The 72,089-nt window shown below is 40.3% G+C and overlaps 1 protein-coding gene and 1 long non-coding RNA gene across 3 annotated transcripts; one reads left to right on the top strand and one right to left on the bottom strand.

Moving 5' to 3' along the window:
- The first annotated feature begins 9,168 nt into the window (after window positions 1–9,168).
- Window positions 9,169–59,815, top strand: RALB (RAS like proto-oncogene B). Of its 2 annotated transcripts, XM_027636542.1 has the most exons (6): window positions 9,169–9,297; window positions 31,281–31,379; window positions 48,706–48,862; window positions 50,015–50,223; window positions 53,013–53,190; window positions 55,339–59,815. In XM_027636542.1, exons 3-6 carry the CDS (start codon window positions 48,749–48,751, stop codon window positions 55,456–55,458), a joined length of 621 nt encoding a protein of 206 aa, XP_027492343.1. In that variant the 5' UTR covers window positions 9,169–9,297; window positions 31,281–31,379; window positions 48,706–48,748; the 3' UTR covers window positions 55,459–59,815. The 2 variants fall into 2 exon arrangements, with proteins under 2 accessions (XP_027492343.1, XP_027492342.1); XM_027636541.1 differs by lacking the exons at window positions 9,169–9,297; window positions 31,281–31,379 and adding an exon at window positions 32,745–32,861.
- LOC113944010 lies at window positions 28,173–31,180 on the bottom strand. The gene is made up of 3 exons (XR_003526551.1): window positions 30,883–31,180; window positions 29,313–29,442; window positions 28,173–28,206 (listed from the first exon to the last, which is right to left on the bottom strand). It is a non-coding gene; the product is annotated as an uncharacterized LOC113944010 (long non-coding RNA).
- Window positions 59,816–72,089: the final 12,274 nt, after the last annotated feature.

Genomic DNA, 72,089 nt, shown 5'->3' on the forward strand with positions numbered 1-72,089 from the left:
TACCGGGAAATTTCTGCAACTGCATTTGAACATCAGGGAAATATCTTCATTAAATCTGTGCTTCTATTCCTTTTCTGTTGGCATAGATGGTGACACCTGTCTACCATAAAGATCTTCAGTTCTTCCAACCCCAAAACTGTACAGTACTCTAACTGTTAGGAATATCTGACATGTTCAAGAACTCCTCCAGCAAAGTTGTCTTGTCCACCTTCACTTTCACCAAAACTATCAAGGGAACTAGTAGTCAATTTAAGCTGAGGCATTTTCTATTTTGGGGCTGGTAACATATCTCTGGTTTCAGCCAGGGAAGGAAGTGCTCAGAACGTTTTATCACAGCCAGCTCTTGTGATTTACTTGGCATATATGGAAGAAGGAAATTGTGTAAATATGGGCTAAAGCTTATTCTTGGGAAATTCACAGTTCCATGGACTTGGGATCTTTAATGTATATTTGTGGTTATCACTTGTATACTGTCACCTCAGTTCTCTTTTTGTATATGAGAATAATATCCCACTAATTCTGTGATGCTTGACAGAAGAGTTTCTGTACTTGTGCTAAATGCACTCAGAGGCAGACCTGGCAGGCTCAGGGTGAGAATGTTTCAGCCCACTTTTCCTTCCCTCCCTGGTTTTGGCTTATTCTTAGGGTCATCATGGCTCTACCATAACTTGGTCACCCAGGGAAGATGCTCTAAATTAAGCATTGACTGTAATGGCTGAATAACACAGTAACTTGAATCTATTCAGAGAATAGGATGGAAATTATTGTCTTCCCACATTTCTGCCCTTCCATCTTTATTCTGGGACTTACAGGATTCACAGACAGGATGGTCTGCAATTACCCTGTAAAGAACCTGAGTCTCCGCCACATTTTATGTACTGTTGCCATTCACTGAATAGGTGGTAATTAACTTAATTTTTAAAATCTGTTTTATGGCAACATCCCAGGGCTATGTTCTTATTTGTGGTTTCTACGTACCAGCTATTGCAGATATTGGTAGTTGAGAGAGATGCTATTGAGGAGAGCATACAAGCTCTAGGTAGCATAAGTGGAGAAGTGGGATCCAGGGAAATTGAGGGATTTGCTCAAGGAAACACTCCAAGTTTGTGGCAGTGTTAATATACCTGATCTGATTATCTAAGTCACGTAGGCACAAATGCATGTTCTGGTACGTGTATCAGCCACAGAAATACTAAACTGGAGAAGTTAATTTGGAAAAATGAAAGGAGGTGGGGGGGGAAAGAAAATAAAAATCATGCTTGGCACTACTTGAAGACTTGCAAGAAATTTCCATTTTCCCATTCTTAGAATACTTTGGAAATACATAAGGTCTTGGGATCTGTATTTTAAAATGTTGCTTCAAACTGGAATAGTATCTGTTAAATGTAGCCAAGAAACATCTGTTTTTCCGTTCCTGGAACCCGGAGCTGAGGCAGCCGTTTTCCTGTCAGCTCTGCTGTGGAGCGAAATTGGTTCAATAGGTCATTCTGTTCTCTCCATTTCATAGTTCTCAGTTTCCTGTTAAAAAGATGGCAAACAACACAAGTAAGCAGGAAGGGAAAGGAGATTCTGTGTAATGTGTGTATTAGCCTGTGAAAAAAAAAATCCATTTAGCTTCAGAGTGAGGTAACTGGTGAGAGCAGAGCTATTAAGCATTAGAAAGAACACCAGGGACTGTATGGAACTGCAAGATTTATTAGCCCTCAAATGCCCCCAAGATTTTTTAGCCCCAAAATGGTTTATCTTTCATCAGTGGAAATAATAATCTGATACAAATCCCACTGAAGACAATGGGAATGTCACATTGATGGCCACCGGGCTCTGGATTTGACCCTCTGTGGTAGATGGCCTGGTAGAAACTGGTCACCAGTACACAATATATTAATTGCAAGACTTGTAAATTATGACCTGAGCAGCTCCAGATTGGATTCAGTAACTGAGGGCCAGCAGTGGTTGTATATATTGTCTTTTCAACCACCTCTCACTCTGGTGGAGTCAATCTGAGGACAGCTAGGAGGGAGAACCAGAGGAAGAATTCAAAGGTCTCATGTAGAGAAGACCATAAGCATATTGTGTAGGTTTCAGTTTTTGCATTCCCAGCCCTCCAAGCTTTGACAAAGCTTTGGACAAACAAATACATTCTTGAGAACTTTCATCTTATAAGAACAGGATGAAGATTCATAAAGGCATTTAGCTGCTTATGCTCCCCCTGAAATCATCAGGCATTAAAAGCATAAATAACATTGAGAGCATGCCCCATGATCTGATATTTAATAAGCAATGAAAATCTGTATTATTCAGTCAGTGGCATTAAAAATAGGAAAGCAGTACACTGAGGTGGCAGAACCCTTGTCATGTTTCCTTACTGAAGAATGGCAGCACCCCTGTTTCAAAAACTACTGGAAAAAGACATGCTGTGACCTTCTGTCATGAACAATTTGATGACATAAAAAAAACCCAATGGGCGTTTGAGTCCTATTTCTTATGCAGATATAATTTGTCATCAGTCACATGACTTAAAAAGCAAAACTAATCTGGAGGAAGGATTTCTTCATTTTTTTTCCTTTGATGTGACCTTTCCACTCCATGAATTTAAAACAGCAAGGAAGTGAGTCCTAATCTGAGAAAGAGTTTCCAAAAGAGAATTGGAGATGCAGCACTTTCTGTGGCAGGGTCTTGCAAAGTGCTGATGGTATAAATTAACTAATGGGGATCAGGAAATTTGCAAAAGGCAGATAGGATGCAGGAAGGGAAGAGGGAGTTGTGCAGTTCACAGACAGTTGCAAGCAGTTTCCTGATACTATTTACTTGGTAAAACATTTTGTTTCCTCCAGAAAAGTGTTTGACTTTGCTTTCATCATCACCTGTGTAAGTCAAATGTCATTATTCATGTAATCTCTGGTTTATACTGCTCAACATTCCCAGTCTGATACTGAACTGACCATTCCCTGGCTAGTCTGTAATTATCCAAATCCATGTGGTGATAAGGTCCATCCATGCCCCAAATATACTACAGTCAAATCCATGCTTTTATAAAGTAAGATCTACTCTGACTGCCAAGAGAGACTGTGCCATTTTACTTCATGAATGGCAGAAAAAGTCAGCAATCACATTTGTATATGGAAAATGCAGTTGTCAATGGATAGCTGGAAAAGGAATGATGCAGTTTACTCTCTGATCCCTGGATTTGTAGCCTATTTTCCTCAGTGCCATCTTCATCTGCTTTCTTCAGTCTCATCTGATTTTTGTATTTGCCATATATGCACTTGTTGTGCCAGAGGAGGTTCAGGTTGAATATTTTAAAAAATGTCTTCCCTGAAAGAGTGGTTGTGTTGGAACGGGCTGCCCAGGAAAGTGTTGGAGTCACTATCCCTGGAAGTGTTCAAAAAACAAGTAGACATAGCAGTAAACAATACAGTTCAGTGGGCACGGTGGTTCTGGTTTGAAGGATATACTTGATGATCTTGGAGGTCTTTTCTAACCTTGATGACTGTGATTTGTCTAAACACAGTTACATTTGTTATGGGTTTGGCACACCAGTATTTGGAATTGCCTTGATTTACAAGATTACACTCAAAGGACCAGCACCTATTACAGAAAACCCCTGCATGCTGTGAACACAAACGTGCTTCTGCACTGCTTAAATTGCACCTTAATCCTGCTGTTTCCTCCTAGATTGTCTACTACCTGGAGCTTTACATAGGAACGAGGGACATCTAGTGGCTTAATAGAACATAGCTAAGGAAAATGTTCTGCTCGAGGTCCGTTGTTGTCCAGAGTTCAGTGAAGATTAAACTAAATTAAAGACTTTCTCAGTGGTTGAAATGTAATTTAAATATACGTAATTGCTTTAGATAAGAGTCAAATAATCTGCAATGAATTCTACTTTTGTATTTCTGTCTTCTTGTGAAAAGGTGAGCTGACTTTGAAACTTGCAAAAGTTAATAAGTATTTGGTACCTAATTTCAGCGGGACAGAACATCCTCTTTCATTAGGAGAAGCTGGAGTACAGGACAGGTGGATAAAAACCAGAAGCAAATCACACCACAGATCCCTATACATTTTTCTCCCCCAAATGAACACATTTATTTTATGCATGGCAATTCAGGATATGATTAATTAGACTAGATGATACCTGGTAGATTACAATGAGAAGGAATAACTGTGAAGAGCAGTTAAATGGAGCCTTTTCTTTCTCTGCAATGTGTTTCCTATTTTAATACTTAAATAATGAGTTTCTTTAACAAGTAACCCACTCTGAGTCATGTTTTCCTCTCTCCCCTTTGTTCTTATCCTAACCAATAACTGCTTGTCATCGTAATAGCTTTTATTACAAAAGATGAGACGCACATAAGAGAAACAAAAATATCTGCACTGAATTATATGCTGGCTTTGTGTTGTGAGCCCATGTTTATATCAGGTTTGCCATTCTGTCTTTTTCTGGTACGTACTGAAAGTCTGGATGGACTAAGTCTGTTATGCTGCTCAGACCAGGGACAATGCTTGGCCTCTCAACATGCAATAACTTAAGTTGAGAGACCAACATCAGGCAATCAAGAGTTGTTATCTCTGAATGTCTCTCATTCCTGTCCTAACTCCACAAAACAACAAATTCAAGAGCTGGAGTATTTTGGCTGGAGCATATGACTAAAGAAGGCAGCTTACATATAAAGAGGGAGGCTTCTCTGCAAATGAGAGAAAACCATTGCCAAATATTAAGACAGATAATCTGGAGAGAGCAACAGGAGCCATTCTGTCTCACCTGAGATGCTGATAAAACCTGGAAGCCACAGGAGTGAGATTAGACTGAGAAAAGACGATTCACTTGTTATTTTTCAAAGATGTGTATCTTGGGAGGGTTTTTTAAGAATAAGAAGTGGTGATAAAGAAAATGTTTGTCTATCTGAGTGGATTTTGTCTTGCCTTTCCTTTCTGAACAGGCTAAACTAGAAGCTTGTAGGCCTTGCTGAAGCTGAGGAAATGGTGAATAAGCCAGCACAGGCCTCTCCCAGTCTGACAACCCACTTCAAGCTCCATATGGAGACCCTCTGAAGCCCCTATGCCAGGGTTCAGAAAGGGATTCTTGGCCTGTGTGTGTGCCATTAAAATGAGATAAGAAGAGTTATTTAAACACCACTCAGGTTGCATTAGGAGCTTGGAACACAGAGCTTTATTAATGTCCTATGATTAATGAGTAGTGAACACAGCGAGTGGATCATTAAGATTAATTAAAATACTTCTTTATAGAGAAGTATTAGCGGCCTTTATTTATGTGATAGAGTTTAAAGGTTTTAAACTCCTGAAGTTTTAGGTGTACTAGCAGGCACAAAGTTATGTTGTTGTGATCCTGTTTAGATTGTTCATTGTAGAGAGCAGTTGCCACAATGAGAGCTTCCAAAGGATGTTTCTGTTCGGACCTTTTCTGAAGGCTACATTTAGGATGTGAATATAGCTATACCAAAAGGCTGTTGCTGGTAACATTCAAATTGGATTTGCCAGTATGAGGAAAAAATGAGCTGAAGTTGGTTTAGCTGGCAAATAATCAAGTCTCTCTATTTCAGAAACTTCTGGGAAGGAATGGCAAAGCCAAAGTACAGCTGGCCATATGAACTACCCTGATGCAAGTGTGGTCAATGACGAGAATGAAGAAAAAGAGGCAGACTGGCTTTTTAACAAATATTTACTAAATATAGAAGGTAATGACTTCTTGCTTCTCTACTTACCTTTGCCACTGTGAGGTTCTGGTTACCACATTACCACTTTACTGATTAATAGGGCAGTACAAAATGAACCTGAAGTTACATGAGGTTTAGACTGAATAATTTCTCTTGTGAAAAGATCTACGAAAAATTAACAATCCTGTTACACTCAAGATTAAGCGACAAGAGTGTGTTGGGGAAAGGTTGGAATATGCCTTGCTCAGACTGTGAGCAGAAAGGGTAAATGGGAGAGCTGAGACTGAGCACCTGACATCCTTCAAGTGTAAGATCTGTTACAATGCTGGAAATCAGCCTAGGACTCCTCTGCTCTTACTTCTGTTGATGCTGGAGTGCCAACAGCAGAAAAGCTGTGACTACTCAACTCAGGCTTCCACTCCTGCTGCCCTGGTGCTTTTCCCCTGGCCCTAAGCAGGGATGGGTACATATTTACTAGCGAAATTTCCATTGACTAATCTTCCTCTGGCAGGGTGAGTCATCATAGAGAAAAGGTTGTTTCTGCTTGTTCTTTGTTCAGATTATAATCTAGTCAGAGCTCCAAAAAAGGGCAGGCCAGTGGTTTCAACACCTATGACCATCTCTGCTCTCCCATAATGATGGAGGGAAAGTTGGAGAGATTTCTGTAGATTCAAGCTTTCTGAAGGGAAAGATCTTCCTTGGAAATTACTTTGAAAGAAGCTGGCGAAGTTCCTGGTAAGAACTCAGCCTTTTCTGTCCGTGTTTCTCCATCTGTCAAAACAAGGCATAATCTTTCCCTGCTTCACAACGGTATTGTGAGGAATCATCAGTTAACATGTTTACATCCCTAAAAATGATTTCCTATTCTAAATCACCTAGACTTCAGTCTTTAGGGACACAAACTGATGTCACCCTTCTTACAGATCTTTTCCCTCTTTTCACACATCTATATTCCTCTTTGCATTCTGCTACTGCAAAACACAATTGCTGCCAGCATTGCTCCTGTACACCTGACAGCAGTTTTAACAATCACACTGTATTTTCCTGAGCAATTAAATAATCAGCAAAGGAAAATAATTCTTCAGTTTCTGTTCTTCCTTTTTATCAGTGTTGGAAAATGTTTTCTACCTCATATTGCTCACTACTAAAATTTCTCATCACTGCACCAACTCCATGGTATTGTCATGAAGAACAATTTTTGCATATATTTATAAAGCATATTTTAGTCCAATGATCTTTAAGAGAACTAATTGTGATCGAAACTGGACTTATCTATGAACAAACCCCTGTATAAATGTTATGTGTTGCCTATGTTTGCATGCTGCAGGGCATGTAGCTCTTTCTACCAAAAGGCAACTTTCTCTAGAACAGAACAACAGCAGACCAAAATATCAGCACTGTCTTAAATGTGAAATGTACTATCCAACTGAAATTCCACAGGGAGCCTAAGAGAGCAAAATGATCTGGAAGCTCCTGTAATTGACTGCAAGCCAGAACTGGCAAGATATTTTTAACTATGACACAGTCTTGAAGATTCATTTAGGGTTGTAAGAGGTACTCAAATCTGGAGGTACTTATGGTCCTGCTGCCTTATCATCATCAAAGTTATCCTCCCACACACAACCTTGCCTGACCTGCCATGATCCCTTTTACTCCTGCTCACCACTGTCTCTCCTACTATAAAACTAGAATCTTGGCTTTACTTCACTTCCCCATATTATAAATCCCTTCCACCTCTCCCCCAAGCTCCAAACTACTTCCCTATCCAGGTTACCAGATGCTGAGAAACAGAAACATAAATGTAAACTGTGTCTTGGTTTTTGAGAAGGACTTCCCAAATTCTACAAAAGTGAAGGTATTAGTGATCTTAAGTCACATTCCTCAACCTTACAAAGAATTTCCGTTTGCCCAATTTGAGATGTCACTGCCCCTCACTGCACAGAAAAACTCAAGATCCTTGATCCTGAAGCGCAAGTAGGTAAAAATCCCTAGAATCTTTATGAAGAAAATGCTTTTGCACTCCAGTTTATTTTACTACTACAGCTGGTTTTCTTGGGAGATGCATCACCACCAGATAAACAAGCATTGATAATATCAGCATCTGTTTAATAAATATTATATTATAAAGTATTGTTTGTCCACTATCTTATTAAATAGAAGAAGTTCCTGAAATTGAAAGTCCACTAACAAAGGGCACAAACAGAACAAGGAATCTGGCAGCAGAATATTTCTTTTTAAACAATAGAGTTGTAAGAGCAACACCCTGTTATGCAGCTCAGTAGAGGGATACTGGCAAATACTGAATCATAAAATGCTCAGTTACTAAACTGATATAATATGATAAAGTTCCCCCAAATCTAAGCCATTAAACTAAAAGCCAATACAGGAGCTTGAAAATGATGATAAACAATATCACTCATGGGTGGCCTTAATGCTAAATCTGGGATAAATTACATGAAAAATAATCCCAGGAAATTTTTAACACAAAAAAAGAAATCTGAAAGGCAAGCACAATGACTGCTGTAACAGAGAATGTAGCAATTCCTAACACAACATAAAAATGTAGCATGCTTGAAGGCTGGGCTAAATTTTCCTCTGAGTGTGTTTTATGAGATTATAACAGAAACAAAATTATCCTGACAACTTGGAAGAAAAAAATGAGTGGCTTATTAGACCAATTGATAAAGCTGGAAAGAACAGACAAGCTTCCAGGCATGCAGGTGCTTCTTCGAATCTGAAATAAAAACAGTAAACTTCAAAGCTAAATCCAGGTTAAGAACAATTGTGCTGAGTTAGGACATCTGCTTTGCTTCAAATGTTTATTAATTTCTTTTTTAAAGGCTGTAAACAATGTCTTGCGAAATAAATTTATAATAATATAGCCCTGTAAATGAATTATATTTCTAAAGCAGGCTTGCAACTAGAAAAGGATCTAAGGAGTAAACCTTACCCCCACAAATCTGCACAAAATCACATGGAGTTTCCATGAGATTTAAAAACCTGTTTGTTTACATTGCTTTAGAAAATTTCACAGAAAAAGGCAATAAACAAGTCAGGATACTGACAAGGAGTGGATACATGGGGGTCCCTGCTGCTTACACAAACCCAGCTGTGCTGGGGACAGGCACATTTGCCTGAACAGACCTCGTAACAAGCTCAGAGCTTGAGATCTGACACAAGCACAGACAACGCCAGGCAACACTAAGCAACACTCTGAGGTGACTCAGCTATAATAGGTATCTTAGGCTAGTCCTAGTAATCATGTAAATATAGTTTTCTAAGTTTGTAATTTGTATTTATTGAAACTTTTCGCTGGAATGGGGAGGGAAGATGAATCAGAAAAGTAATTTTCTGTTATTGGCCATTCAGCAATTTTTAAGCTGTTACTTTTCCAGTCATCTACAACAGTTTCCTTGTTTTTAGAATGAGTGCATGATATCATATCCTGAGCCCTTCCCTTTTCTTATAGCTTTCTGAGGCACTAGGAGGAGTCCAGCTACAGTCATCATGTGAATTGGTCTGTAATACTGTAGTGGAGCTACCTCTGCCACTGTCTGCCTGCCTGCCTAATTCATACTCCTTAAGGAATTGCTGCTGTAGGACGAAAGGCCCTTTAAGCACAGTGAGTATCAGCTGAGAGAGCAAACAATTTTTTTGGCTTGTAAAGTTGTATCAGAGAACGATCACTTCTCTATGTATTGGCATGTATGTGCAGTTTGGGGCACAAATAAAAGTGAAAGGAGAACTCACTGTCATTATTAATCACTGAAGTGAGAAGGGAGTTTCCTGGCCCAGTTGGGGTGAGAAAAGGAACAGCAGCAACATGGGAGGCTCTCGGGGTGCAGAGATTGGATTAAAGGTGTGGGTTTGGTGTAGAAATGGGCCAAAGTACATGTGCTGTGCCAGGCGACATAGCCATTTGTTGTGGACAGGCAGATAGGAAAAAAACAGCTGCTAAAAAGTAGATATAAACAGCTGTGAGTGACCACATGGCATTGTATTAATGCTGGATGACAGGTTTATTCTTTATCTGGTTTGATTTAAGGAATGCAGTAGTACGAGCTAGTAATAAGCAAAATAAAAGGAGAATAAAAGAGGTAGTTTTCTTCACTAATCTCCACTCATCCCTAAAGCATAGAGGCTAAGTAAACATTGACAGTGAGTCATTGACTCTTTTTAGTATAACTACATAACCTGTGGTGGCGGTGGTGTTATTTCTGCACTTTTCCATCTTGTTCTTTAGCTCTGAAATGCAGAGCTAAAGGCTCTGCCATTCTTGGTGGAGGTCCTAAGGTTTTGTCTAGATGTCACTGAAATGCTAGTCTAGTAGTAACTTGTTAACTATATCAGTAATACAGTTATATTTATAAAGTTGTATGATCCAGAATTCGCAGCATAACAAATGTTAAAATGAAAGTAAATAAATGACTTGCATTTATATCCATTTATTGATATTGCAGAAGTTATATATAGAACACCTGAATTTTATTGTGCATATTGTCCTGGCAGAATACCAAACACCAACTTCATTCCAAAGTTGTAAAATCTTATGACCATGCTTTACATAAAGGCCTCAAACTAGTTTGAATGGAACCAACAGAAAGCAGCAGTGATATTTTTATGAATATCTAAGATAAAAATAACTCGCTTCAAAAAAGTGCAAATAAATTTTGTCCTTGCTCCCCAAAAAAGTCTTTGCTGAGGAGAGCAACTGTACAGGAAATACATAACCTTTGGTTATCTCATTGATCACACGACTTTATCTATTTTTATTTTGTTCACTATGGTTTTGCTCAGCTCCTTCATAGGGTCATAGCACAGTGTTAGTAGAACACATTGCTTTTTGTCGTCTGCTAAACTTCATTGTGAGGTAAAAACTCTTCAGTTAAAAGTTGCTGGACCCTCTTCTGTTGCTGATGTAGTTAATTTTATGACAACAAACCTGACGTTTTCTGCAACACAGTTATGATAAGAGCAGAAGTATGCTCAAGACATGCTGTTTGGCCTGGCCTCAGTAGCATCAGGATTGCTGTACTAGAGGTGATCATTTGTTCACCTCCTCTGGGGTTCTGCCTCCACCAGTGACCTGTACCAGGTACTTCTGATACAGCTGCAAGTAAGTCCAGAGACACCAGCTGTCAAATAGGCTTCACGGGAGATGTTTTTACATGCCTATCAGTTAGTAGTAGGCTTTTACTGTACAACACAAGGGATTTGTAACTCTTTTCACTTAACAGAATATCACAGTGGATATTCACATTTCCATGGAAATGTTTGTTTCTTGAATTAGTTTAAATCTTGATTCCAACAGTGTTGTGTGGCCATGAGTAAAAACTATGGGATTAAAAAAAAATAAATTCCATTTCCCTTTCTCTATGTTTAAATTGTTTCTTTTCACTTCCATTAGATGTAAATTTGCTTATACATCATAGAAAAAACCTCAACTTAGTTTTTCAATTGTGTGCTCTACTGAAGAGTGATGATGTATTTTTATTCTTACTTATAGTTTGGTCTGTCTAGTTTGTAGCTATGGGTTTTTTCAATCTATAAACTCATTTCCAGGGCTTCACTCACAGTTTTAGAATCCTAGAATATGTGACGTAGTCAGGTCACTGGGTTGCTGAGGCAGGACTTGCCCTTTGTGAAGCCATGCTAAATGTTCCAAATCACCTCCCTGTCCTCCATGTGCCTTAGGATGGCTTCTAGGAGTATATGTTCCATGATTTTCCCAAGCACTGACAGGTCACTAGTTCCCAGGGTCCTTCTTTCTACCCTTCTTAGAAATGGGTGCATTGTTTCCCTTTTTCCAGTCACCAGGGACTTCACCTGACTGCTGTGACTTTTCAAATATCACAGAGAGTGACTTGACAACTTCTCATCAGGTCTCATAGTCCCTTAAATGTTCAGGTTTCTCAGAAGTTCACAAACCTGGACTTCTTCTCCAGTCTCCATCCTGCTGGCCATCTACTCAAGAGGTGTGGGAGGAGAGTTTGCCAGTGAAGACCGAGGAATAAAATTTCTTGAGTACCTCAGTCTTCTCCTCGTTTGTTGTTACCAGTTTTTCAGTCTTGATCACCAGGGGAATATGATTTCTTTGACCTTACTTTTCTGGCTGACATACCCGTAGAAGCCTTTCTTATTATTCTTTGAATCCATTGCCAAGTTCAGCTCCAGCTGTGCCATGACCTTCCTGACCCCATCCCTACACAACTGGGCAGAGTGCCTATACTCTTCCCAGGATACCTGTCCTTCCTTCCACTGCCTGTACATTTCCCTCTTGCCCTTTAGTTTGACCAGCAGGTCTCAACTCTGCCATGCTGGTCTCTTTCCTTCCTTTTCCTGATTTCTTACACCTGGGTATTAAGAGCTCTTGCTCTCTATGGAAAGCATCCAGATCTGCCAGCTCTGTTCTCCTCCCTTGTCACCAACAGCAGCTTCCCAGGGGACAAGAGTTTCCTACTGCTAACTCCTTGAAGAGCTGGAAGTTTGCTTTCCATAAATTCAGAGTCCTGACTTTGCTCTTAAACTAACACATATCCCTGAGGACTTCGAACTCTAACAGTGCATGATCACTGCAGCCCAGGCTGCCTCCAATATTGTTGTCACCAATTAGCTCACTTGGGTTGGTGACCAACTGGTCCTGTAGTTAATTATTTCGTTGTCATGCTTAAAAGATCCAAAGATGAAAGAGATGTGAGTTTCCTTTATAGAAGCCACCTAACTCTGCTCTTCTATCCTGTTTATATATATCTTAAAAAATAAATTTTCCAGCACCTTATATCCAAGAAATGTTAGGTGCACAGCAGATGTTTAATTAATTAATCCCACCAAGAGCTTGTGAGGTAGGCTCCCTCATTTTACAGGTGAGACAGAGAGTGAGACAGTTAAATTAAGCGACTTGCTTAATATCACACAGTGAGTCAGTGCTAATGCTGAAAATAGACTTTATGTCTTCTGGTTCCTTGCCCTGTATTTTAATCATCAAACTAGACTTAACTCTAAAGTTGAATGAACTCCTTAAACTATTACAGTAATTGTTCTCAATTTCATGTTGGAGTATTATATTTTAATCACCTAAGCAGCTGAAATACTTGCAAAAGTTTTCCTTACTCAGGACCTGTTTTGTCTTTCTTGTTCAGACATTTCTTCAGGTATCAGCTGAATATATTTTGTTTACAGTGATCCTGAACTTCAAAAATCCACTCTAGCAGATCTCCACGAAAAAAAAGAACACATTAAAACTCACAGCAATCTCTTTGCTGTCAATATAGCAATGCTTCTTTTCATACTCTCAGCAGCCATTCCACTTAATAATACTCATAGCTTTAATTAATGGAGCACGGTAAAGTTTTTGCCCCACAGAAAGCTGGTTACACTGTCATGGCTAAATGAAAATGTATCCTAAAGCACAAAAAAGCAACAGCGTCTTAAGAAATATCTGCTTAGAGTGCAGTCCTGAATTGCATGCTGTGTCCTCTCTGAATAAACTGGTACAGAAAGAGATGTGATCCTGGCAAACCTGTTTAAATGAATAGTGCCCACGTTCAGGCTAATTATATGCTCCAGCAACTTTAGAGCTTTCCTGAGTATAGTCCATGTATTTGTTTATGCTGATAGGACATATATAAATTTTTCCAATCCTTGCTGTCTTACTTGTTTGACAGTGTTCTTCAGTATAGGATAGAATAAATGGTCCACAAAATATGTACATAGGTGCAAGACTGAAGAGGCCCAGGAGAGGGAATGAAGAAATAATATTACCATGGCTTGCTCCCTGTTCAACCTGGGTATCGACACAGCTGTCTGTTACACAGTCTTATACAATACTTTGTATCATACAGTACTTTTAGTGTGGGTGAGATAAGCAGCAGAAGGCTGTGGTCAGCTCCAAAATTTTTATAAAGAGTTTTGCCACGTGTAATGAATAGGACGTTGCTGTGCAAGCAGCCTTCCAACTTAATTACAATTTAATAACAAAATTCCTTCAAAATTCATCTGCTTCATTGCCAATAAAGCTCCTAGGTGGCAAAATCAGACAGTAAGCACTGGCATGCTGTATTAATGGAAACAACTCTAAAGTAATTCAACAGGTTGTACTTGTAAAAAAGGGAGTCACATCTTGCCTACCAATTGCAGGCTAGTCAGAATGTTTCAGGTAGGATGCCAAGGGGGAATGTTCCAAGGAGGCCATTCTTTTTCCTCTTTGGGGTCAGTACTTCTAGCTTACCATCTTGTTTTTCTTTTGGGTTTATCTTCTCCTTAAAATGTTAATTACAAGCATATTTTACACTTTGCCACTAGAGCTCTGTCGTCAGTGATCAACTGTCCAATACTGAAATACTGGTCAGAGTACCACTCCAACTTTGCTTTCAGTTTCTGCTAGAGAATAAGGTGTTTCTCTCACAGACTTCAGAAAACGGCTCAATGCCAAGTGATGAGCAGTTTGCAAGACAGCACTGTGTCTGTGCCCATCTATCAGGGACAGAAACGCTGTCTTTCAAAGGGGTTTTTGAAAACCAAGGAGGAGTAGTCCAGTACAAACTGGACAAAGAAGACACTTCTGAGTCTTTCATACACTTTGAAACCGAACCCAAGAAAGCAATGCAAAGAATTGAAATTCTTTCAACACTCTTCACTCATGTCTCCTTTTATCCATAGTTCCTACTATCAACCTATCAGATGTAACGGTAGTTACGTTAGATAGTATTTGTGAAAAACAGGGTTTAAAATGGTAATATGCCTAGGTGTTCTCTTCCATATTGGGAATAGGAAGAAGACTTTGTGGTCTTTGTGTCTGATCAAAAATAGCCAAACCGGTAGAAACGAAACACATGAACATTTTCAGCAACAATTCAGCTAATAGGTGTGAAGAATGAGTCAACTTGAGAAAAGCAGAAATTGCTTGTGGATAATCTGAATGAGAATGGAGGATGCATAATAGAATATTGCATTTGAGAAGAGCTCTGACAAAATAGGGGCCTTGAATTTTGAATGCAGGGGGTTATACTTGCTTCGTCTATTGCTGAAGAGAATCAAAAACAATCCGCCTCTGTGATTAAGTACATATTGTGCTCTTTTACATAGTTAACATTATTTAAGATCCTACTTTCACCAAAGACCTCAATGTGTCCTGCCTACCTTAGTGATCACATTTCTGGTCACCGCTCTAACAGGTCTATCACAGCCTTGTTCCGTTGATTCAGCACAGAAATAAAGCATTTTAGGAATGCCAGTTCTTCAAGCAGTGGGGATTATAGGCATGGTAACAGTACATGTTTGTGAAAGGTATATGCTTGTCTGACTTCATTCTCAGTGACCTTAAGACGGAAACTGAGGTACAGCCACAGTGCTACTCTGAAGAGTTCATGTAATTAGTAGATTCTGTAGTTCTGCAGATTTGATTCACAGAACTGAGAAACCATTTGTGGTAGGTAACACATTAGAGCCAGATAATGAAAGGGAAAAGAAAGTGAAAAGAAATACATAATGAGAGAGTTGGCCAGTTTATTTCCATTGTACAAGCACAGTGAAAGGGACAAAGCTAAGCAATACTGCAAGTGGAAAAAAAATCCAATAGGAGTTAACTTAAACTATATTAGTTATAAAATGTGGAGTTAGCAATGCAGGTAAGGTACTTTTTTCCAGCATTCCTTATTATGTGTAACTCATGGCACTGTAATGATCCAAGAACCTTGGATCACACAACTTGCAAAATACCACCAGAGTGTTTCTCACTGGAACTAAGTACGAGACAAGTAGAAGCTGAAACTGTAAATATGGGGAAGGACTTCTCTGTTCAATAAAACAAGTGGTTTCTACTGAAACTAGTTTTGCTTGAGGACTAATTTGTAGTTCCAAGTGTCTTTCAGTGCTGACAGCTGAAGAAGGTAGCTTGGGGCCAGATTGTAATGTTCACTCCTTGCTCTAATGGGCGGATGTGTTTAATTAACCTTTGTTTCTGCAGAAGCAGACATTCTGGCAAGCTGTAGGAATGCTAAAGGAGGGAAACCTAAACAGCAGGAACCTAGGCACATTCTATATATCTAGTATAGATAAAAAATGTTAATGTAGCTAAATACTGTTTCCTAGGAGATAGGTTTGTATAAGGAATTTCTGTAAAAGAAATTTAACGTGGTTCCCCCCCTGCAGGACTATCTCTCATTAATTTCACAAGATCCAGCTATGGTCTCATGCCCTTGGGACACTTGTCTCTCTTGTCTGGCTAAAGACTGCACAGTTCTTCAACTGAGGGTCACACAAGCATGTATTCAAGGTAGAAATATTCTGCTTAGTATCTCTTGGATAGAGTTAGACTTGACAGCCTCACTGCCTGTTCCACATCCTGCAGTGACTTCTCCAGATACCATAGCTTGGACTGACCCTTCCCAGAGCTTCCTGTAAAGTGCAGATCTCGAGGTTTATAGCTAATTCTTCAAAAGGCATATGGCAAGTCTAATGCAAAGCAGATATCCTTTGCATGAAGTTGCTGAAGGCACTGTTTTTTGCTTGAGAAACTAAAGCACTGTAGATTACGATTCACACAAGTACAGCAAACTCCCTGGCCACAACATCCCTTGGCTCTAATCTTTCACTAAAAAAATCACCAACTTTGCACGAGTGTTTTGAAAGAATGCAAATCAGAGTTTATCGTCTCTGACCTTCACCAGCTCTGCTGCTACAATAGCACCATTGTTTTCTATCTCCTCCCCTTAGTAAGTGGCACCTTCCATTCCTCTCACTTCCTTTTAATCCCAAACCTTTCCATCTGAGAGGCTTTTTAAAGCTCTGCTTTGTCATCTGGTTTTGCTACAACTGTGGTCTAAATGCCAAACTCCTTCAGTCCTGGTTGTCTCAGTCTCAGCCAAGACCCTGTTTTCCCTTAAAAGGCATCTTATGAGCTTGAATGTTGGACATTCCCTCTACTCTTGTTGTCTTACACGCAAGGTATATTCCCAGCTGAAAGAAGCATTTATGTTACAGCATTTTTCTTACTAAAACTACACTGCAGCCACACGGTATCAGTTACAGTCATAAACAGTACTTTTTCCACCTCAGCACTGTGGTGGCACAGAACTCTTTCCTTCATAATACTGTGCATCTCCACATTGCCACAGTACATAGGAACTAGCGCTAAGGGTGCAGTTAAATCACTAAATTCCTAATCACATGCTTTTTCCACTGGGTTTCTGTTCCAGAATGAAGTGTTGTGACAACAAATGAGGTAACCAAGGAAAAACAAAACTGGCTACAATTGTCAGGATTACCAGTTCAATGTAATTCTTCAGCTTGTTTGTTTCTAGTAAGGACTGATGTCTCCAAAGGCCATAAACTGTGTGTTAAGCTCTCGGGTGGTGACAACTTCCTTTATAATGTTGCCCAGTGCCTGAGACTGTAGAGATAGGAGTGCATAGACCTGCTATGAGTGGAGAGTGTGCTATTGCAAAATGCAGTCCATTGGCCAAATCTAGTCTGCAGGATGTTCTGCCTGCTCTGCAGCACCTTTACTATGGAAATTTCAAAGACCAAGCTGCTGCCTCATCCCAAAGAGAAGGAAGGGAGGGAGGATTATTCTTTCCCCTGCTTCTGAAAGGTAGGCAAGAAGAGCACCCTCATACAGAGAAGTTCTTGCTGTACTCCTGTGTGAATGAGTTTGTGAGTGCTTGGACACTCCTACATAGCCTGTTGCCTTATCTCCTTGCTGGGCAGGTAAGAACAGCAGCATAGTTTTAACATAATATAAGTATGAATTATCAAAACTGAGAGCTCTCACTTAAATACAAGTTGAAACAATTTCTTTATCTTCAGGGGGACTCTCTAAGTAATTGACATCAGTGTAAATATCAGCTGAAACTTCTGCTTCAAGAACAGCACTACTGGATGTGTCCGGGGCATGGTTTCAGCACATGCAGCCAGTCACAGTACAGGGGAAAGCTATGCTGACTTTCAGTCAAGCTAAAGGGGTACCTCTCCTGATTTTGATTGATAGCAGTTAATTACATTTTTCCTCTTTGGGAGAAGTATACATTTATTTCTTTTGTTAGCATCTCTGATAATGGCAGGGAATTTTTCCGAGCATAGTCTTGGAACAAAACAGCAGCTCCAGGCACTATGTAAGAAGCCAAATACAGGGGAAGGGTGGAGTGAAGTTGCTGTTTGATAATAGGAGTAGTCTACAAGAAAGTTTCCTTATCTCTCTTCAGTTCTTGTTTTTCAGAAAGCAACTGTGATGCAAAGGCAGGAACTATTCTTCTCTGCTGTAAAATCTTTTCTGATAAGACTTCTGGAAGAACTCACAATGCTATCTTCATTCAAATCCTTCCTAAGATACATTTCTTCCATAAGGTGTTTCTATGCTAATCCACTAGGCGTTGCTCTTTACATCTTAAAAAGAAACAGAGTACTCTACCTGGACTGACTGTAGATTAAGAATTACTGAGTTCATGCATGTCCCATAAGAAAGTGTAGTCCCTGGGAAGAATCTATTGCCTTCTGGAAGTAGTTCTTTATATTGTGGTTTTAATTCTTATTGTGGATTATAATCTCTACAGGGAAGGGGTGTTTATGCACCTTTGAGGCACCATGTATGTCTGTAACTGTATGCAAATTAGTGAAGATCAAGAAGGAAACAAAAGTAATTTTACAATACAACTTATCTCTGTCTTGAGTAGCCATCAGATTCTACTCTATCATCTCAATGTAAATCCAGCTTTGGTGCTACAGTCACTGGAATGGAATATGGTCATAGCTCTTGAAACAAAGACTGAAGGGGAGAGGAGGCCAGTAATGTTGCACCTATTAGGTACATTCCCATTATCCTAGACTATGCAAACATTAAATAAGCCTAGTCTCCTCTACAGGACAGGCTGACTGTGCTGCCTTGTGCTGTAGACTGCTAATATAGCTCAGAAATGCATATCTGCCATGTGACAGCATATAAAGCAGTGGTTCCCAAACCAGGCTCTATAGCAGCGAGGTCACAACAGTTTCAAATGAGGTCACTTGTCAGTTTTCACCTTTTGTGCTATCCCTTGACTTAAATATCTGTGCCATGTACCATTAAAATTAAGGTACATAAAATTAAATCTGATCACATATTTATGCTAGTGTTTGAGGTTGCATTAAATTCTTGCTCTACAGTAGCAACTTTTTTCAGTGAAAACTTTGAGGAACTGCTGTGGTTTATTCTGTGAAAAACTGTCTGGAGAGACTATTTCCTCTGAGTCATCAGTGGGAAAAATCCATTATTACAGGGGTGAAACACATGATCATGGCAGCTAGAATTGAAAAAAATAGCTATTACTGAAGGTATTTAGAATACCTCAGATTTTTGTAGGTGTATTGAACATATTCAAATCTGTTGATAGAGCATATTTCAAACCCAAAAGTGTGAACATCATTGCTTTCCACAATTGTAGTTAATCTATATATCCAAAATATTACATTACTGTGTAATGATCATGACAAAGTTAGTTACAGATCAGTCCTTCACAACCAAAGTACCCTCATCACTAGATCAACATGGTGGTTATTCCTGCATGGTGTACAACAAATGAGAAGAAAGAAATAAGATTATTACATCCACCAGCAATGTCTGGACCCCCCTTTTTTTAGCAGTTTGTGGATATCTGCCTGTGCTGAAATCTGGCAAGGAAGCCCTGCCAGTAGAGGCATAGGATGTTGCAGAGGTAGCAAGCTGGGAGCCAGGAAGGAAGGCAATACTTCCTGACACTCTTAGCAATCTCAGAGGAAGGAGAGCATCCTGCCTAGTCATGCTAAATCAGCTAAAGAGTCCCTATTAACACAACAAGTCCCTTACCCATCCTTGTTTAAGCAGAAGGATACTCTGATTTGGTTAGGAAAGAGAAGCTGTGATTTTGTATGTGGCTATGCAAAGCACCCATTGAACTTCACTCTCCTGTACTGTAACTTCCCAATTTGTTTAAGGGAGCTGTGAAATGAAGAACCTGAGGATTTACCTGTCTTTATTTTGTCTCCCTTTATCAAGCACACTTGTCAGTTTTCACCTTTTGTGCTATGCCTTGACTTAAATATTTGTGCCATGTACCATTAAAATTCTCAGCTGAAAATTTTCCTCCTTTCAGCTGCACAACTATTGCATACCATTTGTTAATTTGAGAATTTCAAATACATTTAGTGTGAATAATAGCAGAGTTCAAAGAACAACGGTCTGTCTTTATACACAGAACTGCCAAATCCCCTAAGCCAAGGTGATTCCATTCTGATCCAGAAAGGGGTATCAGAGTTTAATCTCTTGTGCCCTAAGTCTTTTGCTTCTTGTCTAACAACTGCCAGTTCCACAGGCAGTTTTTGTAATATTAATATTTTCAGGAGCCAACCAACATTAACCCCATAGTTTATTGTTTTAACTGTTTATTAGTGTATTTGGTTTAGACAATTTGACAAAATGGCAGCTTAGATGACAAATTTAAAGCTGTCAGCCTCATGGAGTGACTCCATACGGAAGTTATGAGAAACATTAAATTGCAAAAAAGCTTGTAAACCCTTTGTTAAATAATTTTAATTGAGACTGGTATATGCTCAAACTAATGTAAATAACAAGTTATACAGACAAGAATGCATTAGGAAAAAAAGACAAAAACAAACCAAATAAACCCACAACAAAAGCCTTGGATAGAAAAAACGTAAAAAGAAGAAAGATGATGTTATGCTAAATTCTCAGGCTACATTTTACTACTATTACTGTTACCATTTATCAAGGACTTTCAAAGCAGTTCTGATATTTTTCCCTAGCTCTGATATTTCTCCCCTTTGTGTTTGTAACTCTGGCTGTTACATTCTCAACTGTCATGTTCTTACCTAAACTTTCCCTCTTAAAAGTTTCTTTGTTCACATTAATTTCTGGTCATATTTGAATCAGCAAAGCAGAACACTTCCTGTCCTTGGGGTGGGGATGAACCCATACTGGATATGAGGAGCCCATGTCAGCACTAACAGGATGCAGACCAGGAAGTTGTGCATTTTATTAACAGGAACAAAAGTGGCAACGTTTTGGCAGAATTAGAGTGAAATATTTGTGCATTGAACAGAGTAAGAACTGGAACCAAAACATTTTTTTTTATAACTAAAGCAAAGTGGTTTGGTATATTTGGAAAACATCAGGAGTATATGAGACAAAGGTTCAGTTCAAAACCTAGGGCTGGAATGAGAGCTGTAGCTGCCCAACTAACTGGAGCCATGTCTCCAGCATGCTGAAAAAAGCTCCTTGGGTGAGTTGAGAGTACAAATGAGTTGCGTCCTGGAGCAACAAGCCATGGACACTACTGACAAATGAGTAGTCAAAAGTTTGGAATTAATAAAAATGAAGTTAGAATTAATATTGGTCAGTAAGAATAAAAACTGACTCAAATTCTCCTGCTGGAACACAAAGCATGCTTCTGAGGGAGCTAACAGTGCACACGGACCAAAGTACAAGGAAATAGCTCTGTGGTATGGATCTAAAATAGAATCAGGAGTAGCCACAAGTGTGGTGCCTTCTAATGTATTATAGCTATGTCTGCTGCTCAGCACTTCCTAATCTGGGCTAGCATGTTTTCACACCTCTTCCAGCAGCAGGTCAAGAGTCTCTCCATGACTGAAACCTGTGACAGAACAAGCCTGGTTGTTTAAAATTTGCTAGATGAAGAAGGAATGTGCATCAAAAAAAGCTGACAGATGTTTTATTGGTCAGCTTTACAGGTTGGTCTTCCCGTCAATTATGGCTTGTCACAGAATGAAGTCTCTGACAGAGACAGGCGAGCATGGTCTTCTATTAGCCTTCTGGAAAAGCACAAAAAGCCTCATCTTTTCCATAGCCAAAAGAAATATGTATTTAGTTTGAGGGAAATGGAAACCATCTTTTTTAAAAAAATAAATTCTACAGCTTTTTTCATTGTTGATTTGTGACCTTGAGATCTCTAAAATTATGCAGTATCCTCCTTTATGACAGCTGCATTCATAACAACTAATGTAGTAAGGGGGCAGCCCCTTTACTAAAAGCTTTTAGAAGGGAGGAGATAAAAGTTGCTGGTGAAATTGATGCTGCAGGTGCAGCAACCAAAGACAAAGCATGGCAATCACACCTTGTTTTTACACTTGCAGCTTTTAAGAACTGACAGGAAAGGTTACTTTTGCTTTATACCTATTTCTGAGAAGCAAGACCTGATAATTATCAGGTGGTTCACCTGTGTCATGAAACAGCTGTGTCAACAACCTTCAGTTAAAATACATGTCAGAAGGAATGTGTGTGTGGAGTCACTCCATGAGAATTGCTTTAAACCAAGCTGGAAAACTCTTGGGCTGAAACTGTGTTTCCCACAGCTGTTGAGTAGGTCTCATTTTTTTTTAACTAGAATAGACTCGTGTCCAAGATCTCTTAAGGCCCTCTTTTAATGTAGATAATCAATTTGTCTAACACAGGTAAAACTCCTAGCTGAACCCTTTATTTCTGTTTGCAAAATAGTCCCTCATCAGAAGTTTTGATTTTTTTTTTTTTTTTTTTTGCATACTGCAATCTTTACCTGATTCTACTTTTTAACTGCCTTGTTTGCATGACAAGAACTAAGAAGCAAAAATTCCATAAGATACATAGAACCTTAATGATGGAAAAGCTGGCTATGGCCTAGTGAAACTGAAAATGTTTGTAAAATCACAGCTCTCTCTGGGCAAGGAATTATAAGAGTTGTAAAGATGAGCTCATTTTTAGTAAACTATAAAAAGATGAGCCCTGAAGTTTAAGGGCAGAGTTTAATGAGCAGAGCAGTGCTTCAACTCTTTCTGCCATGATTCAGACTGTGTTTAGAAATGGCAGCTTAGACCTGTCTCCATTAGTATCATACAACAAAGTAAGGAAGTGCAAATCAGCTAAGTGGCAAAGGAACTGAGTTTTACTGTCCTTTCCAGAATTGAAAATTTCCCAGATTATCCCCAGAAAACCCTTGGAGAGGTATAAGAAAAATCACAAGGAAACTTTCTGAGCTGAGAAATCAAAGAAGACCAGCTGATCCAAACAAAGGATTCTTTACATGCTAAAAAGAGAGATTCAGCAGGTGGTCACATTGCTAAGGAAGGCTCTGTAAAAAGAAACGGAAAAGGCATTAAGCTGAGTCCAGCATGGACGTGACATGACTGTTGCATTTTGCATTTGACATAATGGATATCTCCAGCTACAGTGGGCAAATCCATAGCATTATTGCTTTCCAAAGAGCATGGAGGACTGCTCTTTTTTGGAAAGATGTGGCAGCTGCCACAAGATTATAATAATGTCTCAGTCTTGCTCTATATAAAGATCTTTTCTAAATTTACAAGGAAATAACTCGTTGGGTTAAAACATTTGTCAAGAAAAGATAAATTGTGAAACGTTTAGGATCTTCCATTTACTTTGCCCAATTCCCAGCTATATACCTACCTTTTAGCTGTCTTGCATCCTAAATCAATTCTGGCTAGTAAGTGGAAGAGCTAAGATCACAAACATCATCTACCACTCTCTTAAAACCTTTGGCAAAAGGACTGGGGAGACTTTGGGGAAAGTAGCATCTGAAGTTGTTACAGTAATCTAACCCTGTCAGATTCTGCCAGATCTAACCCTCCTCTGAATGTAATCTAAGCAAGCCAACAAGTTCAGTGGGAAGCTTATAGGAAATGACTTAAGAAGAGAGTATCTTGTAAATACTGCTCTTTGCCTTAAATTGAAAGAGGGAAGAAAGGAGAGAGTAGCAGCCTTTCCTTTCAAATCAGAGGAAGAAGATTGATCCTTTTTATGCAATGTCTTAGAGAATACATCTTGTGTGTAGTAAACTAGACATTAGTACCTTCTCTTCTGAGGTAATCTGAGCCCATATTTAGTAAGACAATAAGATAATAAGCCAAAGACTATACTGTGCTAGTCAAGGGGTGCACTTAAATCTGGTTGAAGCTGGGAAAATTATTTTTGCATGAAATACTGTTCTCTAAACCAGAGATGGTATAAGCAAGAGCAATCTATCTTAGATAAGGGTTACAGCACACATTGAATGATCCCTGCTCTCATGTGGTGACTATGCTGGTGGTGTCTGTGTCTTTGCAATTTAGCTTTTCTAGCTTCCATGGGCGGGCTTACATTGTCTGCTTGGCATTGTCCATCTATTTCTATGAACCAGGATTGTTTATGGGACACTATAAATTAACAATGCTAGTTTTTAACCTCAAAAATCTCAAAAATTAATTAACTTACAGTGACACATTAGAGTTTAACCTTGAGATTTGCAGACCGAAGTCTTCTATTGATCTGCAGAAGGGAAAAACATGGTCTGCAGAAACCAGTTCTCAAAAAGAGTTTACTTCCTTATTCTTTTCAGCTGAAATAATGATGATCACAATGCTTCAGTATGAAGTTAATTTTTACACTATACAAGCTGTCCTGAGGCCAAAAATTAATTTGGCATTTGCCAGGAAGCACCTCACTATATAGCTACTCAGATTTCTAAACTGACACTGTAACTTTTCAGAATAATCTCCCTAACTAATTGGTTTCCATCCCTTCTCTAATTCCAGTAGTATAATTGATACTCTCCAAAGCTAAGAGCAAAGAGTAGATAATCAAGTGACACTGAAAACAGCATGAAAAACATCACCATAAAATCCAGTGGTCACAAACAGCAATGTCTCAGATGGTGCTGCTTAAAATCAGACCACTAGTGTCAGGGCTAATTCTATGTTTTCTGTTTTGAAAGATTCCACAATAATTTTGATGCACTGTGTACTGCTTCCAGAGAACGCAAAAATATGATTACAGGCCACCTCTCCATTGTGTGACCATTTCTGTAGTGATAAAATCTGTATCAATTGACATTTAGCCTTTTGCAGATGTTTTCACAGACAGGAATTGGTATGGAAGAAAAAAAAGTAGGGGGAAAGCAGTCCTTGTACATCTTATGACCTAGTTGTAATTCCATTTAAAATGTTAGAGAACTATTGCATTGAAAAAGGAAAGCCTAAAAAAAATGACAAGGGTTATAAGGGGAATAAATGTAGTTATGTGAGCCAGATCAAACCAATTCATTTTCTGCTACTCAAAGTCTGATCAGGAAAAATAGGCTAAAGTTTTGTTGTTGCCCTTCAAGAAATCCAGCTTGAAGATGAAATTCATGCCTGAATGCAGACAAGCAATTTGGAAAAGTCAGAGTTTGATTTATTGTTCTCTGAAAGGTTGTGTAAAGCTTCTTACTAAAGATTTCAAAGTTACACAAAGGTGGTTTGTATGATTAAGGGCAATGATAGTTCTCAAGAACTCTTAGAAGATACAGACATAAGGTTGCTCTCATTTATGAAAGTGTCAAAACAAGTAAACGAAGTTTGAGAAACCCAAGATATGACACAGTTCAATAAACTGTAGTTGATAAAAAAATGTCGAAAAAAGCCATTCTTTGGCCATTCTGCTCTGGGACAGAAAATCTGTAACACAACTTGCAAGGTCTTAAAGCATGCCCCTGCAATGAAAGGGAAAAGACTAACTAAATTAGAGCAAGTGTTCACTGCTGCCCAGCAAACAACATCTAAGCTGCGAACACTAGATGAATTTAGGATTTCAGTTATTTATTTTGAGGAGATTAGTCTCGGTAGAAGGGTGGGTGGATTTGCTTGTGAGTACATAATGCCGTTCCCTTGTGCTGTAAATCAATGTAGCTCCAATGAAATTTGGGGAAAAGCAGAATTTCTGACTCTTAAACACTATTTTAGTTATGTATAATCACAAGAGCTGTTAAATTAAAAATATATATGTACCCACATATATATGCCTCTCTCTCCCCTCAAAGGTTCCTTTCTGGTTATATTTCACCTTTGCTTTTTCACATTACCCACATTATCAGAAGTCTCAACTCAGAGCTTCCTGGCTCTTGGTAATTATTTCAGTCTTCACTTTACTGCAGTGTTTCTGTTTTATTTTTATGGCATTCCAGCAATACATCATAATGAAATAACAAAACTTGGAGATGGAAGAGAAGCTTGGCTGTAGGTTTGAAGTGTCTGATGGAGTCCTGGATTTATATTTTGGCCAAGGTACATTACTTTTGCAGATTCAGGACCCCACAAACCAGTGCAGCTGCTCCCAAGCTTTTTCTAAGGAATAGGTTTATTGTAAATCGCATCAGAAGATAAAAGGTGGTGGGGTTTTATTTGTTTACAATGTATTTAAGAATGAGTTAACAGGTTGAATATTGATGAAACATACTAATATATTGAATACTAAATTGCTACTAATGACATAATTAGCTTCTAGCAAATAGTCTTTTCTGAAAAGCTAATCTCTTACTCTTCTGACAGATCCTAAGTATGTGTTACTGTTCACTGAAAAGATAAAAAACAATGCAAAAGCCAGAATGTTACGGGATACAAATCAAATTTACTTTGAAATTACTTTCCTTAATCCTGTAATGTAAAGCATATTGTACTCTTATTGATTTAACATGGAAAAAAAAGGAAAGACTCTTTGTAGACTGTATTAGGTTATCAACCACGAGTAACATCTTCTTTTCTAGAGAAGAATGCTGTGTGAACTAACACACGAGCACTCAGCTCAGAAGTGAAAATTTTCTCTAATGCAGCAGTATTATCCCATGACTGCATTAAGTGCTTAACAAGCTCTGTAATTGAGAATAACATAATGTCATAACAATGTCATAACAATTACATTAACAGATTCATAGACAAAAACTTCCTCATAAACTTCAGTGGTGCAATAAGTTCCTACAGGTTTCCTACAATACCCACTTGATCCACTTTTTTGAGGCTTTCACCTCTGCATTGAAATACAGCAACTAATGAACAATGAAGTGTTATGTGGTATAAGTTTAGGGAGTAGTATCTGTAGCAAAGCACAGCTGAAGAGGAATTTTAGTAGACAAAATTTGTAGCCATTTGTTCCACCTTCAAAACCACTTCCTACAGAACTTCCAGAAGAGATTTTCCATTCAACTTCACATCCAGACCTTCTTTAATTTAACATTTGCCAGCATGATAGTGCAGAATTATGCTGTAATTGCAAGAAAAGTCTAATTTTTTGAGCCACCAAGTCATATCAGAATTTATTTTAAAAAGTGTGGCATTCATGAATAAGTAAAATACTATCATAGCAAAAACTGTATTACAAAATTCAGTTACCAAGACCCTCTCCTAAACTGTGAGGTGCTTGAGAAAAAAAAAAATCTATTTCTATTTAAATGGTGAAGGGGCATCAAAACTCCCCAATGTTTGCAAAGGATGCTGTGATTAAATATGGAAAAGAGAAAACTGCATTCATAACAATGAAGATAAGAGACTAAATATGAAGGGCTTTCATGGCCTCAGAATATGTTTGCATAAAAATACTCTGGTTAAATTTGCAGGAGGACACTTTAATCTCATTCTAAGTTACATCAACTTAATTAGAGATTGTGGACAGAAGTAGGTACTTAAAAATTATATAATTTTAATTCAGAAATCTTCTTTCTGAAGTGTTATTCCCACCCTTCTAGAATGCTGGTTGCTATAAAAGCCAGTAATTTTCATTATTAATTTAATATATTTGTCAATAATTTAATCTAAAAAATTTGATTAAAAAATAAGGGGAGCAAGATCTGTTAGCATGAACTTTTTTTAAGCATGCTCAAATCACCCTCTATTCTACAGGGTAGGACTCTTCAACACAGGGAGGAAAATCCTCAACAATGTTAGCTGCTTGTTATTCTGGAAAAATCCCCTGCCTTATCTATTTCTGTAATAATTCATGTTTTTACCAAACTGCCTTCAGTGTGATCTGTAAGACACTAAAGCATGCTTTCTACCCTACATATAACTGGCAAAGCTTTACTTAATGTATCTGCTTCAGCAGTACACTTCAGGAAACATGGGCCAGCTGGAGGGAGACCAAAGAAGAAAGAGAGTGACTGGCAATTAGGAAACATCACCTACAAAAAACAACTGCAAAAACAGGTGTTATTTGAAGGAGGAAAAGATTTCTGAGAAGTGAAAATGATAAGGATTTTTTAATATTTAGCATATTGATGTAAAAAATGGAAAAAAATCTGATTGCTGTGTCCAGCATGCAAATAACAAATATCCTGAAACTGCAGAAAGTGACATTTAATGTAAATGTTGTTGTTTTTTTCCTTATGATAAAGTAACTTAGTATTTTAAACAAACTGCTATAAGATACCACAACCTTAACTGTGTTAAAAAAATTACATGCCAAAAATTATATATTTATAACTGACCTTGCCTTTGGGCCATGGAATGAGACTACTTGACCTCTTATGGCCCTCTGTTGACCTTTTATTTTCTTTTGATTCTTGGCTATGAAGTTATTTACAATAAACTTAACTCCTTCTGTAAAGGTTCCAAGATCAGGCCCTAAATCTGTCATGGTGTTGATAGTAATGACGATCAGAAGTGTAACACTTGTAAAACTGGAATGTGAAATCCCTTACCTCACAAAATGTCAGTGAGAATCCCTTTAAGAATGACCCTGTGATATGATCCTGACAAATCCCAGCTGTATCTGAAATGGAAAGGTTATTTGACAGTGAACTTTATTTTAGTGTGGTGACTTCCGGCTGTCTGTAACAAAAATAAATTGAATGATATAGTCAAAACACCATAATCTCCTACAAGGCCAAAACCAGAGTCATATTTCATTTACTATCACTTGTTTCAGATATACTTTAGTTTATTGCTTTATGGTTCTTGAATGCTGAAATTCATAAATCATGATAAGGTCAGCTGCATTCTCTTAGGTATACAAATAATCTGTAAAATGTAGTTCTTGTTAGACTATCCATGCCCAAAGAGAAAATCACCTTTGACTAAATTATTTTTATTTTAGAACAAACTCTGTTTGAGTGTACATTGTGTACATGTACCTCTTCTTACAAGTTATCTAAGCCTAGATTAACTCTGGCAGCTGAACTCTGCACATACAAAAAATTATGTATTTTGAGAACAAAAAAGACATCACAGCATTCTAGATAGTACAATAGGGCGGGGTTTTTTCTGTGTTCCTCAGTCTTTCTTCTATTTCCCAAGCTTTCTTCTGTTCTCCTCAGTCTTACACTAGCATTCATTTTGATTGAAAAATGGTTTTAAAAGTAGGATAAAAAAATTACAGTCACTTTGGACTGAATAAATTAATAAAAACTTATGGATCTGGTTGCCTCCACTGAACCATTGTTTTGTGCTGCCCAGGTGTTATAAGGAACTGGTCATGTGTAACTAAGAACTGCTTCAGACAGGGGCAAAATCTTCCTGCTGCTTTAGCCTGTTCTTATATTACTGGCACAACCTCAGTGCAGGAGATAAAGCAGGACCACTTCCTTTTCCAGTGATCCCTGATTTCTTTGTCATTATTACTGGCCACAGTTCCTTGCAAACTGAGACTGGGGTAAAAGCTGTGAATCAGGTACCTGTAGTGCCACAGTCCCTCGACAGCACTCAGATGGCAGAATTCTCTGCCTCTTATTTCTCCTATTTCTAGAGATTCCAAATTACATCACTAAATCAGCAAAGACTGACATCCTAGGTAGCACTGATTCCCTTGCAATTCAAGAACCTCCCTCCAGTTTCCTCATCACTGTATATACCTTTCTTTTTACCTGAGACTACTATTACCTGCTCCCTACAGGAACAGCACTGGAGAGGGGAGACTCCTTCTGTCCATCATTTGCAGCCTGCTAGGCCTTATAGTTCCTCAAATAAATTTTTCCTGAATGGGCTCCTTACACTGTTCTTCTTGTAGTCACTTGTGTGAAAAAAAAGAAAGAACCAAACAAAAACAGACCGGAGATGCTGAAACACTGTCAAAGAAGAACTGGGTGTGCAAAAATGATGGGAATAGGGCTATGTATCTGGGGTTTACATCTTTCCCATCACCAGTTTCTGGAACTGATTTTGGCTAATTCTTGTTCCAGCTAACCGTCTTTCTAGAATACGTTTCTACTTGTAACATCGAACTGCTCAGAAGGGAAGTATGAGTCCTAATCTTTGCAAAGAAATAATATTTACTCTTCAGTCTTCCCACCACACTTACTGTTGTTTATGACTCTGGCAGTGACACACAGTGCCCCGTTACATTCTTAGTGGGCTAGAAACTAAATATATGCATGAAAAATACCACTCCTATCTCTAGGAATTTGCAGTTTAAAACATGTTATGGCAAGATAAAGCAAGAGCTGTAGACAAATTTTTCCATCTCTACTGAAATTTTACTTGTTTAGAAAGTGAATGTTTATTGTCTGCAAACCACATAGAATAAAAAAAATGCAATACAAATGACAATGAAAAGGAATTTTTTCTCTTAAATTGTTCTATAGAATTTTTCTTCCTAAAGTACTGAGGCAAAAAATATATCTGTAACCATGGAGATTATACCAGGCAACATGCATAATAATTCAAAGTGTGGCATCACACAAATGTTCTTTGTCATGAGTGATTACTACAAAGAAGTAGGTTTCCCCTAAACAATTTTCAGAAGCAGGATAGATGTGGTTCATTTCTCAACCCTCTTTTTTGCAAGGGGGAAGGGGAAGTGTCAGCACTGTGGCAAGTGCAGCAGCATAGTATTGTGTTCAGTTTGAAAAGACCCTGCTTCCCAGGTTCCTGGGAGTTTTGAGTCAGAGATATGATTTGCTGAAAATACTTATCTCCTGTGAATAGTCACATCAGAGCAATGAATCCCACCACATTGCCCACGTGGCATAAAAGATGTCCATGGTGACATATAGTTAAGGATAGATAGTAAACAGCTGTAATTAATTTTTGTTTGGTTTGGTTTTAGGACTACATACAAATGTACAAAATCTGTATTAAAACCATTTATGTTTAATCCTAGAAATACCAAGATTTGGCTAATTTGTTAGCTATAAAACAGCATTCCTTCACATTTGGCAATATTTCTTTCTCTGCTTATTCCTTCTCTGCATGGATGGCATCAAATAGGAAAGAGCTCTCAGTCTGCCAGTTTCTAATGCAGGATGAATATTGATGTGGTTCTTAGTCTGATCCAATCTATAAATCAGAGGGAAAAAATTGCTGCAATCAGGACCTTTCATAATTCAATAATTTCATAATTTCACTTTTCCACCTAAGGGGTTAACTAAAATCTGGTGGTTTGCAGTTCTTTGAGTTAGGAGGAGAAACTGATGATGATGATGCAAGGATGATGTAAACCCTGTTAAGTTACAAACAATGTAGAAAATGTGGTTTCCTTCAAGACAGGAGAAATTCAGAAGATACATCCTTTTTATGCAGTCCTGAACTCCTTAGTTGTTTCTCAGAGCCACACACCTACTTTTTTTTCCTGTCTCTGTAATTTCTTTTTTCCAATTCCTGGCATTTTTTGCCAAGCCTGAAATTATAGATTACAGTAAATGTCTTTCCAATTCCTCCTCCATCTTATTTTGCTTTGGCAATAGGCCACTGTTTCACGTATCACTTTTATAAAGTTGGACTTTTTCTTTTTTTGCATTTATTTTAAGTGACAGACCTTTTTTATGCTCTCCAACTTGAAAATGCAATTTTTCTCAGCCACCAATGGATAGAGGTTGAATGTAATTAATTCTTTCCCTTTCTTTTCTGTAGGAGGCTACAAGGAGGTCCAGTGTGAAAGCAGGAGTTAACACTGTTACTTAACGCATTACTTCTGTCCCAGAGGAGCTGACCCCCCCCCAGACATCAGTGGTAATCATCATTTCCATCATTGCCTAAGATGGGTGTTATCATGCAAAACATGTTTTTCAGAAGGAATAATTTTACCCAACATATTCATTCTTAAATTTACTGTGTGGAATTCAAATACGTCAACATTTATATCTAGAAAAATTAACCGAATTAAAGCAACATGGAAGGTATATTTTACTTCATAACTTGCCAGACAACGGTGCCTGGCCATGTGATTAGCGGCACTAGGATTGGCCAGAGAGATTTTAGATTTGGGAACTGATAAAGATTTGTAAAATAATCACAGTAAATACAGCAGTAACCATTATTTTCTTTACCTGAGCAGTGAAAACTGCTCTGTGCTGCACACATGTGACAGTATTGCAGCACAATGATTTAAGAAAGCACTTAGCACTCCCAACCCTTATGAGGCAAATCAGGGACACTTCTATTCCTTTCCCTTCCGACTTCAGATTTAATTTCTGCATCCCTTCGTAGAATTTGTGCTACAATGTGTGGTGCATTTAAGACAGAGCCCTTCCTAACTTATTTTCTTCCCCTTGTACTCGGCACTGATGGGGCCACACCTCAAATCCTGTGTCCAGTTCTTGGCTCCTCAATTCTGGAAGGACACTGAGGTGCTGGAGCATGTCCAGAGAAGGGAACAGAGCTGGTGAAGGGTCTGGGGCACAAGTCCTGTGAGGAGTGACTGAAGGAGCTGGGGTTATTTATCCTGGAGAGGAGGAGGCTCAGGCTTATCACCCTCTACAATCACCTGAAAATAAGGTTGTAGGTGGGAAGCAATCTCTTTTCCCAGGCAACCAGCGATAGGACGAGAGGATGTGGTCTTAAGCTGAGCCATGAAAGGTTTAGGTTCAACATTAGCAGGAATTTTTCACAGAAAGGGGTGATTAGACATTGGAATGGGCTGTCCAGGGAGGTGGTGGAGTCACTGTCCCTGGAGGTGTTTAAGGAACGGCTGGACGTGGGGCTTGGTGACATGGTCTTGTTGACATGGTGTTGTTTAGTCACAGGCTGGACTTGATGATCTCAGAGGTCTTTTCCAAAATGACTGATTCTGTGATTTTGTGTTTCCTTTGGGTCAAACCGAGCCAAACAGAGCTCAGGGAGAACAGACAAAGGTAGCAGTGGAGCACGGACACCCTTCCAGCTGCTCCCGTCTGCTCCTTAGGCGAGACAGGCCCCCGACAGCCCTCGCGGGGCTCGGCCCCGCCCCTTCCCCGCGCCCTCCCCCGGCCCCGCCCCGCCGCGCTACCCGGAGCCGATTGGTCCGGGCAGCGTCACGTGACGGCGGGGCGGGCGGGCGCGCGCTCGCGGGGAGCCGGGCCCGGTGGGAGCGGCGCCGGCGAGGGCGGAAGTGCGCGGGGAGGGCGCGCGGGCGGCTGCGGTGCCCCCTCAATGAGAGCCGGGCGGCGGCGGCAGCACCGGGCACAGCCGGGCCGAGGGGCACAACCGGGCCCCGAGCCGCGCCGGAGCCCCCAGGTGAGAGCGAGGGGCAACCCCGGGATCCCCCCATGCCAACCCCGGCATTGTGGGAGGGGGGCTCGGCTGTCCCGGCCCCGCGCCCCGGTGAGGGGAGGCGGGAGCCGCCAGGTTCTGGCGCTGCCCGGGGATGGGCTGAGCGCTCTTGTGTCCGCGCTCTGCGGAGGGCGAGGGGAGGTGTCACCGGGGGTGCGGGGCAGCCTCTCCTTGCGGGGGGCGAGGGGAGCCCGCGGGTTCTGCCCCGGGACGCGGCCCCTCAGCCGCGGGGGAGCCCCGGGGTGCGGGCGGGGGAAGCGACGGTGACCGCCGGGCCTGCGCGGGGCCGCAGTGGGAGGCGGGAGGCCCCGCTCCTGCGGCTCCCGGTGCCGCCGGGCTGAGGTGGAGCCGGGGAACGGCGGTGACTCGTATCTACAAGTGGGACTGGGGGAGGGAGAGGCGAGGAGGAGCCGGCCTTGAGCCCAGCTCCTCGGGCGGGTTCCTCCCGTGCAGGCTGCCCTGCCTTCCCTGGGCTGCCCGAGGATAAGTGATAACGTTTTGTCTGTGCGAGATAAACAGAAGGGGCTTGGGTGCTGTCGGTCTAAGCCGAACCAGAAGTTCCTGAAGGATCTTGTTTTATCTGGGCAGGTTCTCTCTGTGCCGGTCTTTGTCGTCCTTGCAGCCTTACGGGTGTAGATCTTGTAGGAAGGGAAGGGTGGTGCCTGAGTGTGACCTTACCTGGAGAAGGGCAGGGACAGAGGTGAGACAAAGCAGCCCAGTCATGCTTCCTGAACAGCTGGGGGAGGCCTAACCAGGTCGTTCTCCTGGAGCCCTGTTGAATCGATTCTGATCTGAGAACAGGAGACTTAGTCTTGACTACCCCTGGGTATTTTCATAGTGGAAGAGAACAAGGAGACTATACCTGCACTAGGATCAGCCTTGTATTTTTCAAAGCTGTAGCCTGCAGTCTAGGTAGCTTTTTTTTTTTTTTTTTAACTGTCCAAACGTGTCTTCTGTAGTTCTGAGATCCTGGTTTCTCTTGTGAGGGACAAAGAAGTGCCTGTCTATTCAAGGGCATCCTCAGAGGTGTGATTTTCAGGAAAAGCTGTCTTTTTTTAGATGCCTTAAACACCTTCCTCCCAGTTGACGTTAAAGTGACAGTAGGAACTAACAACTGGGAACTAGACTTGTGGTTCTTGGAAGTGATTTGCCTGAAGGCTGAAAATAATTTTATTACAGAGAGCTGATCCTTGTGGGTCCCTTCCAACTCAGAATATTCAGTGATTCTGCAGTTTAATAGCAACAGCTCAATTTTACTTGACAATAGCATCTTTACACTTATTCACATATAGCATTATTTTTAGAATAATTTTACCTACTGCTTCAATCACTTCTGTACACTGAACTTAGGTTTTTGCTTACTATGAGGTTATATCCACTTACCATGGTGACATTTTTTGCATTTATTTCCTGTATTAAATTGGAGTAAATTTGAGAAATAGAAAAGCCTTCAGAGTGCTCCTGTAAATCAGTTTCCTATATTAGACTTTTAGTAGTAAATTGTTTTACACCTCTTTTGGAGTAGGCCAACTTGATTCTGTTTTGCATGCCTGGAGAAAAGTGAAGCTGACCTATTTTCACTGGTATTATGTATATGCTGCAGAGGAATTTCTAGTTTGAAGATTTAGCTGGAATGCTTTGCAAAAAGTCTTTAACTGAAAGCTTAATTTGACCAGACAATACCCTTTCTTGGCCCTCCTTTAAAACTCTCAAACTTGTCTCTAATTGTCAGTGCAGTGGTACTGGAAATCTGGGTAGAAGAGCAGTTGAGACATTTTGATGAAATCAAGTCAGTGATGACGGGACCCTGCCTAGACAACTTGGATGGGTACACTGAAATCTTGGATGGTTTATAGTTCCTGTGATCTAATGCCTCTTTCAGGCTCTAAGTTTTTTCAGCAGCAGTTTAATTGATTGAGCCCTACTGTTATTTGACCAAATGCTGGATAAAATAGCTTGCTTCTCTGGGAAGTGTTGGTGTCCAAACTTCATAAGGAAGAAAACTGTCCTGTGAACAGAGCAGAAGTGGCCATGTGGTACAGCAGAACAAGCCCTAGGATCATGATTTGGGAGTCTGGTTTGTAATTTGTTCTTGGCCTGTTGCTTTGTAAACTCTGTTTCCTTTCCATGCAGCGGATAATTGCACTTTATAATTTCTTATTGACTAAATTCAAACTGCATGTGACAGATTAAGTGAATTGCTTTCCATTACACAATGAATTCGTGTGAATTAATAGCCTCTCTTAGCAGGGGTACTGAAGGAGCCTGTTTCTCATGGCAGCTGTGCAGGCAGTGGGCACTCATGGGAATGCAAGTGCATAGTGGTATCAAGACAAACAGTGCCTAAGGTCAGTAGGTGTCTTGTGCCTGTAGCAAAGAGCTTGGGATGGGAGTAGTGGTCTCTGGGATTTGAGTGAAAGGCAGTGGCTGGGGAGGCCACTGAAGAATATAAACATAGGTGCTTGCTGCTTTTCATTCCCTGTGTGCCTGACTTCAAGTAACTTTTGCCTGATTGACTTACTGGTGCTGATCCTAATTATCAGCCAGGTTAGATAGCAGCTGTATTCTCAAACTCATTCTGTCTTGACTTGGAAGTGCTATCCTGCTGATAAAAACCTGCAGTTCTTTAGATTTTTTTCTCTCTCTTCATCTATCTTCCACCCCCAGGTCTCTGCTAACAGTTCTCACCACTGTCAAGCAGTGTGATAAGGTTCCATTGCTTGTTACCTGCTATTGTGTGAAGCAGCGAAGTCAGCAAACAATCTTGTCTGTTTTGTTCTCCTAGTGGTACTAATCAATTTTGTGCCATTTGTTCTATGATACAGTTGCTGCCTGTCCCTTGACGAGGCTAAAGAACAGATATTTTAAATGTCCTTGTTGATATCTGCTAAAGAGCAGTCGTTTTATTGGTAGCTCTTTTAGCCCAATAAACAAGACTAAACAGCTTTCCTCAATGTCTGCCCCAGAAATATCAAGTTGTCTTGTCATTTAAGCAAGATGAGTGTGTATAGCTCATGCTTTATCTCTTCATGTTCTTCCAAATACTGCTTTAATAGTAATATTAGAGGATCTGTTTTGTCTCTTGTGCTTGAGATGTGCAAATGTGTTTTTCAAGACCTGTCAAAATGAAAGTCATGAAGTCATGTAATGTGAGAATGTTATTTAGGCTGATGTGTAAGTAGCGACTTGGATCTTCATGGTGACAAAGTGCTTGTGTAGAACAGTCACTTTGAACTGTTTTCTATGGGACCCTGAGCCCATAGCCCTCCTTGCTGAAGTGGTTGACGAGGGAATAATGGTTGATTACAGGACCATGAGTCTTAAGGGAAGCACAGTCTTGACTAGGAATCTGTGCAGGATCACAAGTCAAAAACTGAAAGAATTTGTTCTAGGATTATAAGCATTTGTTAAAGTTTTAATCCTGTCAGCTGTTACTTTGTGAATTAGTGTTGCTGTCAGTTGAAGTGATTAGTGTGAAATATTTCAGGTCACTAATAATGCAATGAAACTGGAGTTTTTAATATGTTCCTCTTAAATTTGGAATGTGTCAAAACTAATCCGAAGTCAAAGCATAGAACTGGAAAGCTGAGAGCATGCTGAGTTAAGCAGGTGCTGTGATATCCCTGATTTCTAGCTCTTTCTGTACTTATCTTTACCTGTAGTGAAAAAGATGATTCTTCAGAAGAATACTGAAGACCGAGACTTAAGCCCCCATTTTGGGCATGGTAGATGGACATATTAAAGAATGTTTCCAACTTAGATTTAATATTGATGGGTTTGGGGTTTTTTTTTTTGCAAGGTAGTGGCTTGAATCACAGGTTTAACAAAGAAAACAATCCCACTTTACAGGCTGTTATAGAGTACTGTACTCAAAACATGGTGAAGCACTTCAAAAGATTATTTGTAGGAGATACCTGAACTCTGGACTCCATTTTGCAGAACACTAAAGTGGCTTTTTTTAAAAGTAGATATTTTATAAGGTTAGTGCTCGGGAGGGCACTGCCTTGGGCACCACTCTAAAGCAGACATTTAGCAAGTGAAGTTGTTTTAGATGAAGTTGCTTGCCAATTGCCTCAGCTTTCCAGAAAAGAGGTGGTTTTGCTAACTAAGGAAGCTGATCCCTGCTTAGAATGAGCCAGTCCTAAAGTACATAGTGATCTGTGATACAGCCTTTCCACTAAACTGCTGCTGTGGTAAGAAACTCCTCTCCATGATGGTGCTTTTCTGCTATTTAGTGTTCTTGGCTTACTGTGAGATTTCATTTTGGGTAGGTAAGGAATTCTCATTACTTTACTCACCAAGAAGTCTCACTGACTGACTTTTATGGCAGCTTTCTGCTTTTATCTACCATGTCATAAAATAGACTAGCCAAGCAATTTAAGGAAATGGTCTTTCAAAAGTCAGGAGTGTGTGCTTGAAACTGGTGCTATTTTTCTTTCTGCTTTATCATGTTTCAAAGCACAGTCTAGGAATCAATTTCATATTTTAAACAATTCTGCAAACATTAGGAATTTTAAGTTTGTCTTATAATGCAAACTAAATTCAAAGTAGGCTTTATGGGTTGAATCTGTTCTGAAGTTATAATGAAAGGAAACTAATTAAAATTATTAGACAAGTTGACTGGTGGTGATACTGTACATCTTTATCTTCATTTAGCTTGTAAAACAGGGATCAAGCAGTGCTCTTGTCCAACTCCTTTCCTTAATATTCCCAACTGTCTCCTAATAGTAGCTATCATATAGTATAATTGTATAACAAGGGTCATAGCAGAGTAATGACCTGTTATACTCTTGTAAATAAATATTAGTTAAGATTTCTAATTATATGTTAGTCATCATGGACTGGCTGTAAGTCTTGTAGCTCTGCTGTACTACTTGTGCAAGTTGGCAAATAGGCCTTCCACTTCCAAAGACTCCTCAGAGATAAGATTTGTAGCAATGCATTGCTGGGGCACAGACTTGACTTATGGAGTTGCTGAGGCTGGAAGACACTTCTGGAGACAATCTAGTCTAGTCCTCCTGGTGACTGTGCTACTCCTGACCCATAAACTGGCTCGTTATCATCTGTAGGTAGAGCTTTGTGCACTCCAGCTTTTCTCAGGGGAAGGGCAACTCTCTTGCCTTGCCTTGTTGGCTGATCTCTCCTAGAGAGCCTGTAGCCATCCACAGCAGCACTCCAACTGTGAGAGCTATCTCAGCTCATCTCTGTGATCCCAGGGAGGTTATAACCCCAGCATCTCCCACCTGATCCCTGTGCTGCATGCATTAGTGTACAGAAGCACCCTGTTGTGCTGATTTCCTAGCAGGGGCACGAGAGCTTATGTGATGAGCTGGCTGTGTATCAGAATAGGAGATTTTTTTTCTGGTTATGTGCCCTGTGGAGAGAGGAAATGTCTCCAAGAGCACACAAGGATAAATGCATATCTTATATTCTGCGTTTACTCTGTATTTTCATGTGACCTGTCACTTGTTAGGTCATAAAGGGAAGTATCCTGAAATAAGTGTGTTCTAATTCTCTGTGTTGAAGTGGTTCTTAGTTAACACTCTGTCACCCAAAACTTGTTCAGAGTTGTGAACAAGCATGTTATATTGTGCCACTCTTCATCCTATAGCACTCTGGAGGCTGTGGCTGGAGATCATGCTTGGCTGTAAATATTTTTATAGTGGTAGGCAAAGGCTTTGTGAGGGAGACCAAGGATAACACTTCTCCCGTAAGGGAAGCTCTCCACAGCTTTTTAGTTTTATTAACTTTGAATAGCTGTACTGAAATAGGATGTGACCTCTGCACTGGTGTAATAATACAGTTCCCATTTGAAGATAGAAATACTGCTTTTGGTTTTGTTATAAAGTACATGACTGCAGTAGTCTGGAAAACTACATGTCTGTTGTTGGAAACATCTGCTCTCGATCCAGTACAAAGGTATCTTCTTGTATATCCAGAATCCTTTGGTGTGGTATTCACTCTGCCTGATTGGGGAAACTGAAGTGAAGAAACCTGTTTAAAGGTGACAACACAACAGCTGAATTATGGATAACTAATAATTATCTGAGGTACTAAATGCCACTGTTGTTGCTTTGTGTGTTGCAAATGCATTGACTGAAAGGTGGGAGAAAGGTTGGCACTTGTGTTAAGTCACCTGATTGAGGGAACTGAGTGTATATATCACAGTATATATCTGTGAACCCCTCAGTTAAGTGCTTAAAATAGTGAAAGTACTTTCAGAGGCTACAGGAAGATGATTCCCCAGTGCCCCTGGGGAGGTGGGACTCTGTGGTTAAGAGTAAACTCAGGGTAGAGGGTTACTACTTGCCTATCTGCATCAAATGTGAGCTCAGCAGTGGCTTACATTTTCCAAATAGAGATATGAACATGATGCATTACCTGACTTCAGTTTAGAAGCAAGGAATGTAATTGTATGGGCAGACACAGTTGCTTCTGCTGGTATTACTTACACCAAACTAAATGGTGTTTAGACTTGTGATTTATCCCAAGCATCTGGTTCACTAGGAAAACTGAAGGCAAGCGTGATCTAGTGAGATACATCCTCTGGGGGAGCAAATGGTAGCAGATCATGGCCTGTCTGCAGTGTTTGGTGCTATATTCCCAAAACCTGGCTGGATCTGCCAGACCCATGGTTGGGGAGGAAATTTGACTGGGTAACATTCATGACAGCTCCTGCAACTCTGTAGCATTCTTCTTGCTGAATTGGCCTTTCTTGGAATTTGCTAAATCAATGTTAGTGGCAACTTCTTTGTGGGTTATATAGTTGCGGGTTTTTCACTGAAGTAACTGAAACCATGTTGTAACCTGGTACTGAAGTAAGATTTTAATCTAGGTTGTTTTGAACTCTGGCGTGCCACTTAAGACACTGATTGTAAGATGAGATATTTGATTTGTCTGTTGTATTTGTTATGCTCCTGGAGATCCAGTTAAAAGTCGGTATTAGTTTAACATCTGAAGCATCTCTTAGCAGTGGTTTGGTGGACTTAGTGTATGCTGTGTATCAAAGGTGAACGTGCTTCTGCATGGGTGAGCTTTCAAAGGCAGCATAGTTGAAGTACACTTTGCAATTCAGTGGGAGTGAGGCTGTTGAAGAAGTCTGTTGTCTAAGTGTCACTTTTCTGGTACGAGCCTAGTTGACTAGTGTGAACAATGGTGTCATAATTCACCCTAAGTATTTAGGCAACTAGTCTGTTACCACCACAGTGACAAACTCTTAGCATAGTAATACTGGTTAATGGTATTAACTCAGTCTTTGTGCTTGTAGAAGATTTCTATCAGGTTTCCTAGCAAGTTCTTGCTGGGATTAGGGCAATGTGATAGATACTTTTCTTCAATAGTCTGTCTGCAATATGTCTTCTGGGTGTTAATATTAGACCTGGAGGCTTCCTGAAGGTACTTGGAGAGGTCTGGCTAGGTATCTCTACAGAAGAATTGGGTTTAGCTGTAATGGCACTACTGTCATATGACTTCCACTTCAGGTAACACTTTCTTGCTGAAATAAAGAGTATATTCTGCTTGGTGCTACGTACAATCTCCTAGTTGCTCTGCGCTGAATAATATGGAAAATGGGATGGTGATTTCCTTTTTTTTTCCCCATAAAGCTCTGTGTAACTGATGATTCTGTGTGCTAACAGCGAGGCAATTCTAATAACTTTGTGTTGCCTACGTGCAAGGATAATGTCTTGATACAATTGATACCTGGCATTTAAGAGCATTAGCTTTTATCATGACATTGCAACCTTATTTACTTAGATATATGTGATTTTTTTTTTTTTTGGTTGGGGGAGTGCTCCAGTGCCTTAAAAGCACAGTTTAAGGCAAGTTGTTTTTCTTTGTCACTCAGCTACTGATCAGAAACAAGTTACTTTCACTCTAAGGGAATTCTAAAAATAAAAAACCAACTAAAAAACCCCAAATGAAACAAACTCAGATATTTAAGTTCCTTAGGAACAGGGATATGTATGCACTTGCTTATATTTCACTTCAGCTAAGATCTGAGTTCAGTTTTAAAGGGTTGTCTTAAAGTCTTGTTCTTGTGATGCTCAGACTAACCAGACTGAATCTTTCCTGTGACTAAATCTTTGAAGGTTGCAACCTTGCTCCTGACTCGGACAGGATTTAATTCCAACTTTCCTTAGACATCAAGATTATTCTTAGCAAGGTTATTGGCTTGAGGTTACTGCTAATGTGTAAGGTATTGTCTGTCTATTTGTAATGAGTGATCTGGAATGGTCCTGTACTGAATGATGCAAGAGAGCATGTATTTAAGAATTTTATGTAGTAAGTAAATGTAAGTAAAATACTGTCAGATTTACTTTCCAAGCTGTAATGATCAGTCTCTGAGAACTCAGAATTCTGAGTTGGGCGATGCTTGGCAAGGATCAAGGGGGAGGTGGGAGATGTGCTGAGTATATACAGGTATTTCGTACTTAAAATAGATCACTGTTGTGTGACCAGATCTGAAGACAGCCTTGAAAGGTGAGGTTGTCCAAGTCCAGCTATAACTTGTTGCAAAGCAGAGTGTGCTAGACTTCTGCAGGTTACTAGGATAATGATCACTTTAAGTAGCAATGTATCTGGGAATCTCCAGTTCTTCATGTTCTACATAGCTGTAGGTGTCAAAAAATAACTTTGTATAGTAAGTCCACTCTTCTAAAGATCACTTGATCTTATTAAGCAAATTAAATCTAAGCGGAGAGCTGAAGATGGCTTTGCATGCAGATGTGTGGAATAGTGAAAAGTAAGATATGGTGTGGAGGCCAGGATCACTAGTAGGTATTAATCTGAATTGGCTGGCATCCAGTGGCTTGGTGTCTGATGCTGTTGATAGTGTTGGGATATTTTAGTGTGATTTCTGGGTCCTCTTCGTGCATGCAGAGAGGACTTCCAATCACAATTATATTAGAAATACAGCTTTTATACTGCCTATGATGTGTTCCAGATGACCAAGTCTTTGGGACTCTCCTTCACTACAAGTTCATCTCACAGTTTGCAGTCTTTCTTATTATGGAAACTAATACTCCAGTCTGGTTAATTTGATGAAATACAATTCTAAATTAAAACGGTTCCTCAATCTGTGCTTATCCTTTTCCCAGTCTTGTAGGGGATGGAGAATAATCTTGATCTGGCTTCAGGTTCTGGTTTAACCTTAAACTGCTGTAACACAGTGAACTTACTAGTCTTGCTTCTTGTGTCTGTTAACTAGCAGTGTAGTAGTTGCTCCTAGAGTGTAGCTGTGACAACCAGTGTCTTTAAATGTACACACAATTCTGGGGGGTTTAGGTGGATTATTAACTAATAATAATTGTTTGAAACTAGTGTAATCTAACTTTCAGCTACATTGTGAATTGTAACTTTCAGTGTATAAAGTAAATGTATTTATTCTATGGTTTTTTTCCTGTGTATGGCTGTTGCCACTTTGAACAAGGATCTAACCTATATAAAGCATATGTGTACAGAGTAAAGTAGTTCCTTGCCTTAAATTCTTACTTTTTCTCCTGATATTATAAAGTGTTATGTTTTCAAAATCCATTTTGAGCTTCCTGTCCAGTGCCCTTAGCTTTGCAACTGCAAGTCTACTTGTAGATCTTAGGTAGAGAAAATGCCTAGTTACCAAAAGCAAATCTCAGGCTTGGGTTTCACTCCAGTGCTCAGCGTGGACACTGCAGTAGGTGATGGCTGCACCAGCACCCTTTTTAAGGAGTGTAACGAGAACAGGATCAGGGAACTGCCCCATTTCTGCAGCAATATAAGTAGCTTTTTGGCTGCTGTAGTTCCATCTTCTTTGGCCTCAGCTGTAGAAACTGTTTTTCTTCCTTCACATCACCACTGAGGCAACGTGGCCTTGCAGATATGACTGGCAGGCCCAGTCAGCTGTGCTCTCCTGCAGGAGGAGATGGGCCTGAACAGCCAGGGGCAAGGGAGAGGGAACTGAGGGAGAGGGGATGGTGAGAGCAGCGTTGGGTGATATAAATGGGGACCGTGAAACTGCTGTCCCAGTGTGCTCTGCAAGACATCTCAAGCTGAATGAATTCCTTGATCTAATTAAACATGGCCCAGAAAAATCTAAAACCTCAACTGAGAAGGTAGAAGAACCCAGCAGTAAGTGGGGAAGGATACAAGGATATCCCAAGCAGGAATTTCTACCAAACGCATCATGGTCTTTGTTTCGCCTGAAAACCAGTAACTGGATATATGCCAAGAGATAAGATACAGCATAGGAGAAGAGAGTAGCATTTTTAATTTTTCAGCCTGCATATCCTAAAATTTTCAGTTGCATTAAATATGCCACTTAATCTCAATTTTATTTTTTTTTAGTTGAATTACCAGTTGGAGCATTTACAGTCCACTGAAAGCTGATGAAATTTCAGTACTCTCCAGTATTTTCTGGATAACCTCAGAACAACTGAGGAGCTCTCACAGTTCATAGCTCAGTGAGATTGTTAATTAGTTTTGTGATTCAGGGAATTTCTGTGACTGCATTCTTTTGGGCATATCACAGAACCAAACACTTCAAAGTCTCTAATTCGTATTCTGATAAACGAGGGTCACTAAAATACTGTTGCAAAACCTTGTTCTTTCTGTACTTGCTTTTGATGACATCATATTTAAGTCTTTATAATAGGTTGAATACCCAGATTTTCCTTTAAAAGTAGGTATCTGAAGGGTTTAACAAAGCTTCTCTGTCAAGCTATTGGGCTAAGGGTTTCTAGAATCCTGGTTTAAAATCCAAAGAATGGCTGCTTTCAGTGGCAGGATAGCAATGAAAAGAAATGTCCAAAGATATCAGCTGCACAGCAAGAGAACAAGGGCTGATCTCAGCAATTTTGAGATTAGAGCTTTATTTCAGTTTTAAATCTCACTCTGAATGGAAGAACTGGAAGCAATTCCAATTAAAGCCTTTGGAGGGGTCTAGAATTTTTTTTATTTATTTAGTAACAGAATATTTATTTGAAAACACGGAGCCTTAGTGAAGCTTCTCATGTTTTTTTCCTGTGTATTTGCATGGGCTGTTGCAGAATGGGCTCCTTTCTTGTGAAGTGACAAGTGCTTTTTCCTTTAAGTGATGTATAACTGTGGAGTCTTAATGCACGTGAAGCAAAAGCGTGGTCTGTTTTGAAATCTGTGGAGTTATTCAGTTATAGCCTTTGAGTCTTGGTGTTAGGTAAACCAGTCCTGTTTGTAAACTGTGTTCTGAGTAGTTTAACTGTTTATGTTGAGGAGAGGGTGGAGAAAAAGCAGTTTGAAAGGAGTTTATTAAGATGTTTATAAACAATTGCCTTGAAGTGCTCAGTTTCGAGGACCAGCCAAGAATGACACAACACTGTGCAAGGGGCCTTAGTTAACCTGGAGAAGTTATGATCTAAGCAGATAAGACAAGGGAAGGCTGAAATAATTGCTGAGCTTAGGGTTAGATATCTTACATTGGAGATGGCATGGTTTGATTAGTCCTGTGGCCAAGAACAGATCTTCAGAAGTCTAAATCAAAACAGCTGATTAGTAACTCCTGTGGTTTGATTTGTAGATCCTGGTCTGCTTCATGTGGGCGGCCTCTGGCTGGTGTAATCTTCCTTTCTTGGTCTGAAGAGCATCTTTCACTAGCATCACAAAGCTCCTATTGTGCATAGGGCTTTGTGTTACCTATTATAAAATAAATGTAGAGTTATAAAGTCAATGGCTTTATCTTCTAAAACAGATGAAGCAGGTAATTACTTCTGATTTCTTAAAGATGAAAGACTGCCTGAAAAAGTTTATTCTCTGACATGGTGTCTGTCTAGCACTTTATTTCAAAGCAGGATGAACCCTAACCAGAAGAAACCGCCCACCCTCTGCTCTCTTCCCTTCCCCTCCTCCAAAAAAACCCCAGCCTTTCAGAAGGTCAGGGCCTTTTTTTGCTGATTTTTTTTTTTTAGAGCTTATGACAGTTAGCTTACGAAGTTCAACATGGTGTCATTAAACTTGAGGGTAAAATGACAGATGGAAATTAAATAGATTGACTTACTGCCATGGACTGGATTGCTTGGCTTCCTGTCAGAGGAGGGTAAATCCTGCTGGAAATAAACCATACCCAAACAAGAACTAAAAAGCAGTGTGGGAGAGGAGGGATACTTACCACAGCATTAGGTGTCTTGTCTGGACACTTATTCAGAGTGAGCTCTTCAACAGGTGTATTAAGACTCTTTGCTTTAAATTTACATTGCCTTAAACTGAAGGTAGTTGAGTAATGTTTTAAAGCAGCTGCAGCGATCACAGATTTTCTAGACACTGCTGCATTTTTGGTGGTTGGATTTCCCAAGACTTGCTTTTCTGTGAACAGATGAGTTATTGTCAGTGTCTTGATTGCCTCAAGGATATTTAATCTGCAGAATAGGAAGAAAACTCATCCTTCCTTACTCAGAGATGGCTGAGGAAAGAGCTTCCACTTGTGTTAACAGATTATTTTTTTTTAACCTCAGGGAACTGTTAGATGTGAGCTTTGAACCATGGTGTGTAAACTGTTTCTTGGGTTGCAGAGTTGGAAATACAAGTAAACAAACAGTTGGCTCCGATGCCTTCTCTTGTTCTGTTAGATTATTCCTATTAAAATCTCACCGTGCCCCTTTCTGAACCAGCGATGTGCTTTCAGCCTGTTGTTCTGCAAGCACTGGTACTTCTGCACTGACACTGCCTGTATCAGTCCTGTGTCACACTGCTCCAGCCTTGCCTTGTCCTCTGTACTGCCTGGGTGTGCTGGGGCTGGAGGGGGCCACGCTCCCTCTGCTGCCACCAAAGAAGAGACGCTTTGTGTGAAGCTTCTGGGACCTCACTGAGTGTGTACAACATCGGGCTGTGTTGTGAGTGTACTCCTGCATTCAGAGGGTTCATGCAGTCCTGGTGCTCTGAAAAATTCAAGTGGCACTTGTAACAGCTCTGCAGGGAAGATCAAGTACCTTGGTCATTAAGAGCTTTAGATGCAATTGAACTGTAAATTTATATTCTACTGGATGGGTTTTGTTTAATAGTATACTTTGATTACAAACCAAGTAATACTGTAAGACAGACCTTGCAGTTGCTACTGGCCGGTTGAGGCGGGGTGGCGAAGGAAGCATTTAAATATTCTGTTCACTTACCTCTGTGATGATCTTGTACTGAATCAAGTTTGTCAGTATTTTACCTAAAAGGCAGCTATTCTTTTATTATGACCAGATAAAGATGTGGTATTTGTATTGACAGGAGGGAGAAATTTGCTATCTTCTCTCTCGCCTGTTAGTAAATAGTCTCTTTATTGCCCTTGCGTAGCACAGTGGACTTAGTATATTATATATTCCTAAGTTTGTGATGACAGAAAAATGTTTAACTTGAAAGCTTTGTGTTAGGTAATGCAACAGTTACAACAATAATAGGGTTCTTGTTAAAGAAACACTCACAGGTTAAAACCAGTCACAATTACACTGAAAAGTAGCTAAGGGTCACTAGGCTTCTCCAGAAAACAGCTTTTCTACTAGTCAGGACAGACTACTCTTGAACTAGGATGAAACAGAGTTCTCTACAACTTACCAAGAGCAAGCTGTGTTATTTTGGGAACACAGAAAGTCCCCAAACTATCTCATTGTGTGGCCAATCTCTAGCTTTTATGCCCTGAGCGTGTATGTGCAAGCAAGCTGAATTCTGCTTTACCATGTGGACCATAGGCGAAGCAAACCTTACAGCAACAGCTTCTGGAGTTCAGATGCTGCCTGTTGTTTTCTCCCAGTTTTTCCACGTTCCCCTGGCAAGGAGCTCTGTTCTTTTCCTCTCTGGTGACTAAGAATTAAAAACTAATCTTGCAATCTTCTTCTGATTTAGAATGTCTGTACAAAGGCTGAATTCACTGGCCCCAACAAATGTGTTTTTGCACGGTACGGGGGAAACCTATGGAGAAGTAGGAGTTGTCACATCCCATTTCTGTACTAAGGAGTGTCCTGGATGAGGGAGCTGATTTATAACAAAATAGAGAAGATTACCAGGGGAAAATATCTGTCTTCACTTACCAGTGTTTATTGCTGAATGAACCTTTAAAGATGATTAATTTGCATTACTCTACTAAATGTATGTAGCAAAGAGGTGTGAGTAAAAAGCTCTCCATGGAAAAACACTGCTGCTCAGATGTTTGAAAATGCTGTCCTGAGGGCAATTCTTGATTGTTGGCATGTTTGTTCTTGTATGCAGTAGTCAATGAGAACTTAGTTTGATTTGTTGCTTTTCAGAACATGAAGTCATGACAAGGGGGGAATAAATCATCGCCATCAGTGTACCCCAGGGGAAGTTGTCCAGGCTAGCCATGCAATTGTCAGGCTCAAAACACAGGGCACATGAATTTGGTTGCTTGAAGCAAACTGCTTCAAGGGGAAAGTTTGGACTGAACAGCATCCAAAGGTCCCTTTCCAGGCTAAATAGTCATGTTTGTAGCTGATGATCCCTTAGTCTCTGGTTAATTTTGTTGAGGGCAGCTGGTTGCTGTGAAGTTTTTTCCAATGAAGTACTCAGTAACTTCTACTGTAGGCCTTGTATTTCCATATGGTAGAACTTGATAGTGTTGGTGTGGGAGTTCCAGTGTCTTTCTGGAGTAGATGTGTCCAGGCAAAATTGAGACTCTTGGTAGGCCCATTGCTTCTGTGCTTCTGGATTAAAGTGTGCTGCTGTAAATCAAGGCTGATATAGTCACTTGTTACAGCAGTGCTTTCTGAACAGTCTGCTGGTCTCCTTGCAACACTCCACCAGGATATGAACAACTGGAGTCCTTTGTTGTGCTCTGAGGACAGAAGGGCTGCTACCCCTTATATCTTATAAGCATTTCCATTATACCATGGTGTGTCTGAAATATGCATATTGGGGTTTTTTTTCTGTGTGGAAATCCTGACTAGTGTCACATCTTTTTGTATCGGTTACTTCTGCTTTTGTCCTCAATGTGCTGTCCTTAGAGATGCTGCTCTGTGCTAATCAGTGTGGCAGCTACTGCTTGAGCTTCTGGTACAACTACTGTGTCCAGCTACTCTTAAAAAAACCAACAAACAGAAAAAGCAGTATTATTTTTAAGAAGTCTCCAGCACTTAATTACTAGGCTTTCGTAACTCACAAACAAAGGCTCATTAGCTAGGACTTGTTTATTGAAGCTGACTCCTTCATGGCTTTGCAATATCAAGAGAAGGATAGGAACTGGGACTTTCTTGCAATAAAGCAGGATTTTTTTTTTTTTCCCCCAAAGCAAATTAGATTTGCAGCATCAAAAGGCAGGAAGAGTGTAAAATAAATGCTAATGCCATGTCATAAGACTTTCTGCAACTTGTTGCTGCCAATTTACTGTGTATCTCTGCTTTTTTCTGAGCCTACGTAGGGAGGAGATCAAAAGCCAGATTTCTGCCTATAAGCAGATCTAAGGTATAGCTGTGTCAACATTAAAGAAATATTTTGGAAAGGTGTAAAACCTTAAAACAAGAACAATAAAAAGCGCTTAATTTCATGTTGTTTGAGAAAGTAGGATTTTCCTTGGAAACTGCTCTAGACAGTAGTCTTGTAGGATGGGCTTATGAATAGGAATGGCTTGTTAGAAACTTTTGACACTTTAATTAATGGTACTGTTGTCACAAATAGCAGGTTTTTGTTCTACTAGCTTGTCCTACTCATACTTAAGACATGTTTTGCTTGCTAGTGCATTGAAGTGGCCCATTCTTCAAACTTCTGGGCAGGGTTTTAATCTGGTCTTTCAGCACTGGTGAGACACTTTACCAGCATGTTACCATGATGTCACCAATGTCATGGATGGTGACTGTGTTTCTTCTGTCTGCAGATCTAGTTGGTTGCCTGGCACTTGATCTGTGGCAAGCAGGACAATGGCTGCCAGCAAGAGCAAGAACCAGAGTTCCTTGGCCCTCCATAAAGTAATCATGGTTGGCAGTGGAGGTGTGGGCAAATCTGCACTCACACTTCAATTTATGTATGATGAGGTAAGTAACTGGTTCAGCTTCAATAAAGCACAAATTCATACAGTTTATTAATTTTTTTTTTGTGGGAAAGGGGAACTAAATGTAATTAGCAAAAGACTTGATGACCTGACTGGCAGGAGCAGAAGGTAGGAATGTAGGAAGTGTGCCCTCTGGGAAAATCTTTGGCTAAAGGTGACAAAATTTTTGCTTATTAATGAAGGAACAGTCTACAGAAGCCATGCATAATGTGCAGGTTCTTGTCTGCATGTGCAGAAGCTGTTACCAGTTGGAGTTGAACTTTAATTTTGTTGCCGTTACTTTTAGGTCAGTTAAGGCTGAAATCAGAAGTAAACATTGTAGCTCATTCTGAGCCGAGTGATGAAGTAGGCATGTTTATAGCATGAATTCTACCATACTGGTATACAGGAAGCTAGATTAGACAGTCCAGACTAGTATGTGAAATAATACATGATCCTGTAATCCAAAAGTTAGCATTTATCTATAGGTGTTCACATATAGTATAGCCATGTGAGTATCTGAACAGGTGATGTAGTCATTAATGAAGGCCAACCAGCTTAATTGGGCTCATGGTACAGCCTCTTGTACTCTGAGGCTAAGAGAAAGGAGGTGGAGAGGCAAAGAGCCTATGTTGGATGTGTGCTGTCAGCACAGAACTACAAGATGAACTGGCAGTGGCTTTGTGAGAGTGATCAGTTGAGTGGACTAAAGTAAGTGCCTTCTGCAATTATGGAGCAGGTTTTCATGTTCAGCAGCTGGATGCTCTCATCTACACCTCTTAAAGCTTCAGATAGCTGTACCTGAAGTACATTCAGATGCATTTTCTTGAAGTGTGAGATCTAGATAATGCCAGCAGGTTGCTGGTAACTTATACTGCATCTCTGTTCTTAATTGTACCAAAGTTGCTGAACAGTGTTTTGTGTAGCAAGTCTCTCTTGACTTGGCAAATAGGCTCTTTGATGTATTAAGTGCTTAAATAATTTGCTTTTTATATTAAAACTAAAAAAAGAAAAAAGTAGTGGAACGTAGTATCTGGCTGAATTATGAGAAGGTTTTGGGGAATTTGTGTCACTGAAGTGAAAGAAGGGATATGGACAAATATGGAGACTGTTTGACAGTAATTCTAAACACTAATCCTTTTCTTGTCACCCTCAGTTTGTAGAAGACTATGAACCTACCAAGGCTGACAGCTACAGAAAGAAAGTAGTTCTGGATGGTGAAGAAGTTCAGATAGACATTCTGGACACAGCAGGACAAGAGGATTATGCAGCTATCAGAGATAACTATTTCCGCAGCGGGGAAGGGTTTCTTCTAGTCTTTTCAATAACAGAGCATGAATCCTTCACAGCAACAGCAGAGTTTCGGTAAGTAGTTTCTCTCCCAGGCAGGGGAAAATATCTGGTTCCTGTGTTGCTCTGACAACTCTGCTTAAAAGCTACAGCTCTTTATCCTTTGTCTGTTACCTTTTGGTCAATAGAAGTGACACCTGACCATTTGACTCTCAGTAACTGGTAACCTAAACCACAGTATTCAGCCTCTGGCTCTAGTTGTCTTCATGCCTACATCTTATAAGTACATTATGCCAGCAGCAACTTCAGGCAAGTAACAGATTCTTGGACTCCTAAAACAGGCATATTCAAGGCAATTTTCAGTCTTCATGGATGTGAAGTTTAATTATCTTAGAGCAGTACTTCTGGAATTAAGTCTGTCTTTTGGCCAGGTTTCAGACACTGTATTGCTTACTGTTAGAAGCAGGTGCTCTAAGGAAAGGAAGGATTAGCCTCCACTCTCAGGTATGGATTGGTGCCAAACAAGGGTTGGCAGCCAAGATGTGCTATTGTAGGCAGACGTATTCCTAGAAAGACGCACGGTAGTAGTAGGCATTTCCATTTTTGTTCTTGGGATTAGCAGTTCTAATGTAAAAATCGACACCAGATTGAGCACAGAAACTACTTGTGTAGTGTGGGGTAAAAAAAAGGTTTTAAATCATTGTTCTGGTTTAGAATTCATGTAGCCAGGTTTTTCAGGGCAAGTGTTCTAACTGTTATTTGATAATACCTGTTGCCTCACTGTAGAAGATAATCTGGAGATTACCTAGGACAGCTGTATAACTTGTAGGAAAACTTCCCAAAACACAGGGAAAGTGTTAAGAGTACCTTAGTTCGCCAGAAAAAAGCTCTCTGTCTGTCTGCCCTATGTTCCCTTTGCTTCAGTGCTACAAGGTTAACAGATACTAATTGGTAATGCAAGTGCTGGAACTAAGGTAGATACCTAAATCTAGGTTTTTCATAAAGTGATGACAATCTCCCCCTGCACTCCAGGACTTTGGTCCAGGTTCTTACCATACTATACTGTTCTAACAGCACTGGAAGACCACAAAATCTTTTAAGAGGTATAAAAATAGTGTTTCTTCGTCACATAATACTTCTGTGACTTTGCTCAGCTTCAGAAGCCTGACAGTCATGGGGCACACAGAGCAAACTGAGCAGAACTGCTTTGCCTAACTGGTGCACTGAAAGAAACCAAGAGTTGAACTGTTGTAGGACTGCAAAACTGAATACTAGGACTCTTCCTAGCATAAGATGGAGGAAAAGGTCAGATAACACTAAAAAGAAGAGAAAGAAAACGAGACACTTGGAAGCACCCAGCTTGGGTTTTGGCTTATGTGCCTAAGTGAAATATAAGGTTAAACCCAAGATTTAGGGCTTAGGATGAAAAAGAGTAGGAGTGTTTATCTTGGCAGTTTGGGTTTTTTGTCAGACTTCTGTAACTAGATTAACTGTATATTAGTTCAAAATTCCAGCACAACAGAACAATAAAAAGCAATACTAGTCCTAAAGATGAGCAAGAAGGACTTAAAAGCTTTGAGATGCAAATCTCGTACTTTTCAATGGTTCAGAAGTAACTAAATAGTGAAATTAGTTAAATAGAATACTTAGCTGGGCTGACATGCAAGAACCGGCTCCTTGGCCCAGGAAGGAGTGGGGAATGGATAGTATGAGTCACCAGCATCACAGGCCAAACTGCAGATTGCTGTTATTGATACTTTAACTTCCACAATTCTAAAACTATGAAAAAATTGAATACTGAACAAGCTATGGTCTTGTTTTTAAACCTCAGCTCTCCTGCTGATGCAGTGCATTCAGTGCTTGCCTTCAGTGCCTCTGTAATCTGAAAATTTGTGAAGGTGCAGTTGAATGCAATACCAGATTGTCTGCTCCAGTGTTAACGCTCTTTTAGAGTCTCATGTAGTCTCCATACATTGTTATTTTGTGGATGGAAAATGCAGGCATCTGAAGCAGTATGGTAACTCAGCAGGATTGGAGGGTGTAGCACCATGCTCATGCCTAATTTGGCTCTTGTTCATAACAAAATGAAGCCATCTAAAGATAGCTGCAGACTGGTAGAGTTTCCCAGTGTCCTAGATGGACAGCAGCACATGTCAGTCTGGTCTCAACCTATGTTTTACTCCAGTAATAGCACAGACTTAGACTGGTATGCAACATCACTCTATCTCCTTTCCTGGATGCTGATAGGTCCTCTTAGCATGACAGAGGATAGCAAGATTAATGCTGATGGTTCAAATATCTTCTTAGAGTCTTTGAAGCAGGAAGGTTTGCTAGTACTTTATTTCAGCACTACATAGTAACACTCTGTGTAGAGTTTAGGTACCGCTTTAGGAATGATCTCTGCCAGCTACTTAGGCTGTTCCCAACCTATTGCCTTGGCAAAGACTTAATGTTGCCAAGACCTATACTGAGATGTGATGCAGACTGTGAATTGAATATGGTGACTGGATGCCAAGGTGGAACTTGGCAAACATGGCACTTATATACTCTTTTCCTCATTCAAATATGAACTCCTGTTGCCAATAGCTCTTCTGCCTCACTGTTCTTCTTTATTAGAGCCTGATTACTCACTAACTAAACGGTAAAACTGCCTTCCTGGAAGTGTTAGGCTTTCAGTAGTGTAAAGCCCATAGCATTAGTATGTTAACCTTGGAATAATTTTAAAATGTGTGTCCAACTGTTGAGAAATGCTGTATTGTAGACACTAGTAATGTGCAGACCGCTTGAGCCACTCCTGGTAAGTGTGGGAGTTTTGTTGCTACTACTGACACAGATATTTTTATTTTGAATACCTGATGCATTAGGGAACAGATCCTGCGTGTGAAGGCTGAAGAGGATAAAATTCCTTTACTGGTAGTGGGAAACAAATCTGACTTGGAGGAGCGCAGACAAGTGCCTGTAGAAGAGGCCAGAAGTAAGGCAGAGGAATGGGGGGTGCAGTACGTAGAAACCTCTGCCAAAACTAGAGCGAATGTAGATAAGGTAAGACAAATGACATCTGCTCAATTAGATCATTGCTGCTGGTTTAATATCTGATTCTTGCTGGGACAAGAGGAAATCCACAGTTTGACTTCTGAAAGCCTAGTTTATAAAAAAAATAATCAATGAATTTACTGGAATGTGTACACTTAACCAAATACCTAGCTTAGAGGAACCTGAGATCTGGAACAAGTTAATGCTATTGTCTTGTTTTGTACCTGAACCAATAGCTTTTCAATAATACAGGGGGTAAACAGTTCTGAGGATTCCCTGAAGTATGGTTATTTTGTTTATAGGCTGTGTCCCATTTATAACACCAATAAATAACAAGCTATGGACACTTAGAAATTGTCCCCACTTCCCTGTAAAGCTGCATGTAGTGTGGTTAATCTTAAAGACTTTATTCTTGTTTTCTGCCAAGACTACTTTGAATTGTGAGAACTCTTGCTGTGTCCCTGTCCTGTTTTGACTTGTCCTTGTTGATATAGGATTAATATTTTCCCATTGTTCTGTGGCTGGTTTCTTGCATAAACAGTGGTGGTGGGCTATTCCAGAGGACAGATGACTTACAGCTATAGAGTATTTGTCCAGTATAGGGGAAAAAATAAGTTTCAGTCATCCCCTTGATTTTGTATGTAGTGAGGGCTTCTTGAAGAAAAGGTTGCCTTTTTACTTAACCCATCCACAGAAGATAATCTGAAATTACTGTTGTGCACCCTAAGGACTCCAAAGGTGTCTTGCTAATATGCATTTGTTTAAAAATTACAAATTGTAAGCAGTTTTCTCTTTGGATAAAAAACTCTTACAGTTAGCTGTACTCTTAAATTCTCCTAAACAGCTTCCTATTCCTCTAGTCTATATTAGTTCACTAATGGAAATGCTGTTGGTGCATAAGTTACTAATAGGAACTCCTTCTCTCGTTAAAACTATGTATATGAAACTCTTGAATTGAAACCTTTTGGTTATAAAGGGCACGGCAAAATTTCAGTTTGGTAAAGAACCATTTTGACTTGCAGAATGTTACTAGAAAGTCGCAGTCAGTTGCATAAACTGAGTGATGTAGTAAAACATGAATACTTAGACTTGCTTTTGCCTGTGAGCTATCTCATATTTCTAGCAAATGGCAAGCCTGTTTTATACTTAAACTCTCTGTTCAGTTGGGATTAACAGCAATGGAGCTGTGTGTCTGCAGTGTACTAGCAGGGTGATCTGCGCTTGCTGTAATAGGTCTTCACTACCTAGCTGGTGTGACATACTGGTTATCCTCTATATGAGCAGTTTTGTGTATAGTAAGACAAGTTATTGGTCTTTGTGAGGATTGTGCATTGATACAGTGACAGAATAAAAAAAACTTGAGGGTTTTGAAAGATAAACTAATCTATTTCTGATCAGTAGCATGGTGTTGTTTCCAAGTACCAAAGACTTGAAAGTTCCCCATTCGAAAAAAAAAACCAAAACAAAGCACCCTAATGCTATAGAGTGACACTAAACTTTTGTTCTGTAATCCTAAGAATAGTTTTCCCCAATAACTCTACAGTGAAACAGCTGTTGCACCTCAAGTGGTATGTACCTAGATGTCAGGCATACAGGGCTGAAATCAGCTAGAATTTTGGAGAAAACAACAGTGAAACGTGGAAAGAAAGCATGACTTTCTCTGAATCTTTCTTCCAACATAGTCTGAAAATGTTTTGTGCCTGACACTGTCACTTTACTGCTGTGGCTTTGTAATTATAAACCAAGTAGAATACTATGAAGCAGAGTGCACGTGTAACTATATGGAAGGGACTGGACTAAATGCTTTACATAGTTAACAAGAGTGATTTGCCTGTAAATTTTTGCTAGGCACAGACAAATGTTCTCATGAGCTGTGAATGCTCCTTTTGTGCAAGAATGGTATTCCATAAAAAGCTCTTAAAACAGGCCTATTGAATTTTCTTCATAGCCTGGTAAGATTGTGCAACTTTTTTGCCCCTGCTTGACATACTACATAATTCTGATGTTGAGTTTGTCATTGTGATCTGTGTCTAGACTCATTTCAGGTGTATTGGGTACAGTGTGGTGCTGGATCTTTATTTGCTGTTGAATACAGTAGTTTTTATCTGTTTTCTGGTGGTTGACCTTGTTTAATCTTTCTTTATTTTTCCTTTCTAGGTATTCTTTGATTTAATGAGAGAAATAAGAGCAAAGAAAATGTCAGAAAACAAAGACAAGAATGGCAAGAAAAGTGGCAAGAACAAGAAAAGCTTTAAAGAAAGATGTTGCTTACTGTGATGCTTGGGAACTGTAAATATCTATCTACTGGTGGCATGGATAATATACCACTAAGGATATAGGGCTGGTTCATGAAAGGAAGTCTGTATTGACTCCCTTATCTTTTGCTTTGCATATCACACCTTCAAAATGTGAAAACAGAACTTTGAAACCATTTCTGGTATCCAACAAAACCTTTGCCTACTTAAACTGAAATGGGCTCCTTCTTCCCAGTGTCTTTCAAAACTAGAAACAGTTTCAGAACTACAGTCCTGCTTGGTTACACAATGTACTTTTGTATTAACTTCCTTCTAATGTTTCTCTGACTGTGTTTCTCTTGAACCTCTACTGGCCTTAACAAGCACAGCTGTTCAGGTTCAAACACTCTTTCCCGCTGTTGCTGCCCTCCTTGATGGTGCAAACTGCAGAAAGGCTAGATGTGACACCTGGTAAAGGGTTTGAGTCTCCATCTTCTGTTGTCACTGGTATTTCTTACACTGAAATCTGCTGACTTCCTCCCCACACTCCATGTAAGAAATAGCAACTGACAGTTGACAGTCAACTCAAAATAAACTTTCTCCTGTGTTCTGTTTAGTCAATACAGCATTCATGAATCAAGCCTATGGACTCAATTCAGACTTATTTAGGCAATGCAAAACTTGATATTTAAATACTGGCTATATGCACTCCCTGCTAGTCTGTCTTCTCATCCTTAAATTAGTGGTATGGGGTGAGAAAATGACTGTAAGCCTTTCTTCAAAAGGAATAATGTCACCATCTCCTTGAAATGCTGTCCTTGGTTTCTTTCATGTATTGTGTCTAGAGTCAATTACGCTCTACATCTCTCATCCTTCCCCTCCCTGGTACTGGAATAGTGGAAATCAGTGTTGATTTATTCAGTTTTGTTTATATTGGAACACTTGTGATGATAATTTTGGAAAGTGAGAACATCTACATCTGTCTCTTGTCTTGCTGAAGATAACAATGTTGAGTAAGGATGGGTCCCATCACACAATCATGTCTTGGAATAGGTGAGGCATACATGCTACCTCTCAATGATTAGCTGGCTAGTGAGTTGTATGGTGTCAAAAAGCAAATGAAGTTAAACAGCTGCCACATCTATTACTCACTGTTAATTTTATGTGTAGTGTTTTTGATGCACAGCAACCTAGCACGTGGTGAGTTTTGCTGTCAGTTATGCAATGGTGGTCACATATTGTTCATCAAAAACAGTCTAGAAATGGAAAAGTCAGTACTTAGTAGGTCCTGTTGTCAGCTGACTGAGCTGAGCTTTCTGATGCAGTTTAAATTAAGTGCAGTTGCCAAAAAACACTTCTGTCACCATGTAAAGTAAGTCTTCTGATTGCGGTGTCTCTCACTGAATTGTGGCTGTCTTCTGCTTTGAAGGAGTAGAGACTTTAAGTAGAGGCTGTATCTTGCTTGTAACTGGATTCTCAAAACACAGTTGCTTGGTGGAAGTAATCTAAGTTGTTCAATGAAGCATGCTGCAGCACTAAATTAACAAATGGTGTTTCTTCCTGAAATGAAGGAGTAGTGAATACTGTTCAGTACTTAGTGTTGTAATTTGAGGTTGAAAAATATTTTTTAACATGTACTAGATTGCTTTTGTGCATTCCATCTCTGAATTTTGAAAAAAGTAAGATGTGGTAGATATCAGAACGTCTGTTGGCCTGAGGTTTCACAGGGACTTATCACAAACTCATTGTCTTCCATAACTAGTTCAACTTGTCAGGCAACTCATTGGATTGGGGAAACTGTACTAAATAAAAGGTGCTGTAATCTTCATTCTCGTCAAATTAAATTCCTTCTCTGTTACTGTTATCTTGTATGGGCAGAAAGAATGGTTAACCAATTCTGGAAATGCTTCTCTTTGAGCAGTGTAATTAATTGCCAACTTGACAATACTGTTCTGAAGCAAAAGCTGGAAACCTGCTGGGTTACAGAACTTGTGCTTGAGCTGTATCACCGATGTCTAAAGCCAAAGCACCTCATAGGAAACTGGGAGCTGTAACACTTTAACAAAGTTTCCTCTTGAACTTCCATGGACAAAAGTCCATTTTGAGTGCATGTTGTGCATACAGCAAATGAATGTCTTCTTCTGGAGGAAGGCAACTCACTTAGGTTTGGTTTTAGTTGAGACTTAAAGGTTAAGTCCCTCATTAACCCAAAGGATAAACAACAGTTGAGTTAGTATTACAAGTTTATCTGGGTAAGCCCCTCTGAGGCGGATTGCAAAACGTGTCTTAGCAAAACTGAATAAACTGTCCTTGCTGTATGAATAATGAACTCAGCAAAGCTCACAATGAGCAGTTCAGCTGTATTGGCTCAAGAGACTTGCATGCCTTGACCTTTGATCTCTTTAGTCTTAAAGTACCTGAAAGTATTTGATAGGACAGATGAATTTCTTCTCAGAACAGCAAGTCTCCCACTGGTGTTCCTAAAGTCCATGTGCTGTTTTCACTCAGGTTATTTTTCTTTTTTTTTTTTGTTCCAACTGATAAAGCTACACCACTGAGATGGACTTGGGAGAAGGTGCTTGCTGCTTTGTGGCTTGGTGCTGCATCTTTTCAGTGTTCTGTGCTTGTCACCTGCTCCAGAAAAACCAGGCCTGGAGACAAAGTAAAACATCTTTTCAGTATTCCTTTTCTGTACTTGTGACAAACTTCAGTTTAACTTTCCAGTTACAGCTGAAAACAGGATAAATGAGGCAGCTACCTTGCCTACTTTGTAACAGTGGGCAGCAAGCATTCTGACTTGTACCAGGAAGGGTCTCCTGGTCTGGAATCCTGTTGCTTCCACCTCCTATAGTGGAAGTGCCTGAATGTATGCCCTTCTAAATAGGGGCAATATGACTTGAGGGTCATTGAATGGCTTCCAGGTGTGCTTCACTGGACATCAATGGACATCAGCATCAGGTGGGTTGAGTGGAGTGAATATAAAATGGCACAGAGATAAAATGGGATTCCTGTGAGCAGAGTAAGTGGAGCTTTCACTTGTAATCAAAATAAATAACTGCAGATCAGGTACCTCAAATAAGGATGACTTTGACAAGAGGGGGGGTGTGTGGCTGCCTGCTAGCCATGATGTGTAGCTGAGGCAACTGTAGGCTGTACTGAAGATTCTAGCAACCTTTTGCATGTTGGGTAGTTAAAGACCAAGACTTCTCTTCATTGGTATACTGTGCTCTTAAATCATTCTGGAGCATGGCTGTAGGCAAGTAACTGGATATTTGAAGCTGGAGGTCATGCAAGACTTGACTATGCACTTGCACTTAAGCATTCAAGTATTATTCTTGCATAATGGTTTAACATAAAGTCAGGGAACTGTTTACTGCTATGTGCAATCTTCCATATGTGGCTTAGCTGTGGATATTCAAGTGCTCCAGTTTTCCTTCTTGTTTGAGCAGAGCAAACATCTGAGACAAGCCCCCTGTCTGAGACAAGGGCTAAGTCATTATATGAAAAAAGCAGATTAAACTCCAGGATTGCAATGGCAGACTTGACTCTTCTTTTTTCTGGAGGAGCATCTCTCCAGGTGGGAGTGCAGATGCAGCATGGAGTGTGCCATGTGTTCTATACAGAGTAATACACCTTTGCTGCAATTTCTAGGTGAACACTTGGCTTGATGAAGAGAAAGATGTGTGCATACATTTACTGGGCATTAAACTTAAGTAACATGTTTATAACCATCTGAAGTTCCAGTTGAATCTTATCTGGCTGAAGTATAATGCTTAAGAATACTGTAGGTCTAAGGTACAAAGCTGCAATCTGGAATGTAGTAAGAGGTGTGTAGGGGGGAAATGCGTCTAACTAAAAGCTCACTCGGATCTTTTTTGAAAGTTTTCCAAAGCATTAACCCAGTATTTGGGCCTAACAGGTCTATCAATTCTTGCTCAAAAAGAGGATACTGTTTATCAGTTCAACTCAGAGCTTATGTAGACAGAAGCTTTCCTTAATTGCTATAAGCATATGTTGCAATGTTCACCTCCTGTTGACTTTATAGTTGGGAGAAGGAGGGAAGAGGAACAAAAAAAGCTTTGATTTTCACTGTAATCTCCACACTTCATGGAAATGGCAGGTGTTCCTCTTGGGAGGGGAAGGTGTTATCTCTAACACCAAGTGAGAGGTTTAGCGTAGAGGAAGTGATTGTGATTGCAAGACTTAATAAAACTGCCTCTAAACTATGTATGCTATACTATACAATGTAAATTCTTATTTTTTTCCTTACATAGCTTCAGAGCTTCGTCTCTAACTTGCACAAACATTTTTAATGTCTGTAAAACTGGTCACTTTTCATTATCATGCTAATACAACTGATTTGTATTACTATTGATAATAAAAAGAAAAAATGAGCTTCATATTTGTTTGTTATTGATTTTTACAGCATTCTGAAAGCACGTCTAATCCCCAAATTCTTGAACAAGCCAACCACTGACTTTCAGTGTCTGGAAGACTGATTTGATAGAACCTTTCTATCAAATATGTACAAGATGGTATTGCAGACTGTGGGAAGGGAGAGGAGGAGGAGGTGACTGAGACCCTCATCATTGGTTTTCTGGAAATGTTATGCATGTTTTTGGGACTGAACTGACATAGTAGTTTGATTCATTCACAATTAATTTTCCACAATCTAATTAGATCAGACAGCTTGTATCAACTGTGTAAATGACGGAGTTGCTTTCCCTTTCCTTCAGTCTTGTGGCTCAAATAACAGAATAAGCAACGCTGTATGGGAAAACTGGTCCTTAGTCTTCTGAGTGTGCCAGATCCATTCTCCATGTAGGGTTGTGATGAATGAACTGCAGCAGAGAAGCTGAGATGTCTCTGAGGCAGAATAGCTCAGGACAGACTCACTGCAACCTAATGCCACTTAATTTGCAGTGGCAGAGAAATGGGATTCACAGTAAACTTTGGGTGCAGTTTCTGCTGCCACTGCTGTACAAGTTGGAAGTGGAACATTCCCTAGCTGATGACTTCTGGCCAAGGAGTACAGCAATTTACATAATCTTATTTACATGGTCCTTGTCTGGCGTTTGCCCTGTGTTTCAGATTGCCACGGTGGTTTATGTAGCTCTCCTTTCCAGTGAAGTAACTTTGAAAATATTCTGTGGCAGAGAAAGGGTAGCATGAAGTGTCAGACAGGAGAGGGGTCTGAGCTCAGCTGTGTTATATAGCTGTACTCAAAGCCCAGAATGGCACCTTATTCTTCAGATACTCTGTGGATGTTTGTAAGGAACAGGCTTGCCTTTAGATGCAGCAGGATGAAGCTGGAGAATGATTGCTCGAAATAGCTTGGCTTCTGCCTTCGTGCTTGCCTGTGTTGTGCCCTAACTCGAACACTTTAGTGTAGTTCTGGGAGCTAAGTGCTCTGACAGTTCCTGGGATGGCACAGTCAGCTCTTCCTGAGAACTGCTGGCTCCATCTTGTGGATTTAGGAGTTAGAAGCTCTACCACGGAGAAGGGCTGTTGAACATGCTCAGACGAGCATACAAGTCACTACTATTTATCTGCCACCTGACTTACATGTAGAAATCCACACTAGCTAAATTATTCTGGTTTTGTTGCTCTGCTGTGTGATTCTCTAATGCAGTATGAGACCTTGTTCTAAATTTAAATTTTCCTTTTGCATGCAAATGCTAATGTTAAATCTTGCCTAAACATTCTTCTGTGCAGCAGAACACCCAGTTTCTCATGAGGATGGTGGATTTACGTTTTCTATGGCATTAAACCAGTTTGCATTGCAAGTGTAAGTTTGTTCTGCTCACTGAGCACTGATTTGCATGCCAGAAAGAATACTTATTGTTCTATGAGACTGTAGAGTACTTCACAAAACATTTTGTTTCTAAGGGTGACTAAAGATGCTGGGCTTTCTTTGAAACATAAAGGCTTAATTTGGGGGCGGGGCAGAGATTTCTCCCCTACCCCCCCCCACCCCACCCCCCCCATCCCCCGCAGCCCTCAGTCTTTCCTCCCCACCCCCAAACTACTCAGTGTCTGTTATGGGAATAGGATCTACTGGGAATATACCAGCAAATGGCCCCTTAAGCATTGTAACTCCAAAGAGGTTTGGAAGTAAAATGTTGAGGTGAGACTGGGATCATGTGCTCTGCACTTGCCTTCCTGACAAAGCTGATTAATCTCCAGAGTTTACGGTAAGTTCCCTTCAATGAGCTTTGTTACTTGGCTTTGAGGCAGAATCATGTTTTTGATATAATCAGAGTTTATAGAGTTTGTTTTTAAAGTCTAGTGTTCAGGTTATCGGAGGTTTTATGCATGTTGGCTTCATAGGTCAAATACCAGAATTCAAGGACAAACTTGTGCACACATGTAGCATGGAGAGACAAGGAAAGTTACTCCCAACTGTTTAATAGTGCTCTGTTTTTGTTTTAAAAAGGAAAACACATACAACAAACTGAACCTACTGTTTGGATGAGTGTTTCAACCTGTGGTCTCTAAGAGTGCTCTGTAACATGATTACTCCCCACAAAATGATGGCATTACAATTCTATACCTGTAAACAAGGAAAACAACTGTGGACTGGGGGAAGGAGTAATTATATGAAAAAATAGCCAAATTCTTTCTTGCCTCTAAATGAAAACCATCATGGCAATATTGCCCAAGAAATCTGGCAGGTTTACCCCTAAATGTTTGGCTCTTCAGTTTTAGAAAGGCTGCTGAGAACATGAGAGAGATGGTGCTAGTCAGACACAGACCTCCCTGACAAAAGAATCCTTTCCACGAGTGACAAGCTTCAGAAACCAGAAGTTAAAGCTGTTTTCTGCTTGGAAGCTGGTGCTATGAAAACCAAAACCTACTAGGTTTCTGAAAAAATGCCTGCAGGGTGGACTAGGTGTTTGGTTTTAATATATTCTGGTTAGTGCCCTGGTCATGGGTGTGGAAGAATCTCTTTCACTCTGGGGTCTCTGTTTTCATTTCTGTATAGGCCTGCTTAAAGGTTTCAGATATTCCTGGTTCTGCTTGGGTTCAGGCAGCTTAATGAAACATGAGCCCTTCTTTCCTTTCACTCCTGGTGACTGTGCTCCAATCAGGTGCTGAGCAGGGCCACTGGGTGACAGGCACTCGCATCCCCAGCTATGGTTGGCTGCCCCATTCCAGCTCTGAAAACTGCAGGACAACAGAGAATGAATCACACTGTGGGAAGAACAACTATTCACGGAAGGATTATGAGCACTAGGAGAACTGAACGATTCAGACTTTGCTAATCAAAACTGCTTCCTATCTGAAGAATAGCAGCAGAGTTTGTGATTCACCTATTCCTGCAGCCAGGTTAGAGCTTTCTTATGTGATACCTTGAGTAAATCCATTTGAATGATGACAGTAGTGCAGTAAACACTTGTGGAGCAGAGGTAACACTGCCTGCTTGTTGTTTTGATTTGCCTTTTTTTTTCCTCTTTCCCTCCCTGAACAGTATGGAGGGAGGAGGGCAGGCAGAGCTTTTCCTGCGTGGGAATAAAGGCCACATTTGCAGCTTTGCCTCAGGAGCTTGAAAAACCATAAGTCAGGCCTCCAAAACTGCATTTGATTTAGAAATAATGAACTTGATTTAGAAAATGAACTTGGAGTTCTCTTTCACATTCTTTTTGTTTCCAAGCATTTTGAGTACCCTTGCTTCACATTTGCAAGCTTACTTTCTTCAACAATGATGGCAGAAGTACTTTTTTCAATGAAAACAAAGATATTCTTATGCATGCTGATTCTAGCACCTGGGGCATAGATTTTAAAATACTGTGGCATTTGGAGAGGAGTGGAGGCAGGACATGCAAACCACTCAACTTTAAGCCCCATTTCCGCCAGGTCACCATCCTTCACAGCAGGAATCTGAAGGATTGCAAAAGCTGAAGCATAAGGATCCCCTGTTGGTGGTCCCAGTGTCTGTCTTGGCAGCTTGCCAGAAGCCCAAGGGATGCACTTAATTTTCTTTATTCATTAGCATATTTTTAATCAAATCCATCAAACCACAATGTTTCCACATGTCTCTCCCATGGCAGATGAACAAAAATAGGTCAGTGCTCAAACATACCTTTAACACACTGCTGTTCACTCCCCTTCTAGAACTGTAGTTGGAGGACAGCAAATGACTTGTCCTCTGCACCTGGTGAAAACTTGTGATGAAGACTTTGCTTCTCTCCTGAAAGAGGAAAGCACATGGAGTTTGTCCATGACACACACTGTTTTCCACCCGCTGCCCAGTCAGAGGACAGGAAGAGCTGCATCTGAATCCTTTCCAACTTGAAGCTAAGTTTACAGCATTTGTTTAATAGTGAATAATCAAGCAGGTGCAATGTCCAGGGCTGAGTTCTCTGTCCCTAATGAAGTTCCAAGACTGCTTACACCTAGTTTAATAATAGGCTTTTTACATTCTTGTCACCTGTAACCTACCTTCATATACCTCATGCTGCCAACCCATCTCTAGCCAGGCAAGGAAAATGTTGCAGTGTTGAGATCATGTTCACACTTGCAGCTGAGACGTGTCTTGCCTTGTTTCTTATCTCTGAATTGTTCATAACAAGAGCTAAGTAAAAATTACTCTTCATGTTTTTTACATGAGCTTTCAAAGTTGGTTCTGGGTGGGGTGAATATTGCATCAACACCAAGTTAAAACTTATCTTTTGTTCTTTTTTGGAAAGAAATTGGGATATAGATTCCAGGGAAACAGTCTTCCCCATAAGACAAAAATTGTGTAAAGTCTAAGGTATTAGAGAGGTTTGGAGTATTTGAAATGCAAGTCTATGACAAAAGGATGTGTGCTTTACTTTTTCTTTCTTTCTTCCTAAAAAAAAAACAAACAAACAAAAACCAACCAACCAAACAAACAAACAAAAAAAACCAAACAGGACTTGGAGTTAAAAAAGTCTATGAAGACCTATCCTAAACTCAGAAATGGGAATGGACTTGTAGCCTGTTCCTAGCTGTGTAAAAGCTAGGGAAGTGAAAGGTGAAAAGCTCTGCAGCCCCACCTCTCCTGGTAACCCTTTCCTGCTGACAGCACCATCACCCCAGACAGGCTGCAGCAAGTGACGCACGCACAGAGCAACCCCTGCTTCCCTCTGCTGCTGGCAGATTCTCCCTTTCTGTCGTCACAGGCTCCTTTGCGGTTCCTCTTGTTTTGGGAGATAATCCAAGGGGTGAGGGTAGGAAAGGTGTCTTAGCAAGACTTAATTTTGGCTTCCTAGATAAAGGAGCTAGGAATTTCCTGCTAGGAAGCCTTTTGCATGGGTTTTTGTGTTAGAAGCCCCAAACTATAGTATAACCTCTAAAGCCTGGAAGTCCACAGTGAGAAGATGAAATCTTCTCTGATGTGCACCAGGTGGTCTCTGCTAAACAACAAAACATCTGAGCCATGGGGATGGGAACCTGTTTACTCCTTCCTTGTTACATGCCTATAATCGTTCACAGTGTCAGTCATGCTATGGGCAAATACTCTGCTTCTATCAATTTACTGTTCTATTTGTTCAACTCTTCCACTTCTGCTGTAAGAACTGTCTTCATTGACAGCTGTCAATCACTTGGTTACTTTCAAGTCTTAATATATACACTTAATGGTTTGCCTTGTCTAAATCCACCCTTACTTATCCCTGTATTCTTTCATTGTTCTTTAACAGCTACTGTTAAACAAACGTCAGCCTTGCTACCAGAAAATAAGTTACAGCAGGAGTAATTTTGATACAGGCTTAATCCTGCCAGTTTGTGTCTTGTTGATTAGAGAGGGGAGAGAGTCACTTGGCAACTTTCTAGTGATCTCTCTGCTCTCCTGTGATGCCTGCTCTGTGGGCAGACCTGGATCTGTACAGCACTTTTTGTGGAGTGGTTCGGACCCTGGGGGAGCTGCCTCTGCTGTTGCTTTGTGGACTGCTAGCATGGTAGTGACAGTGATATTTTGGTCTGGGGGAAGCAGACTTAGAAAAGGTCTTGCTGTGCAGTGCAGCAATGCTACTCCTGGCAGCCACTGCAAACTCCAGACCTTTGCCTTTCATAGTGATGCTTCCTGGGCCATGCTCTACCTCAAAATGGCAGCCACCAAAACCAAGAGGCTGCTCCTCTGCCTGAGCAAGCAACAGGCAACATAGCCTCTCAAATCTACCTTGCTTGGGGGCTGAGAATCCCTTGGGCTTCACAATTTAGGCTTTCTCTTGGCTTTCTTCCAGGAACACAGCGTGGGTCCGTTTTTGCAAGGGAAAGGCAGGGTGTTTGGCAGCACAGCAGTGTTTTGTATACACTACGCTCAGCACTCAAAAGGATAGTGCCGAACATGGGGAATTTCACATGGCTCAATTCCCTTCTGCCCCAGGCAATGTGGATGTCTCCTCTCCCAGCAGAGTACACTTACCAAGGTATGCTTCATGCTAGGGAGGGGACTGCCTCTGTCCTCTTGAAGATGGTCTTGTGAATTGGGCAGTTCCAAATGTTTTGGCTAGCAGGGTGGGAAGAAGGCAGGTCTGGCTTGTGGCTCTCTGAACTGTTTATTTAAAGAGTTGTGGGTTCATGTTCCCTTTGGTCATGCTCTGACTCAACTAGAGGCTTGGGGAGTGCTCCTGTCCCAGCATCACCCCATAGCCTACTCCTTATGAGAAGACCTGATCTGCCTCTCATGCTCTTTGGGACTCCTGTCAGGCAGGGAAGAAGACTGAGCCCAGCTCTTCTTCATGAACCGTTGGACTACTGACTAAATTAAGGTATGAATAAAAATAGCCTACGCCCATATCCTCCACCCACCTTGAGCTCTTTTAGAAAAAGGGAAGAAAAAAATTATATTTATTGCTGCATTTTTGGACACCTGATCTGGAAGGTGGGCAGACTGAAAACACCTGCTGCACTGAGTCCTTAGGGAAGAAAGTCAGAGATGTTCATCTAGTCATTGTAAGGGACTCAAGTCCGAAATGGATGCTGCAGGCTTTACAAGGCTCGGAGGCCTTTGGTTTGCCGCTAAAGCCAGTGACAAGCACCTGGGCATCTTGAATATATCATCATGGCAGTCACTACCACATCAGATGCTCAGGGTTTCTTTGCATTTTGCATTTTGGCTATGACACAAGTAATTTTAACATAGAAAATCAATTAATGGGGGGAGGAATTCAACATCATTTAAAACCACACATTTTACAAATTTGAAGTTGCGCTAGCAGAAGTTGAATAAGACAAAGGAGTGTCTTCTGTCTCCTTGAGCTTTGTCCTGACCTGCATGCACAACATGGCTTGCACTGGGAGTGACAGGGAGTGGACATACAACAAACGTTTCCCCAAAGTGAAATTTGTGCGACAGCCTTATTTCTCATGATATTTGTTCAAGTAGTTCATCATGCTGTGGTCAATTTACTTAGTTGCTATCCAGGAAATACACTTAATAACATGCAATCGTACTGATGATATTAAACAAAATATTCCTTTCCATTGTGACTGCACACCATCGGCATCTTGAGTGCCCATTTTGTGGTAGGGGAAATGCCTCTGACCCAAGGAGCACCTCAGAAAATGAAACAAGAGCCCTTAGAAAGGCAGTCTGAGCCATCATACCTAAGGTTCACTTTTTATGTCATTATGAAGAGACTATCTTTAACACACCCACACAATATAGGGGTACTGTGATACCTGAATAACTGATTATCCTAAATTTTCCCTAACCCTCACATCTGGAAAAAGCTGTGGCTGTACAAAATACTGTCTATTGCTAATTCTTTATACAGCTCTAGCACCTCTCACCCTGAAGGACCAGACCCCTCAAACTCTGGACTGTGACTACCTTCCCATTTCCCCTGAAAGACCACAGTAAATGAGGTTGTCTTAGGGAAGTCCAGCTGTCTGATAGCAGCTGCTGCCTTATGCTCCCCTAAAGGGAAAGTGGGGCCTGTTTTGAGGTGTGATGGGACCAACTGGCTGCAAGCTTTGCATTTTCTCTGTCTCAGTGCCCTTCACTGTTCTTGTAGAGGTGGCTCTATAGAAAAATGTCCCAAGGGATGCAGCAGCCAAATACAGCCTCTGATGGAGTGAAAATTTGTGTACAATTCAGAGCAACTACCATTTTACAATAACCTCTAGTAAATAGGAATTGTGGAGAATAAAACAACTAATTGGGTCTGCAGCAGTATGCTTTAGTACCAGTGTTAAAATTTGGCCAAGGAAATGAAGCTCACACCTTTCCATTGCACACAAATAAACCAATATTTCCAGGGGATCTTTCACAACCAGCATTGGTGGGGATTTATCATGCATAATGTCCAAACCTGAATGCACCTGGCTCTGGTATGGGATCCTTAGTGATTGTTTTTTGAGATTTGGGTGGGGTTTTTTAATATTCCATTTTCAGCTGGAAATTACTGATGTGACCAAAGTCCGATTCCTTTCAGCAGTTTCTCCCTTCCTCCCCCCACCTTTTCGCACTCCCTGAGGTCTGACCATCTGGAAATCCTCCTCCACCTCTTCATCATGTGTGAATTTCCACCTAGGGCTGAAAGTGTCACTGTACTAAAGTGTGATGCATTAACACATTGAGGCAGAAAGCAGAGGGGAGTTGGGGATTATAACACTTCATGACCCACTCCACAGTCGCTCTATGATTTAATCATCTTTATCAGCTTGTATTCTTTTCTTTGTATCCCATATTTTCCCTGTATCCTTTATTAAAAAATGTCCATAATTAAAAAGGACCCCAACCCTTTACACAAACAAGTAGAGTGCAGAATCTTGTATTGAGACTAGGATCAACTGAAAAAGGCAAATGTCTTAAGGAAAACAGGTCTCACTTCAGCAGGCTTGGGGATCTAGATTGCTCTTTCACAATGAAGCTCATTAATTATCCATGTCTCCTATTGCAAACTTGGGGTTCTTCCTGCCAACTCCCATGCACATGATCTGAGAAATAGTAATTTTTATACATATATATACATAAACATAAAGTATAAGTAGTGATAATGTTATCTTGTTCAGAAATTAAACCAAGTTCTGCAAACTATGTGCTATGTTGGTTTATTATTCACTAGTTTGGAAGTCAGCTGCCTAGCCTTCTTCTAACTAAATACTAAGGCTTATTATGCTTCAAATAAATATATATATATATATATTTTGTGGCTTGGTTGCTGTAATCATCTTGGATGTAATAATGTTACTAGCCTCAGGGCTATATTTATTAAGATTTTAATTTAAAATCTTTCTGTCCTTCAGCATTTAAACAGAGGAAAACCCCATCTGGAGTAGCCAAAAAAAAGTTCATCCTTTTCTTTTTCATGCGTTCCCCTCCCCTAGGCCCTCTCTCTCATCTTTTAAGCAAAAAAACCTAGAACAACGTGCTTTCCTGTTGTAGCTCTGCACCCTCCTAATGCTTCAGTACCTGTGCAGGTTTGGTAGACCCAATGCCTGCTGAACATGATCCATGTTCTTGCTGTCTCTGAACTGGTGGTTTGTTTTCTTATCCTTGTATAATAGTACCAGTATATTTCACAGTAATATTTCCACACAATTTGACCTCAAAGCAATAAACGTTGTGGGGGTAAGACTTTTACTCAGATATGGCAAAGGGCTCTGGAGAAGTTTCAGGGTTATTCCTTGTTAATAAACTGCCACACTTCTGAGGAGATCGTGGCAGGGAAATAACAGAACAAGAAGACCTGCTTGTAACCTGGAGAGTGAAAAGCTGTCACAGTGTAAGTGCTTTTTCAGGTGTTTTGGAAGAAATGGCAGATGTCAGACCCATGTCGTATAGAGTCTGTGATCCATTTTATTTTAATCCCACAACATATTCAAGTTATTCAAGTGCCAACTTTTAACTGATAGATACTGAGCAGGGCAGAGGGTGATTCAGAAATTTTTGTTAACAACCCTTCCATATGATTTAGTAGTACTGAAACATCAGCAACGGGTGGTAGCAGAGGACCTTGCTCATAACTAATGCCTGAGAAGCAAATGGCTGCAATGGTTAAATAGCACTGAGCAGACTGTGAATCATCTGGGCCAGCTCTCAGCTCGACTAACTGACAGTGCTACTGTTCTGCCCCAGTGGAAGATCCTCCTTGCTTGAACTAGGGGACTTCGGTACCATTACAGGAGCCCCTTGCTCCTGGCCCTAGTACTGAGTGCATCAGTCAACCATATCACAATCATCTTTCAAATCTCACTCTGATGTTCTTGTACAAACAGCCAAATGGAACAACAGTCTTGGTTTAATGTAATAAGATTCATGGAAACAAAACTGGGTGATTTAAGCATAAACAGATTGAAAATTACTTTTGATATACAGCACCAAGGCCATGCCGTTTGTGTCAAGCTCCATGCAAGAGATGAATTCCTGTATGCTGCTTTTCTTCATTTCAAAGCAACTTACAGAGGATTGAATGCTGTCATCCTCAACTTACTGCTAGTGAAAATGGGATGAAGAGGAAGAAATTCAGGTCTAAGCACAGGTCTTCTGGCTGCAGCCTGTCCCACAGGCAGTAAGTGTAGACGCTTCCTCTACATTGTGCTACTTGCTTATAGAAAAGAGAAGGTAGCTTATGTTCAGGTACTCATCAAGTGCTACTGACTGCTAATCATGAGATGACTCAAGCTTCTGTACTCCATTTCTCTCATAGCATTGTAAATGTACCAGCCATTTTTCTGCTTCTGACCTCCATTTAAAATCAGAGGGAAACCTCTCCATCTTGTCACCACTCCCTGATAATCACTACTTTTCTCAGGACAGCTGATTTTAACATTGCTCCATCCTAATGTTCATTTTCTAGATCTAGTAGATAGATCAATCACAGGTGGATATACAGAAGAAATGCACCTCTGGTCTTCTAAACACATTGCCTCAGTAAGTACTGTTCAAGTCACAAGAAGTCAAGTTTTAACTATTTTGTTTACCACTTAAATGCAGATTTTATTTTTACCCACTTTGCTACTTTGCAAACCTTTTGGTGTGAACTTAAACAAACATGAAAATCATGTTCTTTAACAGTATGTTAAAAGTGCTTATATGTTAAAAGTGCTCACCACAAAGCAGACACTTCTTTGTTGGGCAACCAGCACAGCTTTTTCATGTTCTCTATGTGTCCTCACCCGCCCCAACCTATTTAGGTCAATACAAGCAACTTCAGAGGAAGTCACTGCCTGGTTATAAGGCTACAGCTTTGGACTGCAGAGGACAGACTGGGTGAGGAAAACAAGAACACTTCTGGGCTGTCAACAAGCAGTGGATAGTTTTTGAATATCACATGGGGTATCCACCTGATGGTGTTTGGTCCCTTTGCTTTGGAAGTTGAAGCAGATCACTGAACTCAACCCCTTTGCCAAAGGGCACACTGCTTTGTGTGGAGACCTGCCTGAGGCGAGGTACCTGACCCATTGCGTCGGGACACGAGATTCACCTGCACTTCATTCCCCACAACGAGCCTGGGAGCTTGGCTGCAAACCTTCCCAGAGCATGGAGGGGTCATTGAAGATCAACCAGCCAACATGTTGCCCATGAAACAACACAAGGTAGCTGAGCTGAAGGGAGCAGGACAACAGCTGTGTTGAAGCAGGTACAGTGGGAGCAGGAGGCTGAGGCTGTGAGTATATCCCTGCAACCCTGTCCTGCTGTCTTCCCCATGCCCCCATCCTGTCTGACACTTTTACTGAGAGCTGGCATTCAATAGGTGCTCTTCAAAACTTGTTATGGGCTCTTTTACTTCTCTTTGACTCATCTTCCAGATTCTCGTAGTAGCTGGTTTAGATGAGGAGTTCCCAGGTCCTTTGTTTCTGTCTGATAAACCCTCTTTTTCCAAGTGCTCTTCAGAGTAGGGCCTTTTTTTTTTTAGCGAGAGCAAATCTGTGTTAACAGACAGTTTTCAGTTAAAGAAGCATGGGCAGGAGCAAAGGAGCCAGATTAACCTCTTAGTGGTTTTTTTTCATGAGTTAGGTCTACCTCTGCCAGTTCAGAAAACATCTAAGTAATTTAGAATGGCATTTACCTATTTGATTTTCAATAGGACTTTCCTTTCTACAGAATTACGGTGCTTTTGAAACAGCCACTGTTTTTGTCACAGTCATTTAAGAAGTAATTTTGTGTAGTGAGGAATGAGCCTGATTACAGATACAAAATTTCATCTGAAGCTAAAGAATGTAATGAATACAAATTCCAGATAGAGCACAATGTTCCCAGCCTGCCCGGGTAACTGTGTCTCAGTTTCTCTATATTTCCTGAAAGATGACAATGGCCACCTTGTAAAAAGCTCTTTCAGATATGAGGCAGAAGTATACACTTCAAGGTCTAGCCTTGAAACTTCTGTGGGATAGCAATGCTCTTCTGAAGTGCCATTTAAAACAGATTGCGTTTCACTACGTGCAAAAATCCCCCATATAGATGCAGCTATATGAGCAAAAAAAAAGTGCTTTTGCCAGTATAGCCTATTTTATTTGGGAAACGCTTGCAGAAAAAGATGCTTGTGCTAGTAAAACTTGTATTTGCTGGTTATCAAAGGAGAAGCATTTCTAGTGCAAACCAGGCCTCTTATACGTGAAGCTTTTATTCATTTCAGCCACCAGTACAGTAAAGAAAATCCTTCCTCAAAGCAATTAGTAGGGTTACCTAATATTAATGGTTTAAGAGTATAAAAGGTGCTTTAGCAATAGGTAAGGGCCTAGATCCTTTCCTAACGTAAA

This window comes from Corapipo altera, unplaced genomic scaffold, assembly GCF_003945725.1.
Source record: "Corapipo altera isolate COAL_440 unplaced genomic scaffold, ASM394572v1 45, whole genome shotgun sequence".
Taxonomy (NCBI): domain Eukaryota; kingdom Metazoa; phylum Chordata; class Aves; order Passeriformes; family Pipridae; genus Corapipo; species Corapipo altera.

Bases quoted from the DNA above. Each gene is read 5' to 3' on its own strand.
- RALB (XM_027636542.1), top strand. From the start codon at position 48,749: ATGGCTGCCAGCAAGAGCAAGAACCAGAGTTCCTTGGCCCTCCATAAA. The intron at 48,863-50,014 runs GTAAGTAACTGG...TGTCACCCTCAG, and splicing joins TTCAATTTATGTATGATGAG to TTTGTAGAAGACTATGAACC. The intron at 53,191-55,338 runs GTAAGACAAATG...TTTCCTTTCTAG, and splicing joins CTAGAGCGAATGTAGATAAG to GTATTCTTTGATTTAATGAG.